The sequence below is a fragment of the Mytilus galloprovincialis genome, chromosome 5 (assembly GCF_965363235.1).
Source record: "Mytilus galloprovincialis chromosome 5, xbMytGall1.hap1.1, whole genome shotgun sequence".
Taxonomy (NCBI): Eukaryota; Metazoa; Mollusca; class Bivalvia; order Mytilida; family Mytilidae; genus Mytilus; species Mytilus galloprovincialis.
The window spans coordinates 7829568-7901656 of NC_134842.1; the positions used below are offsets into that span (position 1 = coordinate 7829568).

Genomic DNA, 72089 nt, shown 5'->3' on the forward strand with positions numbered 1-72089 from the left:
TATAACATCAAAACCAAATGCATGAATTTGGGATAGACAAGTACCGTGACATGTCTTATCGCAATGTAAATTTACACTAAAAAATAAGAGAAAACAAACGATGCAACGTTAAAATATAACACATACAGAAACGAACTATAATATAACAATGGCCATATTCCTGACTTGGTACAGGACATTTTTAAAGAAAAAAATGGCGGGTTGAACCTGGTTTTGTGGCATGCCAAACCTCCCCTTTTATAGCCATGTGAAATATAACATTAAGATGACAACTCAACACCACAGGACTACAATATAAATAAATTGGATAATACAATTGACAAAGAAACATACGAACAACAGCCAACAAAAGGCAACAAGTTAAAAAATTTAATACGCCAGAAGTGCATTTTATCCACACAAGATCTACTAGTGATGCCCAGATACAAAAGTTTGAAAGCCGAAACAAGCACAAAGTCGAACAGCATCGAGGACCAAAAGATCAAAAAAGTTGTGCCAAAAACGGCCAGGGCTTTCTGTTAGTTACCAGACCATCCTTATCATTTAGAATAATTTATACTTTTGCAAACAGTAAATGTATAAAATTTTATGTCTTTTGCTCTTTTATGTGATGTACTTAAGTCATAGTGACCAGTTAAAGCAGTCAAGCAACTTTTTAATAAAGAGCATCTATGCGTTTAAAAATACACTGTTTCTCCAGGTGGTCATGTTAATGTGCGAAAATTGGTCCATCGACTTCATAGAGGCATCCGAAGAGCAAGTCGTATTATCAAAAGACATGGCCTAACAGGCAGGCACTGTACAGGCAGGTTTCAATTAGAGAATGACTATCTATGCTCGAACATGAGAAGCTGACAAAACACTCATTGCTCAGATGTGAGTCGGTTCATGTTTCGACCAGTAGACGCCATAATACGAATTTCGCGGGGAAAGAATACGGCCTATGACCAAAACAACATTTGCCCAATGATTTCATTCGGTCCTGGTGGTGTTACAGTACGGGAATGCTTCTTATACCGTTGTAAGCCGGGTATGCATATCCTGCAGGATCACATAAATGGACAGACATACAGAGATTTAGTGCCTAAACAAAATGTAGTCCTTCATTTTGATAATCCCCCAGTTGCAAATGGTCACGACATTGGCAGAAATCTCAATCGCAGAGACCAACCTTCACTAAATTTTGTCGATTTAAAAGTGGTAATTATTGATGAGTGGCGTAGATTTCCTCACCTCAAGTTTTGAATGCTTGTAACGAGTCGCAGACGTCGTGTTATGGAACTGTACCAAAAGAAATGTTGTTACACATGCTATTGACTCAAATATTGACATTGAATTTGGCGAACATACCAATGATTAACTCTATAAAATTTAATGATATTGGGTGATTAATTGTTTTAAAAAAATAAAATCACGGTGAAACTTAAATTCCGTTTCTGATTTGTTATACCGTGTGATGCGTTTTCAGATTCATCACTCGACAACTTCCTGTTTACCGAACACTTGTATGATTTTACACATGATAGCCAAGTTGAAAATTTACACTAATTTACACTATTTCTATGAACGTAAAACCTAAATGCATACAACCTTCATAAGTGACCAAAATTATATTTTTGGTTTGTTTATGGTATATGTTAGCAAAATTGCTACATTAACTTTTTCTTTTTTTCGAAGAATAATTGATTTTTAAAATTAGAAAACATGTCGATGCAATAAAAATAGGTGGTGCTTAACTTTTGGCGGACTGTATATCTTTACTGTTAACGTTCCATGTGTTCATCTAAAGACTCTTATAGCCGTATATATTTACACAAATAAGAATTATTTTAGGAAATAAGAAATAATTTATTTGATCCTTTGTAATTTATATTCTTTTATTTGTAGACTTGCTATTCCTTTTGCTGTTTATTCCGATTGGTTTAGCAGTATGTATTGTATACAACAGGTAATATTACACCGTTGACAACACATCATATTTTCAAATATATTACAACTGATATACATTATATGTAGCTTAGAACAGCCAGTGTAAGACAAAATATGTATCAGTTCAATCTGATTGATTTTGTTGATCAAAATTTAATAGAAAAAATAAAAATATGACGTATCCATCGGAACACAAAATTAGTATCTACAAAATGTACCGAGAAATAAAAACACAAAAAAAAAACAAAGAAAGAGAGCTAGTTCTACTGTTCTTCATAATATAGTCACAGCAAGGACTTTGATACAGCAAAAACATAAATTCTATCATCTCACTGTATTAGTCACTATCTTTGGTATGAGTAGAATTCCTTGCACAATGATACGGATAGACGTTGTTATATAAAACACCACCAAATGGGGCCCGATCTAAACACCATAATAGAAAGAAGAAAATATTTAAAAACAGTTCCAGGTGTAAATACAAAACTACGTAAAATATGTGTTAGTAGTTAAGGTATCAAATGAAAGATGAACTACTGGTGATCATGGCAGAACACATATTGAATCTATTATTTTGAATACTAGTAGTACAAAAATATATAAATGCATTGCATTTTGAGGTTGAGTGCATATATTCCAGGTTCTCAGAAATGAAGTGTCTGGTTTAGTTTATACATGTTCTGGTCACCAATACGGGCTTCTGTTTTAATAGCAGTATACAAAATGTTTGAAGTGAAACATTCATCGTTGATAGAAACTTCAGAGGAGAATACATATCAAGCACGAGAAACTATTTTCCTTTTTTCCTTTTCTGTGTTTTGCTATTGTTATTTGTCTGCTTATCATTTACCTTTTTTGGTCATCTCTTTTTAGCCAGATCTGTTTTATTTTCCATACGGGTTGATATGGTCGTTTTGTATCTTTTCATTCTTTTTGTACACTGGACTTACGAAAAACATCTGATTTCAGTTTGAAAAGATGTTTTATATTTTAAGAAAATTTGCAAGCGATTAGTTATCGGAAAAAGATGAATAAAACTATCATTAATACAAACGAAATTATTAAGAAACAACGGCCAGCACTAAGCGATGAAATTTACTCTTCTGGAAATGGACTTTTTTCCAAGTCTGTTTTATTTGACAATTGGTTGGTTATGCCTTTTCTGTAACTTTTCACTGTTTTTGTACACTTGACCAAATATAATACACACGATCAACTGTTTTAAGTTGGAAAATACATGTTTCAATTTTTTATTATATTGGCAAGCGATAAGATATCAGAAAAATAAAAAAAAAGTTAATATATACAAACGAATGTAACTACAATAACATAATCGGTACCAATTGTTCTGCATCAGATGTACATTTCGACAATCATTGTCTCTTTTATGATGATCGAGGCCATCTCTGTGAAAAAAAAAAGAAACAATGTCTGGCAAAATGTGATGAAATTTATACTCCTCGAAATTGACTTACACTCAAAAATATAGTCGAATTTTATGATAATAAACTTACATGATAGCAAAACATTGACTGCGTTTATCTTCAATGCTCTTCAACTTTGTACTTGTTTGGCTTTATAACTATTTTGATATGAGCGTCACTGATGAGTCTTATGTAGACGAAACGCGCGTCTGGCGTACTAAATTATAATACTGGTACCTTTGATAACTAATTAGTTTTAAATTTTAAATGTTCACAATAATTCTCTTTTTTTTGTATACAATTATCGTTACGTTTCTTACAGGAGTGATAAACGAAAGTTCTAAGTAAGTCCATGGATAGATCCGGAGGTATATGGAATTTAAATTTGCAGATGATTTGAATGGATGCGTTATTATACTGAAACATTTGTCACCTTTTACCAGACATATATCTGATGTACAGTAGTTGTCGTTTGTTTATGTAATTTATACGTGTTTCTCGTTTCCCGTTTTTTATATAGATTAGACCGTTGGTTTTCCTCTTTGAATGGTTTTAAACTAGTAATTTGGGGGCTCTTTATAGCTTGTTGTTCGGTGTGAGCCAAGGCTCCGTGTTGAAGGCCGTACATTGACCTATAATGGTTTACTTTTATAAATTGTTATTTGGATGGAGAGTTGTCTCATTGGCACTCATACCACATCTTCCTATATCTATATTATATATATAATTGAACACACATTAAGCAATTGTTGAATTTGAAGACATGTCAATAATTAATTAACTAAACCTCATTGTGGAAAATACGAATGCTAATTGAAATCCATTCAATGTGTACATTCGAACTCACATTATGACTAATTGCCAACAGTTGATCATTGTTTCTTTTACATGAAGGCACCACATATTAAACAATTACTTTTTCGTTCAATTTTTAGGTCTTAGATACCGACTCCAAAAACGTTATTCATAATTGTTAGATTTTGTAAATCTATTGGTAAATTTAGTTCTGTTAAATTTGTACTGAAGGTCCAACTTATCCTCTATCGTTTAGAGGAAAATATTAACAACTGATGGTCATTCAATTTTCTGTTGGGTCAGTAGCATCGGAATACCCGTTAGATTCAGTGACTTTCTCAAATATAAACAGATTCAGCAGAAAAATAAATAGTCAAGCATAATTACAATGAAATAGGACCAAACTATCTTTTACCGTCGAAAATAAATTGGAAGCGGTGGTCGTTAGGGTATTTAACTTGTTTTTTCATCCTGTTGTTAAAATGTTTGTAATCTAAAGACTTCTGTCATAAACATCTATCCAGATAAATGTCTAAAGGTTGTTGACATTCGCATATCACTTTTTAAAAATTATTAAGAAATAGATAGAAGATGAAATAATGTGCTTATCTGTCGGATTATAAACTAAATTTAAGTTTGCAATTTTTTGTGCTCGTACTGGACGATAACGCAACCAACAATAGTGGTAGTCACAAACACTTCAAGGACCTTCTTATGAATAAAATAATAAATTCAACTGAATCCCAACTGAATCAAAGGTCGCCGAGTATCAAATAGTTAATATACATGTCACAGCTACTACTAAAAAAAGAGGGACGAAAGATACCAAAGGGACTGTCAAACTCATAAATCGAAAACAAACTGACAACTGCATGGTTAAAAATGAAAAAGACAAACAGACAAACAATAGTACACATGACACAACATAGAAAACTAAAGAATAAACAACACGAACCCCACCAAACACTAGGGGTGATCTCAGGTGCTCCGGAAGGGTAAGCAGATCCTGCTCCACATGTTGCTTATGTGTTAACAAATCCGGTAAATAGTCTAATTCGGTAGGACACATTCTTGAAAGGGAAGGGGATTGTAGTTACGACGTAAGGAACATATCCGATATCATTTGTGAAACAGTTATTCCATAACGGTCAACCAACTCGTGATGGCGTCCGTAAAATTTACAAAGGGATGATTTCAACTTCACCATTTGGAACTCTTGGTTTAATAGCTTCCTTGTGAGCAGCAACCCTCTATCAAGAAAATCATGATAGGAAATGCAAGCACGGGAATATCGTATCAATTGGGAGATATATACCCCGTACTCAACTTTCAAGAGTTCGTGACTCATTTCATTATCCGCTCGTGTGTCAACGGCAGTTTGGTCGTCTCCTTATTTTGTTCTGATTTTTAAACAAAACTCGACGGTAATCAACATTTTTAAACGTACACGTATGCAACAAGTACTTTTATCTATTCAAACCATATTCATATAAAAAACCATCGCCCTATGCAACAAACTACAGGTAAAGATCGGTGTTATCTCATTGGTCCTTTGTAAAGCTTATACTTAAAGGTTATTTTACTGTTCTGTCACATCACAGTCAAGGGTTTTGGGTTGTTTGAGTACTCACACAGTATTTTACAACGTTGTAGTATCTATATGCCTGTTCCTTTCTGTTATATATTTAGAAGTCTTTCATTTGATTGTTGTTTTTTTCTTGCTTTTGTCATATATTTATGCTTTATTTTTCAAATTAAACCATGTTTTTTCTCATGTGAAACATTTTACATTTTGAATATTGCTTCTTACGTTTCTATTTAATTCGATATGAAAACTAAAGTCAAGCTAATCTAGAAGAGAGAAAAATGAATACTAAACACGTCGAAAGGGAGCGTCCATTTTTTTCATTTAACAATATTATGAAGTCTTAAGGAAATCAATACTGGCTTACTGGAGTTGGTGTCTATTATGTGCAATATATGAAAATTGTCTTATTTATTACGGAATAAAGAAAATCAAAACAATAATTCATTTTTTTAGGAAAATCAATCCATTCTTACTGGAGTGAGTGTTCCATCCGTAGAATATTTCCTTCAATGAAACAGTTAAATTCCATTAACTCTGTAATCACACACAAAACAATTGTCAAAATCAAAAGGAAGCGTTTTCATTTGTTTTTTTTAAATACATGATAAAATGTTTACGCAAATGCAGAAATAACAGACGGACGGACGGACATAACAAGTAGTATATACAAAATTTGACAATCGTTTAAATTTGAGTCCAGTCTGACTGTCCATGTTTGGCAGTTTTATTTTCATTTAATTTAAATATTTCTGAAAGAAAATATCTTATAGATAAAAGTATTTTTTTAAATCGTTTAGTTAAATTATGTGACCATGGGAAAGCCCAGTTATTTTACTGTGTGTTTCTTTTCCGTAATATAATATATTTCCTTTATAGTATAGGTGTGCAACTAAATCTTTAACAATAGTCATTGTGAGGATTTCGACCAAAGTTGTAAGTATGTTGTTTCATTTTAACTGATAACATTTTAGGAAATAAGAAGAATGAAAGCATATGCATTTACCTTAATATACATTAAATCCTGTCTAGTATGTTTAGTTAGTATAAAATTATACACACTAAGACAACCACACTTGACATTGATAATGTTTGTATGTTTACTTCAGTCCAGTGTGTATGCATCTTTATGTAATACGTCATGCATGTTAGTAATGTTAAAATATTATGAAGAGTTCGGCGGTCTAGCAATAGTCTACTAACGGTCTTCGTGTGTATTATCTCCGTATTTTCGATGCATTATTTTGATACCAACCCCATGAATACAAGTTCCAAGATGGAGACATTTTGTTCCTTAAATAATGTTTCATTTGAATTGAACATGCATGTTTTAAATACCACTATTTCCTGCCTTATATTTTGCAAATTTACACTAACAAATGAAGGACAAATCATAATTCGCCTATAAGTATGTCATACGTTAGTAATATAATAACTAGTGTAACTGTGTGTGCCACTGCCAATAAATCAAAGCTGTGTTAGTACAATGCAATACGCTTAGCTGATATTCAAAATGACGATGGGGACTTTTTCATTATCTGGGACAGACATAATTTTGAGTAATCAGGTTGTAATTTGTTTTCAAACAAAAACGCTAATCGAATTCACGACCTTCCGCACTCAAAACAAACACCAATGCGCTTTTTGTAAAGAAAATAAGCATTTCCCCAAATGTGAAACACATATATTTAATTGTACTTCTTGTAAACATGAGGAAGTATAACTGAGATTCATTGGTGAATAAGACTTGCGTTTTAACACGCAAGCGAAATTAAACGGATGAAGAATTATTAACACTACCCAGGTAATATCATCCATTCATTTGTTACTCGTTCTATACTGTATGTGTATTGTGATATTGTAAATATGAAATGTTCTCAAATATGTTTCTGTCATAAAATATGTTTTATTAATATCGCACCTTAAAACAGACTACACATAATCTGAACACTCGACCATTCGGATAGTTTTATATTTATTTTATGCATCGGAATATTTTTTATTGATTAAGATGGAAACGTGGCGTCCATGCATTACACAGTTTATAGTATATGGAGTGCTTTAAAATCATCTATTTATTTTAGAAGTATCTATTATTGATTTTTAGTACAGATATTTTTATATTTCATTTTTTAAGAACATGTTGAATAATTTGATACAAATTATGACCTTCTTGAGATTTGATTCGTTCTGATTGTTCGTATGAGGGATTTTTACAGGAAATTTAAGTTAAAAAAACGTTTTAGTTAAACTTAAAAAAGAACAAATATCATTTATAATTGTCTTTATCATATACTTCCGACAACTTGTTTTGATATGAGGCAACAAGCATGTTGAATCATCCTTTTGTACAAACAATTTTAATATAAGACAATATATAAACTGTAAATCTTACAACTATTCCAAATGAAATTTTAATTTGAGACAGTATATATATACTGCAAATCAAACCACTATTTCAAATGAAATGTTTTGGGTAAAAACCAATATATTTTATAAATTCCGTATTTTGTATAAATAATGTAATGTCATAAATAGAATACCACAAAAACGTTATACACGAGGCGGCTGCGAATACATTGTCAATGCAATTTAAGTGTCCAAATAACACAACAATATCAATAAAGTATTCATCATTTTGCATCATTTCTGTTTCAGATATTATATATGTGTCAAAACAAAGTAAAATCAGAAAAATACCGAACTCCGAGGAAAATTCAAAACGGAAAGTCCCTAATCAAATGGCAAAATCAAAAGCTCAAACGAATGGATAACAACTGTCGTATTCCTGATTTCATTTTTTTTCTTTTTTTTTCTTTTTTGTAATGTGTTTATTGGCAAATAACTACATATATATTAACAATAGTAAATAAGTTCATAGTACATCAGCAAAATCGAGACAAGTACATAAAGTTGATATTTTGAATCCTTCTATAAATGTTTAATATTATTAATAATAATTTTAAAAAAAGAATAGAAAATCTTAATCTGAGGTAGCATGGATTGGGTAGATAATTTTATTACGTGAAAGTTAACTTATAAAATCATTCTATTAGTTGGAGCCAGGGGTTCCAGCAGGTGTTCGCTCTTTGCAGTGGTTTATTTTTATAAAATATTATTTTTTCAATAAACAAATTTTCTTTAAGATAATTGTTTAAGGCTACACTATTTACTTGTCCACATTGCATTGTTGTTTTGTATATATAGTATTTAGTAAATAGTATTATGAGATTTCTTATGTAGTTTTTTTCTGTTTTTTCTAATATCCCAAATAAGACAATATCTAAATTAAGTGGTAGTTCAATTTGGACTTTTGAATATATCCATTTATTAAGTTCTTCCCAAACATCAAAAGCTTTTGGACCAGAATATGTGTTCAATAGTTTCTATTGAGTCCGAACAGAAAGTGCATCTATTGTTTTGTGAGACTTTAATTTTGTAGAGTAATTTATTAGTTCCCAAGATTCTGTGATTAATCCTGTATTGGAGCAACTGTAATTTTGAGTTTTTAGTAATGTAAAACGGAAGTCTGTATATTTTATTCCAAATAATATTATGTCTATTTAAGATTAAGGACCACTTTTCCTGTGATGTGATATTTGTTATTTTTTCATTTAAAACATTGTACATGTCTTTTGATCCTTTTGTAGATTTCATAAATATAGAAATAGTAGTTGGTATAATTGGCCCATAAGGCTTTATAAGCTGATTACTTTCAATATTAAGACTTAATATGAATAAACAGCTGACATTACTCCTTGAAATATAAGAAAGTTGGTATCAATATTATATGTTTTTTTTTAAATTCCTGCCAATTCATTAAATGTCCATCATTATCAATTAAATCATTTATTAGCCAGACGCCTTTTTCTGTCCATTTTTTATACAGAGGGATTTGATTACCAATTTTAATTTCTTAATTATTCCATGTGATAAAATCATTTTCGTTCTTAATAGCTATTTTGGTTTGTAGTTCAGTCCAAGCATTTAAAACCTCCTGCCAAAAAGGATTTCTTACTTGTGTTCTTGGACCTACCAAGAATAATTCATTTAATTCAATTTTTTCAGTATAAGTTAGTAACTTACAATAATTATTAGTTTGTTTGATTATTCTTCTTATCCAAGTTAGTTTTAATCCTTTGATGTACAGTTTTAGATTTTACATGTTAAGTCCACCCAGTTCATATATTTGAGCAATTGTTTCTCTTTTAAATTTGTCTGGTTTACCATCCCAAATAAAATCAAATAATTTTTTATGATTTGATTTAATAATCCATTATCAAGATTTGGTAAAGTTAGAAATAGGTGATTGAGCTTTGAGATTATAAGACTTTTAATTATAGTAATTTTTCCAATTGGGGATAAGTATTTGTTAGACCAGCTTTTCATTGTTCTTTCTATATCTTTAAATTTGGGTTCAAAATTTAGTGTTTTCATTTCTTGTAAGTCTACTGAATATTTAATACCCAAGAGAGTAAATCTGTTTGAACCCCACTCTAATCCCCACTTTACACACATTGTATCTTGGCTATATTTCTTTTTCCCAATCCAGACTACCTTTGTTTTCTCTAAATTCATCTTTAGACCAGACCATTCAGCATATAGTTCTAAAACACAAAGAGATGCATCTAAGGATTCTGGTGAACCATTTAAAATAAGTGTGGTGTCATCAGCATATTGTGATATCAAAAATTCTGAAACTTCAATAGTAATACCTTTTATATTTTCGTTTTTTCTAAGTAATATTCCTAAAATTTCTGCACATAACAAGAAAATGTAAGGGGATAAAGGATCCCCTTGTCTGCAACCTCTTTCAATGGTAAAAATATCTGACAGAAAATTATTGCTGATTTGGTATTTGTAAAAAAAGTTTTAACCCAATGTTTTATGGAATTTCCAAAGTTGAAAAAATCAAGAACTTGTTCTATGAAAATCCAGGAAATTGTATCAAAAGCTTTTTCAACGTCAATGAAGAGGAGAATGCCTTGGATATCATTTTCTTCAGTGTAGTGTAGTAAATCGTATATTAGTCTGGTGTTTTCACCAATAAATCTACCAGGTATAAATCCTGTTTGGTCATTATTAATTACGTTTGTTAAAACAGACTTTATCATTTCTGCAATGCAACTTGATGCTAATTTATAAATATTATTTAAAAGACTGATTGGCCGCCAATTCTTCATGTATTGTTTTGGTTTGTCACCTTTTGGTATGCAAGTTTTAATACCTTGTTTTGGGGTAATAGACATTTCCCCTTGATTATAGCAATATTTAATTGATCTATGTATGAATTTACCTATATCAATCCAAAAAAATTTTAGGAATTCATTTGTATATCCATCCGATCCTGGACTTTTCTCATTTTTCATTCTTTTAATTGCATCAGTCAATTCTATAAATGATATTTCCCCTTCTAACGACTCTTTCATATTTTCAGATAATTTTGGTATATCTTTATGGGGTAAAGCATTGTTCAGATTAATAGATTTTATTGTCTCATTTTTGGAATATAGATTTTTGTAATAATTTTTCGCTTCATTTAGAATTCGTTTTTGGTTTTCAATTATATTTCCTGATTTATCAATTAATTAAGGAATTGTTTTATTTACATAATTTTTTGTCTCTAAATTTATGAAATATTTTGAAGGTTTCTCTCCTTCTTCTACCCATTGTGTTTTTGACCTTATGTATTGACCCCTCATTTTATTTTGACTGAGAATTCTAAGATCTGTTTTCTTATTTTCTATCTGTTCCAAAATTTCATCTGTTTGGGTTATTTCTTCCAACTTGTTTATAACTTCAGATAGCAAATGTTCTGATTTATTTGTTTCTTTCCTTTTAAATGAAGCATATGATATTGTTTTCCTCCTTATTTCAGTTAACAATGTTTCTAAAAATAATTGATCACTAATTGTGAACTCAATTTCACAAGAGTCTATTAAGTTTAGGTTTTCTCGATTATATACAAGAAAAGCATATTGCTCTTTAGTTTTATTGATTACCTCTTTAACAATATGGACATAATTTGGATCATATAGAAGAGAGTTGTTAAATTTCCATAAACCCCTCCCAATTCTGAAGTTATTAAGTTTTATTTGTAAAAAAATAGGTGAGTGATCTGATTTATAACTATTTTGTATCTTTAAGTCATGTACATTTGGATAAAAGCTCTGTGAAACTAAAAAAAAAATCTAATCTGGCCTGTTTTTAAGGGTTTGGTTTCCTCCAAGTATAGCTTTTACTTTCTGGATATAGTTTTCTAAAGGGATCAGTTAAGTTGTATATTTCCTTTATATCTAAAACTTTTTCCTTGGCTTTTGGATTATTTATATTTAAGTAATTAAAAGTATCAAGGTCTTGATTTTGCACTAAGTTATAATCTCCTGTCACAATGACGGTATGATTATCAAATTCTTCAATTATTTCACTAACTTTATCATAAAAATCAGGGCTGTCACTGTTTGGACCATATAATGTATTTAAAGTAATATTGCTATCTTCAATTTTAATATTCAATCCTAATAAAATAAAAAATAAAATGGCCACTCCTCTTTGATTTGAAGAAATGGAACTAAAGACACATTCTCCACCCCATTGATTCTTAACAAATTGTTCATCTTTTTCAGAAAAGTGTGTATCTTGAAGACAATACATGCTACAATCTTTTGGTCTTAGATAGTCTAAAACATCTCTTCGCTTTTAAATTGAATTAAGTCCTTGGCAGTTGTATGAGACAATCTGAATAAGATTATTTTTCATTTAGACTATAAATGACACGAATAGTTTGAAACATAATTTATATAAAATGACAGAAAAAGTCCCACACAACTGGCCATAAGTAAAGAAAATTTAACACAATGTGTGTTATGTAGTAATGGTCTGGTCTCTGATTCAAACATGATGTTTATATTAACACTTCTGCTATGGATTTCTATATCTTCATGAATATTTGCCAATAAGATAATAAACAAAATAAAAAAAAAACATTGTAAAGAAAAGAAATGAAGAAAAAAATTGAGTAAAAAATAAAGGAAAATAATAAATAAGAGTAAGTTAAAAAATACAAGATATATACCTGCAAATGGTATAGTCACCCAGCTTACTAAAATTACAATTTATAGTCTGCTGTGGGGGGGGGGGGGTATTTGTTATACTTTGATCAAAGGTTAACATTATGAAATTATCATTCATTGAGTTGAAAATATAACTTGATTTATGAATAAATCAGCTGTACTCATCACAGCATTCTTTTGCAGTTTTAATTAGTTAATATATTTTAAATATACTGATTACAGCTCTTGTTTCAAACTAAAAAAAAATCCAAATGCAATGAATATCTTTTGAGTTATTTCCCTTTGATAGTAAAAAGTAGATTTGTGTTAAATCTTGAAATTATTTTTGTCTTTACTTTTCCTAAATTGTCACTTAAGGGTGTTTTAGCTAAAGTTTTTTTTTATTATTATTTTCAAGTTTTACTGTCAAGGTTTCATTGCATGTTTATGAACATCTTTGGTATAAATATTATCCATTAAGAAGTCTATACTATAGTTCATAAAAATAAGTCCTAAAAGTGGAATCTGTAAATGCAAACAATATATGTAACAACAAATAATAACTACTACCTGTGTTTAAGGAGCAATGTAATGAGATATTGCAATGTATACCAAAGCTTCCTATTCAAAATATGAAGTCATAGCTTATTGGACAATCATGACAAGGTACACTTTATGCTAAATCTGATTTCATCTACATTTATCCATGTGTACAGAAAGGCCTGCTTTAAATTTCAATATAAGTTATAAAGAAATTAGTTATCACTGTTAATTAAGAAGCTACTTAGATTATTAAGTCTAAGTTATATGATTATGATAACATTGTTTTGTAGTAACATTAAAAATTGTGATTAATAATAATATGTATTATTCCTGTTTTTACACATGTATGTGTCTGAGTGTTTCCACATATTATGTACATGTATCATATTATATTGTATGTAGCCGTCATTTTGAACCAATTAATATTCTCTACCAGGATACATGTAAGTAAGTCATGGTTATATAGCGAGAGTTCTTGTACATCATTACATGTGTACATAAGTAAATCTATTATCTATGGAACCTATATATATCATATAAATCAATATGAAATTAATTCGCCATCTCTAATCTAATCTAATGCAATGTGAGTAAAACGTACACCAAATTATTTTGATTGGTTTATGAATAATATAATGTAACTTAATTGGCTAAAAGTTTTGTTAGTACATGTATATCTAAATTTCAAGAATAATCATTTTAATAATTGGCCGTCATCTTCTAAAACGGTGAATTGTCAAGTTTGATAACAACATGCTAAACATGCTATAGACATATATTTTGGTTTAAATACAAACAAAAGCAGGAAATTTGCAAATCAAAAAAGCTAATACAATGCAACTATTTTCTTAAGCAAAACATAAATAAAAAAAATCAAAGTAAAAACACAACATAAATAGCAAAAGATAATCACACAACATAAAAAAAAAATCAGCACACAACAACAAAAAATAGAATTAGAAAATGCAAAAACATCAAACAAGCGCACTTTTTACTTACTGTTGTTTTTTTTTAAACCTGAAATATATATAATAAGTACATAGTGTAAGAAACATGGATATATATATATATATTCATTTATAGATCTAAATAGCTGGCGGGAAAAACATGAAACATTTAAATAAATAACAAGCATGCTTGTCAAGAGAAGAAATTATATACATTGTATGCGCTTGTTATTTAAATACATTTCAATGACCGTCAATATATTTTCAAAAGTAAATTAAGTGTATCATGGAGGCAAAATCAAAACAAACAATCCTCATTTATAAGGTAAGCAACAGAGAGCCTCCCTCCTTAGAAGCCAATTATCTTTTGAGTTTGTACGTGTTTGTAGGAGAATACGGGTTACGACAACCTTGATTCTTGTTTGCAGATGTTCCTCATTCCTAATTTTGTAAGTCATCATTGCAAGCTCATGCCTCGATTCTTTCATGACTGGGGGTAAATCATCAACAATGCGCATATGTTTGTTTGACAAATTATAACCTTTAGATAGGGCGTACTGCTTGTCTCCATGATGGATAAAGCGGGCAATTATAGGAGCAGGCCTTCTTATCTGGTCTGATGTTTGCCTAGATGGAATACGATGAGCATTGGCAATATGGAAGCTTTCGGCCTTTTCTTTATCTATTTTTAGACTTTTTCTAAAAAGATTCAACTTCTTATCTGCTACCCTGTTAATTTCTAGTGCAATGTGGCCTACACCTTTTTCTAGCTCAAGATGGTCCTCCCGTAACTTTTGAACCTCAAGTTTTGTGTTTATAACATCAGTTTTAACCTCATCTACCTCAGATTTTATTTCTGTTACTATGCGTGTGAAGCGGTCCTCTATATTGTCTAGCTTGTTGGATAATATTCCTACTTTTCCTTCTATACCAATAAAAAGTTTTCTTCAGTTCAGAAATAGACTCAACGGTAGCCATAGTCATGAAAAGAAAGTAGTTATATAGGCGATAGGAATCTCGTACCTTGTTACTTGTAAAAGTTCAAAAATCCCCTCTTAATAACATCTCATGCACAAACTTTGAAGTAAATCATCTTCTGGACATTACTTGTGCATCAACGGTACAAAGTTTTGTTGTAAATTATATGTAAACTGGGTGAAACTATACTTTTTTTACTCGTCAATGTTTTCCATGGGCAGCGCCATTACAGGGGAGATATTCCTGATTTGGTACAGGCATTTCGTATGTAAAAACTGTATCATAGGTGATGCATTTTATTTTACTATACTGTTATAATATAGACTTCACATTCTTTTTATGTGGGCGTCTTTGCCAGATCTGTTTGTAGGTTTTGTGTTGACATCGTTTTAGCTGTTGGTCCTAATTGTTTTTATAATGTCCAATTATAAAATTTGAATAGAAATGGGAAATGTGTCAAAGAGACAATGTGAAAAAAAAACTAACACACAACAATACGCACAGTAAAACTCCATTTAAAAGTCCGAGTCAGACATGCCAGCTTCAGAAGTCATTTAAACTGATTCATCATATAAATACCAAGCACAACCCTTCCCGATATGGGGTTTAGTATTATACCATTATAAAATATATGAGAAGAATATAACCCGCATCATGCCAACAACTGGAACTAGAATAAATATGTTTATTGCCGATGCAAAGACCCTGTAAGTGAATCAATATCAAATACAAAATATGCAATCTTTAATGCCCTGACAACAGTATCGTAACTATATCCCTTTTTAATAAATCTGTTTAAAGATTGTTTAGCTATTAATCATGGGCTGATTGGCCATTATGACAAAAGTGTGTCAGAAATCATATCTGATATTCTTCCTCAGTCATAATAACCTTCCATCATTACCGAACTGAACAAAGAAATAACACGACAGCTGCCGTATACGGTGCAGGAATGCTTACCCTTCCGGAACACCTGATTTCACTCCCGTTTTTTAGTGGAGTTCGTGTTGTTTCTTAATTATTATTTATAATTGTTGATGTAAATGTCCTTTGGTTTTGTGAGTCTTTGTTTACTCATTGGTTTTGATTGTTATTGTCTTGGTTGTTTATTTAATATAATGGAGCTATAAAACAACTATCATACAATTCAAGTTGCTATACACATGTTGCTTAAAAACCAGATTTAACTAACCATTTTTAAAGCTTCTACCACGGAGGAAATATGACAGTTTTATTTTTTTATTTGGACATCCTCTTTTTATAAAACACCACCGTAGAGATAATTGTGAATTATTGTATACCAAATTAATTTAGCATTTCCCCTCAAAATCACATTTAAAGTTGCCAAAGGGAATATTTTAATGGGCTAACCATTTCCTATCACATTAATGTCTTTTAGTATAAATAATATACAAATGTAGAAAGTTGTATAATTAATCATCCAGTTCATTTATTAGATTTTAGTATAGATCGACAAAATTTACACGATTTCTTTGGTTTACAGTTTGATTCAGAAGAAACACCGACATAGCTAGATAAAACAATTAATTATCTAATTACTACTACAATTTGATATTAATTAGTATTGTAATTTTCACTGTTAATAATAAATGCTAGATCAGTCATACAAATCTAATCTTGAATTTCATCCAAATTCTTTCTTAATTTTGGGAACTCATTTTAAAATTCAAATGTTAAGTCACTTTGTAATTTGTGCGTTTTGCACTGGCTTTGGCTAACACGGCTGTGTATTTTTGTAATGTATCCGTTTTTATTCTTTAGCTAGTCACCACTTCAGTTTAATCATGTATGTCTATTATATAGTCATTTTATAAGATTTACTGTTCACAAAAGTATGAACTATTCTAAATAATAAGGATGTTCTTGTCCCAGGCGGATAACTCTGGCCGTAGTAGTGGTCACAACTTTTGGATCTTTTGGTCCTCGGTAATTTTCAACTTTGTACTTGTTTTGGCTTTCAAACTTTTTTCATCAAAGCGTCGCGGGTTAGTCTTGTGTTGACGTGGCGCGCGTCTGGCATATTAATTTTTTAACATGGTACCTTTTGTTGGTTACTATTTGTTTGTTCCTGTGGACAAAGCTTCAAATAATATTGTCTTTGTATGTAAATCGTATTACTACCAATGTCTTGTAAAAGAATTGGGTATAAAGGAGCACTCAGGCAATCCCACATACAAAGACATATCATTTGACAATGATGAGATTTTAGCAAATCATAAGTCCTTCATGGCTTCAATAAACATTACATTGAACAAAAAATCGGAGGACTTACCTTGTTTGTATTGGATACCAAAATTTCATAAAATTCCGTACAAACAACGGTATATTGCTAGCTCATCTTCATGTTCCACAAAAGAATTGTCCATTAGATTGACTAAAATTCTATCCACAGTGAAAGAGGGTCTTCCGAAATACTGTGAAACTGTTTACTCGCGTAGTGGTATTAACCATATGTGGATTCTTAAAAATCCAAAAGAACTTCTAGACAATTTTAAATCTCGGTCCTTTTCTGAAATAAGTTCTATCAAAACTTTTGATTTTTCAACCCTGTATACCACCATTCCCTATGTGAAATTGAAAAATCGCCTAAAAGAAATAATCCACAATGCCTTTCAACATAAAAATGGTAGCATACGCTATAAATTTATTACTTTTGGGATTTCATAAGGCATTTTTCGTTAATAGTGACAAACAAAAAGGTAAAACATGCTACACAAAAGAACAAGTGGTCAGTATGCTTGAGTTTCTTATCGACAACATATTTGTTGAGTTTGGAGGTAGACTTTTTCAACAAATTGTCGGCATTACTATGGGAACGAACTGCGCGCCTCTCCTTGCTGACCTCTTCTTATTTTCATATGAATCGGAGTTCCTTCAGACACTTGTCAAAAACAAGAAGATCAAAGAAGCTAGGTTATTTAATTTCACTTTCAGATATATTGATGATGTTCTTTACATTAACAATCCGAACTTTTCTGATTTGGGTTCCATTAATATATATATCCACCAGAACTAGAAATTAAAGAGACCACAGACACGGTTTCCTCCACCTCATTTTTAGACTTATACCTCGCATTTGACATACACAATCATCTTAGTACCAGAATCTATGACAAACGAGACGATTTTGATTTTGAAATTATCAATTTCGCCCACCTTAGTAGCAATATACCAACCTCACCTGCATATGGAATATACATTTCCCAACTTATTCGGTATTCAAGAGCTTGCAGCTCCTACTCAGACTTTGTAGAACGTCCCCAGTGTCTGAGCAGAAAGTTGATGAACCAGGGGTATGTCAAAGAACGTCTCGTCCTTTTTCTAAAAAAAATTCATCGGAAGGTACCCAGAACTTGTTGATAAATATTCCGTATCAACTTCACAAATGGTACACGATGGTCTTGAAGTATAGATTTTGCGTACTGACGTTATTTATCATCTTAATAACGTGTTATATTATTCTTTTATTTGTCTTTATTAATATTACTTGTACTGTTAAGTCTGTTTTTTTTTAGATATCCTTTTGACGTAACTCTGTGCTTATGTATCTCATCATACTTTGAACGACAATATTATTTTATGATGTGACTCTGTGCCTATACATCTTGTCATACTTTGAATGACAAAATTATTTTATTTAATAATATTACTTTTAATGTTAACCCACTTTTTTTGTGATACACATTTGACGTGACTCTGTACTTATGCATTACGTCATATTTTAAACGACAATATTATTTCATGTCTACCTGTGCGAATTTCAAACGTGCAATTTTACACCAGTACTCAAAACCCTCCTTCCTTGATGGGTGCATTTTACATAGTCAAATAAAATCGTATAATATAATCAAAATGAGGATGTTAATTTGATGTATGCCTTTGTGTGCTTCTTCGTTACATATGTTGTTTTTATAATGATTAAGATGATAACACAACGTTGACTGCTGTACCCCTATTTTTGACATTTTTACCTGTTGTGTCTGTTTGTTTTGTTCACGCATCGGTGACAATATAATGGAATTTGATGCGACTGTCATACAAGTGAAAGGTATAGCTAGCTATAAAACCAGGTTCAATCCACCATTTTCTACATTTGAAAATGCCTGTACCAAGTCAGGAATATGACAGTTCTTGTCCATTCGATTTTGATGCGTTTTGTTATTTGATTTTGCCATGTGATTATGGACTTTCCGAATTGATTTTCCTCTGAGTTCAGTATTTTTTTATTTTACTTTTTCTTTGTCCTATAATTTCTCCCTTTTATTTGTATTGTAGTCCTGTCATGTAATGTTGTCATTTTAACGTTATAATTAACATTGCCATTAAAGTGGAAGGCTTGGCATGCCACAAAACCAGGTTCAACCCACCATTTTATTCTTATGTCATGTACCTAGTCAGGAAAATGGCCATTGTTATATTATAGTTCGTTAATGTGTGTTTTACATTTTAATGTTGTGTTTCGGTTGTTTCGTAGTTCTCTTATATTTGATACGTTTCCTTTCAGTTTTAGTTTGTAACCCGGATTTGTTTTTTCTCTATCGATTTATGAATTTCGAACAACGGTATACTACTGTTGTCGTTATTTGTATCTTATTTTGACATTTTTTTTTATTTAATGTGAATTACATGTATATGTTGAATTTCAGTATACAAGAAAGTCATGAAGAAGACTGCCATGATCACATTAACAATCTGTATCGTCTTTTATATATGTGTAAGTACATACACTAAGTATAAGATAGGGTAAACAACCTATTTATTCAGTGTCATGTTAAGTATTGTCATATTTGTTGACGATTTGACCTTCAGAAATGTACAAGAACATACTCGACTACAATATGAATAGACTCGGATAGTTAGTATTTCTGTCGAAGTTTTATATTTGTTTCAGTGCATTCCATATTAACCCACTAACAAACCATGACCGTCACGATATACCCGATGTTATCCCGTTTGTGCCTCATTCCATTTTACTTATTTCCTAATTTCTATTTCATTAGTGTGCAACATGAAAACAAATATTAAGTTAGTTTATAAGTAGCATCTCGTTTACGTACAAATCGCTACAGTCATTTTTTTCCAAAACAGGCAGTCAATTCATGTGATACAAACCAGTTTCAATGTTCAAATGGACTATGTATTCCTATTGAACATAGGTGCGACGATGAATTCCATTGTGAAGACGACCCCTCTGATGAACTAAACTGTAAGTACAAAGTTTGTGTAGCGTATTTGGTTTGCATAGTGATTCAAATATAGTGAATAATAATCAGATAATAGATCTGATACACAAAAACAAATATAGCTTTTCAATGAATTTTTACATTCCTAGTATTCAAATGTTCGGGTTTAAAATAAACTCATTATAACAAGATTGGAATTTCATTTTTGGCACAGATGTGCGTTTACAAAAGTTTCATCAGTGACACTCATATCAAAGGAAGTTAAAAAATTCTTATCAAAACAAACATTTGTTTAGAAAATAAATAGATAAAACATACAGGTACACAATATAATGATAGAAAAAAACTAACATGTGTCTTATACAAATCATATCCTCCTAAGCGTTGCTGATGAAAGTAAATCCAGTAAAGAACGGAATGAATAAAGTTTCATTTACCAATCTATCATTTATTGCAAATCAACAAAACCCTGCGGTGTATTTGATAATTTATACGCTTCTTATACAGACGTTTTTTTTATTGTTACTACTAAATTGTTTACAGTTTTTTATGGTTATTATGCTGTTATCTAATTGTATATTTACTTCTTCTTGTTCACAATCTTAATGGGTTTTATTTTAGGTTCAAATGTGAACGAGTGTCATGAAGGCTGAAACAGATGTTCTACCGGACAATGTGTTGCCGACCTGAACCGATGCCCAACATCAATTTTATTTCAAACTCAAATAGCATTCACACGTTCATCTCAGCTACAGTCTTCTTCTTTGTATACGTCAACTTCAGTCGACATTATGCCTACGTCGTCTATGTACATGTCTCAAAGTTCAGTTAAAGAAACAACAACATCAGATGGGTCTGCTTCTGTTCATCTGAAGAGCACACTCCTTATACCAACAATAGTAATCTTCTATGTAAGTTAGGTCCTACCAATTGTTGACTCTTGTCAAAACGAGTTTATTCATCTTTTTATTATGTATGTATATCGTATTACTACGAGTGTCTTATAAAAGAATTAGGAATAAATGAGCACTCAGGTAATCCCACATACAAAAACATATCATTTGACAAGGATGAGATTTTGGCGAATCATAAGTCCTTCGTGGCTTCTATGAACATTGCATTGAACAACAAATCGGAGGACTTACCTTGTTTGTATTGGATACCTAAACTTCACAAAATTCCGTACAAACAACGGTATATTGCCGGCTCATCTACTTGTTCTACTAAAGAATTGTCCATTAGATTGACTAAAATTCTGTCCGCAGTTAAAGAGGGTCTTCAGACATACTGTGAAACTGTTTACTCACGTAGTGGTATTAACCATATGTGGATTCTTAAAAACTCTAAAGAACTCCTGGATAATTTTAAATCTCGGTCTTTTTCTGAACTTAGTTCTATTAAAACTTTAGATTTTTCAACCTTGTATAAAACCATTCCCCATGTGAAATTGAAAAACCGTCTAAAAGAAATAATCCATAATGCTTTTCATAATAAAAATGGCAGCATACGCTATAAATTTATCACTTTGGGATACCATAAGGCATATTTTGTTAGTATGGAACAAAAGGGTAAAACATATTACACAGAGGAACAAGTGATCAGTATGCTGGAGTTTCTTATTGACAACATATTTGTTGACTTTGGAGGTAGACTGTTTCAACAAATTGTCGGCATTCCTATGGGAACGAACTGTGCGCCTCTCCTTACCGACCTCTTTTTATTTTCATATTTCACAGTAGGTTTCTTGCTTTAAAGAGGGTCTTACAGTAATTGAATTAAAGTAATGTATTTCTGTCGCATATACATTGGCTACGGACTATCAGATATACTGTTCATATTAATACATTTCACCAAAATATCAGCATAAGATATTTGTTAGCGCAACAAAAAGTACAGCTACCGTATTATGGATAAGCACGGCTTGGTATCATTAAAACAGCTATCTTAAGTACATTTATACTTCCTCTTGAATCTGAGAACATTCATAGATGACTTCTAGAGGAGCATTGTTATGTGTTTTATTTACTTTTTATTTACACGTACTTTGAATTATATCCGATAGGACACTGTTTGTTATTGTTTGATACATAAAGACAACAGTAGTATACCGGTGTTCAAAAGTCATAAATCGACGTTTTAGCTGTTTCTTCTTATTAGACTCATCTGCATCAACAGTCAAAGAAACAATGTGTTTTAAAATATAAGCATTCGGTACAAATATAAGCATTCGGTCAAAATATAAGCATTCGATAAAAATATAAGCATTCGGTTAAAATATAAGCATTTGGTTAAAATATAAGCAATCGATTAAAATATATAATGGAAATGGTTAAGTGCAAACTATCATGTTTGTCTGCTTTAATCACCAGGGCATTTATAATCAGTAGTGTTGTCAACGGTTAACTGGTTAACTGTTCGAACGACCGAATACCGAATACCAAAAACGCTTACTGGTTAACCGGATTTTTTTTCAATTTTTATAGATTTGATATAAATTTGTATTGAAATCATTAAGTAGTTACTGTTACTGGTATGTTCCTCCTGTCTAAGGAGCACTCCCGAAGGATAAGAATATGAATATATTTACATGTATATGAATATTTACAGGGACCTGTAAGTAGCACCATTATCCATACAAAAATCATCACACTGTACAATATATTCCTTACGTTCTAATGTCCTGATTACTATATTACGACACATTCTTCATATATACAATATCTTTTGATACTTGTTACTCTTTCAAAATATCCTTCACTTTTAATTGTCATTTTGATATCAGATATACTCCTCTTATGTGATAAATTGTATCTTGATTGGTATTGTTAATCAAAAAATATAAAATTAATTAGAACCTGTCTCTCAGCTCTGGGCAAGATCTTAATGAAACAAAATTAGTTCGATGTTTTTTAACAGAAATTTTTATTCAATAATACGATTAAATTTTACGATTTACTACATTATTTAATTTTTTATCTTATATTGTGTAAACCTACATCCGAATGCGCAATTTTCGTCGTGCAGGTCTTTGTCATACTTTAAACTATATGCTAAGTCAAAAACTGAAAAAGCAAACCAAAGTGAATGTAATCAATATATACTTGATGGTACGAATATCAGGATTAATCAATTTTAATTTGTACACCTCACATTATTTTCGGAGACAACAAGACAAAATGGAAGAATCATCGGTTTCAGACATATTCAATTCTACGAGATCAAGACGTTTTTTTTTATTTTCAATTTGAAGTTAGTACAAACGCCATAGGTGATACCGTGTATTTGATTATTAAAAGTCAAACTTCGACAGGAATCTTCACAGACAAGCCTTATAAAACCAAAGGCCAAACTTCAATTCATCGTATTATAAAAAAAAACGTAAATGTATGACTTGGATGGAATGTAGTCACATTGACACTCATACCACATCTTCTTATATCGATGTGTAAGGCACTATTGCTAAGGCCTTCAAACATTAACTTAAACAACCGGTTAATATGTCAAACGATTATACGAGTAACCGGTTAGGCAAAAGTGTACGATTTGACAACACTAATAATCAGTTCACCAGGTGTGTATTGGTTTTGAATTAATGTCGTTTTTATTTTCTTGAGGGATTCGTCTCGTATATACTCAAGATTTATGCAGGATATGGTTACAGTAAATTTATGTGTAAGAAAGTGTCAATGATTCTGTGACCCTTTTTCTATTTTTATGTATTTGCAGACTTGCCGTTCCTTTTGTTGCTGATTCAGATTATTTGACCAATATTTTGTATACTAACAGGTAATATTTTACTGATGCTGAAAAATAACAACGTATTACAGTTTTGCTACAATGACCCTAATAGTAATTTATTACAAACAAAATTACGATTCTAGTTATTCCTGTTGCTCAATCTTTACTTTTCTTTGCAATGTTTTGTTTTTTATTTATTTTTTTCCGTCGTTATCACTCTATCTTAAACAATTCAACAAACAAAATAAACCCACGAAAAAATGGATTAAAGTTGTTGTAAAATACCTTTTTCCTTATTTTCCAAATTAGAAAACAACTAGACATTGGAAAATCAAATATTATAATATACATAAAAGAAGATAGCACAAAATATGTCTCACATCATCCGATGAAACTCGTATCACTGAAAACGGACTTTCACTGAACGTATGACCAAATTGTTATGACGATAATGCAACTTTCATGACAACAAAACATTTACTGTATTTACCTAAACAATCATCGTGTAATTATTGAAATCGATCTGAGAACCTCAACCGCTCATAGCAAAGGAACTATTGTATCATCGGTCACACATGGAGATATCTGCAATAGCTGGTGGCTAATATATATGAGTATGACTTCTTATGCACAGCATTTTTGATGATTAATACATTAAAAGATATTGTACAAAACATGTTCCCCACTAATCGAGTTTTTCAAATCTTTAGCAGACCTTTTTACATGCTAGTTGACTAGATAAATGCATGTTACAGTATAGTCACCATATTTTCAATATGTAATGTTTATTTGTTGAGAAATTCTATCTACTTGTAGATGTAATAAAAGAAATGTCTAAATAAAGCGTGAATACTTCAGAAAGAACAATGACACATTTTATTTCTATGACAGTCATAGACCACACATCACATCTGGCAATCGTTCAAAGTTGAAGACATGTTCATGGTACATAAACAGAACCTCACTATGATTAATGCAAAAACGAATGCATATTAGACTTTCGTTTGACTACCATAATGATCATACTTTTATAATATGATCTTTTGTTTTATTTGTAAACAGAGGTAGATAAAGAGGAAGTGCATTACAATATTGTTGTATATAGGTATAGGAAGATGTGGTATGAGTGCCAATGAGATACCTCTCCATCCAGGTCACAAATTATAAAAGTAAACCATTATAGGTCAAGGTACGGCCTTCAAAACGGAGCCTTGGTTCACACCGAACAACAAGCTATAAAGGGCCCCAAAAAAACAAGTGGAAAATCATTCAAACGGGAAAACCAACGGTCTAATCTATATATAAAAAACGAGAAACGAGAACCATGTATAAATTACATAAACAAACGACAACTACTGTACATCAGATTCCTGCAAATAATTGAGCGGGAATAAAATTTTTAATGGTACCAAACGTTCTCCCTTTTACTGAGACAATAGTATAACATCACAACATAGAAAAACACAGGATAAAATAACAATTAAAGGTTTAACTCAATCAAAAAACGTAAATAGACACACTATGAACGAATAACTTTGAGATGCAATACCTGAATGCATATACATAGTTAATTAAGTTATTAGAGATAAATATTTAAGGTCAAAAGTAAATAAACAAGTTGAAACACAGATAATGGAAGATATCACTGCGAAATATACAACAATTTATACAAAATCCTCACTTTTGAAAAAAAACGGTTTTCAAACACCACACAGGTAAATACAAATAAATTTGTCGTTGTACATGTCTATTTATAGGATTATCAATTCCAGTTTTAACATTTGAAAAGATAATGAAATGATTTTGTTTGCATATTTATACCTCAAAATATGTACAGTTGGTAAAATGTTAAATTTTGACAAGTTAATTATTATTGAAGGTCCAACTGCTACTTTTTTAAAGAAAATAATTTGTTACAAATTATGGTCATACAGTGTGTCGGATTGATCATTTGATTATTCTGTTTATCGATTATCATTTAAGTTAAGCGTGTCATGTTTTCTAAACTACTACTAATGTTTGTCAAGGAATTAGCTAAAACCCGCTTTCGGCCGCGGGATTTGCTCGCTGTGAATCTTTTGAATGACCCTATTCTTTTTAGTAAATCCTGCCATATTTAGTCCTTATAGCATATATATACAAATTACACATTGAAATAATTTGTCCTATACAAAGCCCCTTTGTTGTCACTTGCAATTACGTCATCATTATTTACAGAGGTCAATGTCCTTCTTTGTTCGTGAATATCCTCAGATAAAGTGTCTTTTAATACATTAATTTTCTATAATTTGACAGATTGTTGCATTGTGAACTATGTCAATTGGACCTGCTTTAATACTAAAACTGCCCTTGAATTTTATTAGATACCATTTTTGTTCGCTTTGGAGATTCCTTATATCGTCAAGTTATCGGAATTTCTATGCGGAATAACTGTGCGCACCACTTATTACGGACCTGTTTCTGTATTGTCATGAGTTACAATGGATAACTAAAATCAACAAAGTCCCATAGAAACAACATCTGATTCAATAATTTAACAACAACTTTTAGATACTTAGATGATATATTGGCTCTGAGTAATGACGACTTCAGTATGTACACTAAAGAGATTTGTCCCGCCGAACTGACTTTTAATAAAGCTAATAATAAAAATAAACACTGCCTTTTCCTAGATCTTGCAAACGGGAAGCATAATACCAAAATTTATGATAAAAGAAATGATTTTTATTTCCTTTTGTTAATTATCAATTTTTGGATGGTGAAGTTCCCTCGTCACCACCTACTGGTGTTTATATATATCAACTTTCGATTCGCTCGTGTCTGTATTTGAGTCCAACAAAAGAAATTGTATTATTGCATAGCAATATAATATTTCCCACAGAAAAAAAACAAAAATTAGCGTGCAATAAATTTGAATATTACATTAGTGCAATAAATCTTCAAAATTAATGACGTCATCAACGACCAAATCTTAGTTTCAATCCAGTTTTTACTTTCAAATATTATATTGCTATACAATAAAAGGGTTATTGCATAAATATTGGGGAATATTATTCCTCGTGGAACATATATTGCACTCGCAAACTCGTGCAATAAAAAATTCTACTCGGGACAATATTCCTAAATATTCATGAAATTACCCTATATTACTGAAAGATTAATACACAATATTATGGATTTTCCGATTGTATTTTTTCTGAGTTCAGTATTTTTATAATTTTACTTTTTGATATCACAAAATAGTCAAAAAATGTTCTTAATGTAATCATCGGTTAAAGGCCATCATTCGCAATTATAAATCAACATGCATTTAACTTATAAGTTCAGGTATTTTACATCCAATTTTGTATGGTAATATTCTTTAAAAAAAATATGTCGGCATTTAACTCAAAATATACATGTAACCAAACTTTAAAAGACCTATACGGAAGGGATATAGTTATGATACTGTTAGTAGGTCTTTTAGGATTGCATATCTTCGTATTAATATTGATTCACTCATGGGGTCTTTGCATCGGAAAATTAACACATTTATTCTAAAACCACTAGTTGGCATTATAAATGTAATGTTCTTCTCGTATATTTTATGGATTTTACTGGATTTTTATATGATGAAAACATATACTTTCAATCAGTTTAATTAAGGTCTGGAGCTGGCATGTCATAATTTGCTAGCAGTCCTTTGTTCATTTATGTATCATTGTCGTATTGCCTAGTCTCTTTTGTTACCAATTTTGACATCATCGGACTCGGACTTCATAAAACTGAATTTAACTGCCGTATTGCTATGTGTTTTTTTATTCTATAATTGGCTGGAGGTATAAGGGGAGAGTTTATATCGCACAAATATGTTTAACCTCGACCCATTTTTGCGCCTGTCCCAAGTCAGATGCTTCTGGCCTTTGTTAGTCTTGTATGATTTTTAATTTTAGTTTGTTTAGATGTTATGGGTTTAGTATGACGTCCATTTTCACTGAGCTAGCACACAGTTTTATTTAGGGGCCAGCTGAGGACCAACTCCGGATGAAGTATTTTCATCCTGCTTTGAAGACCCATTGGTGACCTTCGGCTGTTATTTACTGTATAATCAGATTGTTTTCTCTTTGACATATTCCCCATTTCCATTCTTAATTATATAGATATATAAAACTGTTAAGCTCTATAATGATGTTCGCCTGGCAACTTTCGACAAATCACTTTTATAAATCATGTCTAAAACAGGGGGGCAATTACAAAGAAATTTTCATACTCAAATAGTTATCAAAGATACCAGGATTAAAATTTAGTACGCTAAATGAGCGTTTCGTCTACACAAGACTCATCAGTGACGCTCATATCAAAGTAGTTATAAAGCCTAACAAGTACAAAGTTGAAAAGCATTGAGGATCCAAATTTCCAAAAAGTTGTGCCAAATACGGCTACGGTAATCTATGCCTGGGATAAAAAAAAAATACGCATACCGCCGTGGCGCTAAAAAAAATCGTTTAATTAACAAACAAATCATTTTCTATCAACATGTTACAAATGAGACAATAACTTTTGTGATCTTCTAATTGTTTATATGTTTGAAAAGGTTTAAAGTATTGCGACCTCTTTAAATGTTAGTTTATTCAAAATTAAGAATTCAAATTTAATTTTGTTTATGCATGGGAGGGAATTTAAGAAATAAACTCTCCCTTAATTTTTATATTAACAAAAGGATAATAATGTTCCGTTTTATCCCTGTCTTTCATGTTTGGTAATTGGCTTTGAATGCCTGTTTACGATGTATAATACCAGACAACAAAGACAGGTAATAACGACATATATATTTATACATTTTTTATATGAATAAGGCCGTTAGTTTTGTCGTTTGAATTGTTTTACATTATCATTTCGGGGGGGGGGGGGGCTTTTATAGCTGACTATGCGGAATGTAGTTGTTATTTTCTGTGTTATTTTGGTTTCTTGTGGACGGTTGTCTCATTCGCAATCATACAAAATCTTCTTTTTTATATATAGGCCTGATCAGCAATCTATCATAGACAAAAAACTGCAGTTTTTAGTGATTAATTGGTTCGAAATCTAGTACGGACCCCCTTACGCCTTGCCTTTGTGTTTGACGACAGCTTTAATTTCCCATCTGGGTCGTTTGCTTATTAGGTCTTTCAACTTTTCTGTGGAAGGACCTATTGTATTTGTTCTGAGTATTTTATTTTCCGCCACATTCTGAAATTTTTGTTTCGCAAGATGTTGCTTAGATATTTTTCAGATTGTATCGTATAGTTTATACGCTTTTAAATTTCACCCTGGTAAGTCAAATCATTTTCTTTGTAAGAGTTATCTCCCTATTCACTGTTTATCTAGTGAGTCCATCTCCTTCGTAGCAAAATATGATATCGACAAAATTCTTTTTCTAAATTGTTCGTTACATCCTCATATATTTTTTGCTAGTTTGGATCGAAGCGATTCGATGAAATTTTATAGGAGTTATCTACCTTAACAGAATAAATTTGTCGGTATGTTTTTTTAACTCATAAACCTTAAACCATATACCCCTTGAACCTTTTTACTTGAGGTCCCTAGGTCCTAACTTAGAAAATGAGGTCAAGATCAAAGGTCAAGGTCAAGTTCTAAATTTTGACTTTTCCTTGTTTTTGCATTTTCTCAAACACTTTAATAGATATATTTAAAAAAACAAGTGCAAAATGTTTGCCTTATTGTAATGAAGATATGTTACCTTTGGTCTGAAACAATCAAATGGCATCTTATAGGAGTTAGTGTCCTGAAATGTCTAATCATAAGGTTAATTGATTATTACTTTAACTTGGTGCATTATAAAGCCTTATGACCTTTAACAAAAGCTTAAGGTTCCGTCCAAGTCCAATTTTTCCAAAAATGGCTGATATTTTTAATCAACTTTTTGTGCTTTATTATTCTATACTAGCCACTAAAACAATCACAATTGCTTAAATCATGAATATGGACTTGATTGCTTACAAAATCACGACTTATTTAGTAGTAATATTTCGACAGGAGTGTGTTTTGTCAGAAAATAATAATAATTCTTAACTCATTTTTTTCAAAAAGTCCCATAAATTTATTACTTAATGGAATTCAACAAATCATATGCTAATCTATTCTTCATATTGTCTCGCAGTGCACCCATATGCAATTGTGTATATGTTGATTGCCAGAGAAACACAACGGCCAAGTTTTGTCATCACCTTTATCGTTTATGTCCCACCATTTTTTTATTTTTGGGGTTCGTTTTTTTTTATTTTATTTTGAGTGAGATCGAGGGGAGCTATTTCAAATAACCTGATAGTGCCTTATTTATGTCACTTCAGTCTCTTACCATCATGCTGCTTTTGTTAAATATCACGACGCTTTTGGTTTAAAATACTTCAAAAAATCAGCTGTCATCCTCCTGCTCAAAGTGAAAGTAGAGAGTCAGCAGCAATGATTCGTCCGCCAAATATTAATATTATATATTTAGATGCATTTTAAAATTAAAACTACATTATATCTTGTTTTTATTATATAAATGACGGATATTCAAATTAAACGTAAAATCGGGTAGAATTAGTACTGCAATTCGAAACCAAAGAGTTGTTTTATGATTCGAAACAACTTCCGGTTTGATGTGAATGGGCTGATCTTTTGATCCAACAGATGAAAAGTTGCCGATTTGAAGAGTCCTTTCCATAAAAAGGTGAGAATGATGGGTATCCAAACATTAATACCAAAAACAAAGATTATTTAATAATTACTAATGTGATCGAAATTGTCCTTATATCGTAAATCCCATACCCCAGCGCGATCACGGTGCTTGTAAACATTGGCAAAAAACATGAATAATTTTCTTTTTTTTTTTCTGTTTTTAACCGAACTTATATTTAAGTATAACACAGTAATATAATTTGAAGGTAAGTGAATAAATTTTAGTAAAAATTAAAACATTTGGACTTGGCTCTGGACCAGCAAAGGGCAAAAGAACACGTATAAGATGTGGAAGACCAACTGTTAATTTTATAATTAGGATAAAAAGGATTAAGCGGAAGTCTCTGCCGCTGTCTCTAGTTTTAAAGAGAATCAAACAGACAACAATTAGTAAAAAAAAAAATCACCAAAGAATGCCATAAATTTTTCACTTCCGAACTATCAGAAAATGGATTAAAACTGAAAATCAGAGAAAGGAAAAGTATTGCCACTGGAAATGGACCGTCTCACTTAAATGAAATCATGGGGACAATGAATTCACCAGGACTCTCGTCAACTTCATTTTCAGCAATTGAACAAGAAGTAGGGGAATGGTGGTTAGCAGCTCTCCAAGAAAATATGTTACAGGTAATCATAATTGATTAAAACATAAATGTAAAATGAATGCATAAACATCGAAAAAAAAACAACATAACATATAATAAATGTAAATGAGAATCCCCCCCCCACACACACACGCTCAAAAAAAAAAAGAAAACTGAATAAATAAATAATATATGTTACTTTTCATAGGTTGTCATTATAACATGTCATACATCATGTACATGTACATGTATCAATATTAAACATGATCCCAATTACTGCCTGTGACAGTTAAGTCAAAAGATACTTTTTTAAATAAACATCTTATATCAAGAAATGACCAGATGCCAACTTTCCTTGAATCTTGAACCTTTTGTTATTTGGATGAGAAACACAAAGACTTAAAAAAAATATATAAATGCTAATATTGCAAACACTCAACAGATGCATGGGTTGGAAAGGGGGAATTTTACTTAAATCTGTTCTTTTAATTATATGCATGTATATGTATGTCTGTAAAATTTGTACGGCTCCTAAACCAGTTGTCTATTCTAATGAACAAGCACTACAAACTGGTCAGAGTATGAAAAGACCATATTTTGTGCTCAACCAGTATTAACGTCGGGCACATATTATACTTGACAAGACTTGACATAGTCTTGACACTACTTAACTGCACTTGATTTTGGTCCCGACTTTACTTAATAAGTCTGATTGAGTATTTGCTAATCTTGATATAGTATGAATATGGTCTCGACCTTTCTTGACTCAGTCTTGAGCTTTGAATTTAGTCTAGACTGGTCTGAATCAGCCCATTTAACTCAATTATATATTGATCTTACATTGTTCATTGCTGTCAAATTAATGGATAAAAAAACTATAATTTTCAATTCTGATTAAATTCATATATATCTATAGTCACCTTTAATTATTACTATTACTTTATCACATTAACTTTGATTTTTAGCTCACCTGGCCCAAAGGGCCAAGTGAGCTTATGCCATCACTTGGCGTCCGTCGCTGTCCGTCGTCGTAAACTATTTCAAGAATCTAAAAAATAGAACATAGGGGTCAAATGCAGTTTTTTGCTTATATCTCAAAAACTAACGAATTAAGAGCAAATTTGTCATGGGGTAAAAATGTTCAATAGGTCATGATCTATCAGCCATGAAATTTTCAGACGAATCTAACAATCCATTGTTGGGTTGCTGCCACTAAATTGGTAATTTTAAGGAAATTGTGCAGTTTTTGGTTATTATCTTGAATATTATTGAATATAAAGATAAACTGTAAACAGCAGAAATGTTTGGCAAAGTAAGGTCTACAAATAATCAATATGATAAACATTTAAATGGCGTTTTAAAGCAAAATCAGGCTCTTGAGAGCCTCTTGTTATAAATGTTTGTAGCTTTCTCAACTATATATTGGCCTTACAGAATGCCACATTGTTTGGTAGTTTGTTGTATTGCTGTCAAATAAAAGGATTAAATTAATACACGTAGTTAAAAACAAAACTAGAATTTTCAGTTTTGGCTTAATTCAGATAGTCACTTTTAAATTTTTTTATAACTTTTCCAAATTAACTTGGTTTTACATAAAACTATACAGCTATCTCAATTATATATTATTCTTACAGAACGCCACGTTTTTTCATAGTTTGGTGTTTTGCTGTCCTATTTCAGGACTTTTAATAACAATGTAAAAAGAGGTAGAATGTTCTGTTCAGACTAAATTTAGATAGTCACCTTTAATTTTTTTTATAACTTTTTCAAATTACCTTGAAGTTACATAAAACTATGCAGATATCTCAATTATATATTGATCTTACAGAATGCCACATTGTTTTGTTTTTTATGTGTATTGCTGTCAAATTCAAGGATTAAATTAATAGATAAAAAAAGATAGAATTTTCATTTTTGACTAAATTCAGATAGTCACCTTTAGTTTTTTTAATAACTTTTCCAAGTTAACTTGGATTTACATAAAACTATACTGCCATCTCAATTATATATTAATCTTACAGAACGCCTTTTTTTCATAGTTTGGTGTTTTGCTGTCCAATTTAAGGACTTTTAATTAATAGGTAAACAGAGCTATAATTTTCTGTTCGCACCAAATTTAGATAGTCACCTTTAATTTTTTTTATAAGTTTTCAAAATTAACTTGGATTTACATAAAACTATTCAGCTATTTCAATTATATATTAATCCTACAGAAAGCCACATTGTTTGGTAGTTTGGTGTATTTCTATCAAATTTTTTCCAATGTTAATTTCTCAATTATTATAAATAATAGGATAACTTAATAAGGTTAATATTTCAGAAGGTAGAAGACCTGGATACTTTATACTTTTATATAGATGCCTTATGTTACGAACTGTCCGTCTGTCATATGACCATTGGCCTTGACCAAATTATTATGGTTCAGTGACTACTTAAAAAAAGTTCAAATTTTTTGCAATGTTAATTTCTCTCTTATTATAAGTAATAGGATAACTATATTTAGTATGTGTGTACCTTGCAAGGTCCCCATGTCTGTCAGTCAGTTTTCACATGACCTCAACCTCATTTCATGGATCAGTGAACAAGGTTAGGTTTACAGGGTTAAGTCTATATCTCAGAAATTATAAGCAATAGGTCTTCTGTATTTGGTGTGTGGAATGATTGTAAGGTGTACATGTCCAACTGGCAGTTGTCATCTGACCTTGACCTCATGTTCATGGTTCAGTGGTCAAAGTTAAATTTTTGTGTTTAGGTCTATTCAAAGATAGTATTAGCATTCATTCAATTATATTTGGTGTATTGAATGATTGTAAGGTGTACATGTCCAACTGACAGGTGTCATCTTACCTTGATCTCATTTTCATGGTTCAGTGGTCAAAGTTACATTTTGCAATTTTGTCTATTTCTCAGATACTATAAGCATCAAGTTGATTATATTTGGTGTATAGAATGTTTGTAAGTTGTACAAGTCTGTCTTGTAATAATCATCTGACCTTGACCTCGTTTTCATGGTTCATTGGTCAATGTTAAATCATCAATGATTTGGTCTTTTTTTCAAATACTATAGGGATAGTAGAATATATTTTGATGTATGAAATAATTGTATGGTGTGTATGCATAGCTGTTTAGTAGGTGTTAGCTGATCTTGACCTAATTTTCATGGTTCATTGGTCAAGGCTATTTTTTTCATTAGGTTAATTCGGAGATACTTTTAGCAATAGGTAAACTAGATTGTTGTATGGAATTAGTGTATGAACTACATTTATGTCTGAAAAGGTTTATCTCACCTGCATCTCAAGTACAGTTAATTTAATGTAATGCTTGTTGTATACAATGTTTTTTTACACTTTCAACATGAATTATATTATGAACACTAGAACAGGTGAGACATTTCAGTGTGTCCACTCTTGTTTAATTATGTTTGCTTACATTAGAAAATCTTTTCCTTTCAAACTGCTAAATCAATTTCAGCTGAACTTACGATGAAAGAGTTTTAGAGTATCTAAGTATCAATTTGGTATTCTATTACAGTGTGGGTCAAGAAACATTTCAGCTTATTCACTCTATGTACTATACAAAATATATACTATAACCCCCACCACCACCACCACATCTTCCAAGTTAAATGGACAATCCATTAAATAAAGCAAGAGACAATCCATATTATGTGTATAGAAATAATTAAACCATGGGAAATATTTCAGCTTATTCACCTTCTGTACTATACAAAATAATTTTTAATGTACCTAACAAAACTGTCACACAAACTTGAAAAATTGCAGAAAAAAACAATTTTCTGTCTGAAAAAACAAACAAATCCCACCACACTTTAAACTTTTAATTAGGGTTAGCCTTCATGGCATTAATTAATGATATTTTAGGAAACTCAAGTGGGACTAGTTATATTTATATGTCCCATATGTTTATTTAACAGGTTGGAGCAGAGGAAAGAAAGATTGCAATGGAGAACGGATTTTTTCATCAGGGTATCCCAGCAATAACCGTAATTACTGATGGAGGATGGTCGAAACGAACCCACAAACATTCCTATAATGCACTGGGAGGAGTGGCAATCATAATAGGGCAAGCAACAAAAAAACTTTTGCATATAGTAGTACGAAACAAGTATTGCTACGTATGTAGCACTGCAGAGAAAGTCAATACAATCCCAACAGAACATACATGTTTTAAGAACTGGTCAGAAGATATTCAGTCTATGGAAGCTGATATTGTGCTTGAAAGGTAGAAACCATTTAACAAAAACAACTCGTGTACGGTTAGTATCTGCTTTGCGTAGTGCCATCAGAATGCGTTCTAAAGATGTAGAAACAAATCACCTCACAAAACTTGAAGCTATTTCTCAGCTTCGTCATGACATAAGAAACTCTGTTTTTCATGTTTTTGATTTACATTCCAACTGCAGTAACCACTGCAAGGCAAGGGACAATGTCAATCCAATCACTCATGACCATCATGTCATACCACCAGACCAACCAGTGGAAGAGACATTGGATATATTTTGAAGAACAGGAAAAACTTTGGTCTGAAGGCTCATCATTAGCTGCACAGGAGGAAGCAAGAGGAGAATCATCTATAGAGTACAGTAATGTTGAACAGTATATAATTCAAGACGTGACATCAATTTTGAATAGAATTGCTGAAAAAGCTCACCGTCTCATTTCTAATACAACAACAAATTCAGCTGAAAATTGGATGAGAATAAGGACAAAATTTGATGGCGGAAAAATCTACAACCTCTGTAATAGAGGATCTTGGCATGGACGATGTTTGGGCTAAGAATGAATTTTGGACCAAAGTGGTCACCTATTGTTTGGGAACAGGCAAAAACAACAAAAGCAGGTAAATTCTTTGATGAATGCTACGCTAGACATGAAAAAAATCTTATCAGTAGCAGAAAATACAAATCGAAACCAGACACTCAGCAATTGAGATGGAAGAGAAAAATGAAAGTTTGCAAACAAAGCAACTCCAAAAAAGCTAGACAGTCTTATGGCACTGAGGCAATGGATTACACCCCTGACATATCTCCATCTGATTTATCAAATATAAAGGACAAATATATTCAGACTCATATTAACATTGGTATACCTCAAATGAATGCAATAACAAATTCTACTTCACAGCAATCTTTGTCTGGTCTTTGGCACACAGAAATAAGAAAACGTTTAACAGCTTCAAATTTTGGACCAATCATTCGCCGTAACCCTTCATTGAAAGTATTAAATTTAGTAAAAAATCTTCTGTACTCCACCTTCAAAGGAAATAGACACACCAGAAATGGACTTCTGCAAGAAAGAACATCTATAGAGGAGTATACGCTCAAAAAGGCAGAACAACATGAGAATGTAACTGTTAAATCTACTGGTTTGCTAATTGCCCATGAACACCCATTTTTGGCTGCTAGTGCAGATGGTATAGTTTCAACTGCGTCTGGTGATGGTCTTTTGGAGATAAAAAATCTTCTGCACAACAAACCTGTCAATCTCTACCAAGCAAGTGAAAAATCATCATTCTGTCTGGAAACTGTCAGTGGTCATTTAAATGTGAAAAGTACCCACAACTTCTTTTATCAGTGCCATGGTTTAATGAACATTTGCAATTATCCTTGGATACACACCAGTTGTTTATCCAAAGAATATTTAGGGACAATACCTTGTGGGAAAACATCATGCTGCCAAAACTAAAAGCATTTTGCTTCAATGCTATTCTTCCGGAATTGTGTTCACCACGTAATGGCAAAAGTCCTGGAATAAGGGAACCTGGAATCTGGGTGAGTATTTATCAAAAAAAGTGGAATGTCTCAAGCAGTATAAAAATGTTTAAATGAATCGTGGTTTGCAAATAACATGTATGGACATTGAACAAAGGATCATATGTGTATTTTAGTACTACTTGTACATATAAAAAAAATATATATTGAAGTGTGTGCTTCCTTGTATGTATTCACCAATGCACTACTATAATGGTAGAAAGTGGAGTATTCATGGGGGGTGTAGAGGGTGTATGCCACCCCCACCCCCTTTTTGAAATTCCAGGGTCCAACCCTGGTAGACACACATCTATATGAATTATGATGTTAAGAGTTATAAGGGATCTTTTTATGTTTATTTTGTTACAGATCAACAGACCTGTTATTTTAGAGTTTGAGAAACTAATTTTTGATTTAAATTTTATTGCTGACTTGAAAATTACTCATTGAACATTTCATTTAAAAATTTGCAACTCAGTGCCAGATCTGGTAAGGGGATTCAATTGCATAGGATTTTGAATCATCATTTTATTTTTGAAATTTGTTCTTTTTCAACTGAAAAATTTGACAAAGAATGGTAAAAAATGTCTGAAGGACAAAACCACACTTTTTCCGAGATAACAAAAAGGTGTCTTAACGATTAATGCAAAGTGTGAAAATATATTATACCCATACAATGTTCCTAGGTTATAAAATGATTTGTGCATAATCTGTTTTCTTTTAGTATATTTTAGATATTTATGATTTGAAAGATATACATGTATATTGGACCATACAATAAAAATGATGTGTTAATTTTTCTGTTATAGTACATTGCACACACCCAACCTGGCAAAAAAAACAACGACTGGTAGAAATAAAAAGAATACAGCAAAACAGAACAATGACTTTGTCTCAGAAGCAAACATTGAACCATCAGCAGACCAAACACCTCTACTAGAAGGTAAACATTGCTGTTAAAATCATATGAATCAATTTCTAACAGATATTTTTTATCCCTTGAAATTTTGCATTTGTTCAATGTGATGATCTGCTGACTGAATAATAAGTGTTTTTTTTTTAAAAGAAAATTTGGTGTAATTGCCAATGAGACAACTCTTCACAAGAGACCAAATGACACAGAAATTAACAACTAAATGTCACCGTAGGCCTTCAACAATGAGCCAATCCCATACCGCATAGTCAGCTATAAAAGGCCCGAAATGACAAATGTAAAACTATTCAAACGAGAAAAGTAACGGCCTTATTAATGTACAAATAAATGAACGAAAAACAAATATGTAACACAGCAACAAATGACAACCACTGAATTACAGGCTCATGACAACCTGGGACAGTGGTATAACATTAACAACATAGGAACGAACTATAAAAATCAGTTGAAAAAGGCTTAACTCATCAGATCGATACAAATTAAATTACATGTTACAAAAACAGAGGGACTCAGCACTTATACATCCTAACCACAAAAAGACTATCAGTACATATCTGAGAGTACTTGCAGTTACTGACACCTAGTTCAAAGCCAATAACAACTAATAAAAAAAAAATCATGCATCTAAGACTAAATTATCAATCATTACACATCCAACATCCAATGGATTTAGAATAAAGACGTCATCAACAGTCAGAGATTGTAGATCCATGAATGTGCACATGTATATTTATATAACAATGATATTTAGTTTGCTTTTAGTTTACTGATAACAAAATCAATATTAATACCAATAAAAACAACATTCAAAGATCTAATCAAAGTGTTGAATTGGTAACCTTTTAGAATACGTTTATTTAAAGGACCGATAAGCTTACGAGGATCGTTTGTAAATTTCCGAGCACGGTAAACAACATCTCCGTAAAAATGAGGATGTGCTATACCGTTTGAAATAAGTTTTCTACAGGTACAACCAAACTTCTTTGCTCTTAAATGGTTTATTTTGATGTCCCGACCACATATTTAGATATGACATCTTGTTACTGATGTCTGTATGGTCATATGTCCATCATACTTTGTAAGAATGATATAGATAACAACAATTTCACATGACCAATTTGCACTCTAACATACCATAAGAATCAATGGCAATATAAAAAGAAGGAAATGTGTTGACAGTGCAAACTAAGCTAAGAAAAAGAATCCGAACAATTTTCAAACATGTATCTGAACAAACTGATATTGTTGTATAACATTTATTTTTAAAAGAAGTGATAGTCGATAGGAAATGTAGCATCTTATGGATACTAATTATCGATACATGTATTTATATTTCAGTAGAAGAGATAGGCCAAGATTGGTGAAATTCCTAGACAAAAGAATAGAACACAAATGGATTGTAGACAATACATCTGAATGGTATAAAGGGACAGTGCTGCGTGTAAAATCAGGAAAGGATGGTGTTAAAGGTACTTGTTTAAATGTTATGAATTTCTATGTATGTAAATAAAGTACTTTTGCTTGCAAACATCAGTCTTCAAAATAGCTTAATATACAGCTTGAGATCACATAAAAACTATTTGACACAAAAACGAAAGCAAGGACAAGTAAACATTTATATTAATTGTTATGCCCAAAATGGCAAAATCAACTGTATTTCTGTACATGCTCATTTTAAAAGTAGATGGAATATGGGCTATACAGGGTATAAAAGACAGTCAATATCTTATTAAATAAATGAAAGACCAAATTGAATGAACAATCAATTTGCTTATAACATATAATTGCACTATGAATCTGTACTTATATTTTTACTTGGGCACATCTTTGTTGTTATGTTTTGTTCAGTTTGATGTATCTCTTAAAGTAAAGGTGCAATTTATGAAGTCCTATATGACAGTGATGACAACCCATATGAAATAAATCATCTGGTTGAAGATTACCGATCTGAATCTGTACGGTTCATTGATGTATAGTGCAATTTTAAATCAGGTCAGTATTGTAGTTTTAGCTAAAATTTAATATTAGAAAAAATGTCACCTAATGCAAGGTTAAAAGATTAATGGCATGCTATATCCCTGACAAGTATATTAATCTTTTTACTTAAAAAGAAATTATACCCCCCATGTGGGTTGTATATTGGAATAGCCTTGTCCATCCGTTATTCTGTCATTCCGTCATCTAAATTCGATCCCAGTTATACAGTTGAAAAATTGACAGGTGTTGACATAACATTTTACCACTTTTGAGACAGAGCAGTTATTCCCAATGAGATTTCCTTATCTTTACATGCATGTGTTATTTTGTTCCTTTGGGAATGCAGAACAAATATAACAGCAGCATTGTCTATGACATTTCAACCAAACAATCATTTTTTTCATAACGCATACATCTTGATGTAGTTAAAATTGACAAATATAATCAAACATGTGTGGTATGTTCAAGATAATGAATTCTCAAGACCCTTGGGGAAAATATTATTGTTCTTGACTTCAATTTGGCTAAAACCTTGTTATAGAACAATACAAAAATGCCATTGGTTTTTGAGATTTCCTGATCTTACACTATCATGGTTGTAAGATTCCTATAATCCTACTAATAACATATCACAATGAAAAAAAGTTAATGTGAGGCCAGTTTGATTAACTTTAAGTTCTAAAACTCTTCACTTTTCATAATATCAAAAGTATCTTATACTTTTATCAATATTTATAAGTTACATTGAAATGCATCACAATTTATAATTCAGCTCAGCTATAAAACATGATGTGTTTTACACCTATGCTTGTCCTCACCAAAACAATAGAAGAAAGATGTAAAGTTTGATAAGCACAATGACTCTATCCTTATGTAAGGTTTCAGAAAAGCAAGTCAACACTTTCATGGGTTCTTGTCCCTGAAAACACTTTTTAGTTTTTGGCAATTATCTGAAAAATTAATATTTTTATAAATATGAGTTGCAGAAATGATCGGAGGACAAATTAATTTTCTTGATTCACCCTTAATTCCAATATGCCAATAAGTCATGGTTTCCATGTCAGATATTCATGTTCCTAGGAGCCTCTAGTTACCGTAATAACAAAGTGCTGATGCTCGTTTTGTATAAGGAGTAAGATTTCTTTTTTTTCTATCAATGATGGTTGCAAATTGTATAACATGAAATCATAATTCCACATTTGATTTTAATAAAATCATGTCTGAAAGATGCAAATTATCCTTCTGTATAATAAAGAATTACAAGATTTCTTGACTTTTAAATGTTTTATTTTTATATTTGTAGAAAATTATGTGTTTTTACTATTTCAGCTTGTCAAAAGTTGCATGTTGATGCTTCCACTGCTTCACTCTGCAAATCACAACTTGGGTTATCCTTCCAGGGTAAAGTTTGGAGAACCTTTGTGAGGGTAATTATTTTTGTGTGTATCAAACTTCATATTTAAATTTATTACACCAATGCTTCTCGTTTATTCTATGAAATATTTTTATAAAGATTTGAACAATGTTTTCCTATGTCACTGATCATGACCTTCTTGCCAGCATGTTAAGCTTTATCACATACGCAAACATCAATACAAACATATAATTGTAAACTGAAACATAGTTTGTACAAATGCAGAAAAGAGTGGAAACAAATTTGCAGTTTTTAATCTTTAGAGGTGGTGTAAAAACATTTGACGCCAATAGTAGTTGCCAGCTAATATGTGATACAATTTATAAAAAAATTGTGATAAATGGTATTGACATTGGTGCTAATGTAAGCTGACTGTTCCCACATTGCGTGAAATGCTTCTTATCATCTGTGTGAATGAAATTATAGCTGACAAACAATTTGCAATGATAGTAAAATGTTTGGTTTTATATTTGTTGAAAATTATGTGTTTGTACTATTTCAGCTTGTCAAAAGTTGCATGCTGATGCTTCCACTGCTTCACTCTGCAAATCCCAACTTCGGTTATCCTTCCAGGGTAAAGTTTGGAGAACCTTTTTGAGGGTAATTATTATTGTGTGTATCAAACTTCATATTTAAATTTATTACACCAATGCTTCTCGTTTATTCTATGAAATATTTTTATAAAGATTTGAACAATGTTTTCCTATGTCACTGATCATGACCTTCTTACCAGCATGTTAAGCTTTATCACATAAGCAAACATCAATACAAACATATAATTGTAAACTGAAACATAGTTTGCAAAAATGCAGAAAAGAGTGGAAACAAATTTGCAGATTTAAATCTTTAGAGGTGGTGTAAAAACATTTGACGCCAATAGTAGTTGCCAGCTAATATGTGACACAATTTGGAAAAAAAATGTTATAAATTGTATTGACATTGGTGCTAATGTAAGCTGACTGTTCCCACATAATGTGAAATGCTTCTTATCATCTGTATGAATGAAATTATAGCAGACAAACAATTTGCAATGATAGTAAAATGTTAGGTTTTATATTTGTTGAAAATTATGTGTTTGTATCATTTTAGTTGATCAAGAGTTGCATGTTGATACTTTCACTGCTACACGCCACAAATACAAGTAGTTAACTTATACTACCTTGATAAAGTTTGGAGAACCTAAACAAAGTTTACAGAAGGAATATTGATGGTAATTATTTGAGTTCATTCTCTAAGAATTTATTAAAATAAGAGTCTTTGAGACTTTTAGGAATGTTTTAATATGCTTTTTTTTTTAAATGAACAAAGTCCCAATAACATGTATTTATTATGAGAAATGTTTTATATAATACATAGTTTATATCAAAAGTTTGAGACTTTCATGGTCTAAAACTTTCAACAAGAATGCAAAAATGGCATATTTGGTAAATAAATGATCTTATAATCAAATAATAATAAATTGTAAGAGATCTAGAAGGATATCACCAACTAAATGCATCACAGAAAGAAGTTGAATGATTGAACATGATGTTTTTGTGCACAAAAGTAATATTTTAGAAAATATAATTTTTTGAGACTTTCAGGAAATTATAAATATTTGGCATTAAATTTCCTAAACTTTGGTGTGCATTAGAAAGACAATTTGAACTGTTCATCATAAAATTATGTCAAAATATTGCAACTTTAAAAGTCAGACGAATCACTTCTATAATTAAACTGATTTTGATATACATGTAATTGATAAATTTTAATGTTTACTATTGGCCTCCATACTTTAACTTTCACTTTCACTTTTGCTTTCACTTTCACTTTCACAATGTTAGTAGTCCCAATAAAATGGCATCCACATTTTTATACATTTATTTTACTTTACTTTTAAAATCTTGCAATTGACAGTGTTTAAATGCAAATTTATATATGGTTGTCAAACATATTAATATATAATTCTGAATTTTATGTCATTTTAGGTCAGTTATGGACTTACAAAAATTCTACACTTTTTGAAAGAATTGGAACTTCAGAGACTGGACATTTTTTCCTGGAGATATTCAGAACTTTAAAACATTCATTAAAAGATACTATGCAATGTTCTGATTCTATTGATATGTAATTTGCCACAGTTTCATCCTTATATTAGTGTGAATAATGTCAAACAAATACAAGATAATTTGACTTAGACGGAACCTTAAGTGACATATGTGAGAAAAATGACAACCGGAAGTGACCTTGAGAAAACTCCAAGTAGCTATTTTTGCGCTTTTTTTTATATAACAGTACTCAGAATTGATATATTTATATATATTTACTTATCACTAAAGACTAGAAATTACTTTCTGTAAACCGGAAGTGGTCGATTATATCCGTGTTTACAGGCAAAAGTTAACCCGAATAATTCAGTCCCTCCCCGTAATCGATCTCTCCTACTTGCGAGGGCCTGAAGTCCTAACACGATAAAAACTCTTCACGAATCCTGGATTTTGATTGGTGCCCTGTAGAAGAGGTGACCAATCAGCAATTAGCTCAATTTTATCGAGATAGGTAAATCCCGAGCTAATTCCGAATGGTTGATTGAAGATTTTTCATTGTCTATGCATTCAGGCGTTAATGTAGTAAGCGGAATATAACGACTGAATTATTCGGGTTAGGCAAAAGTATATAAACTATATTTTTGGAATCAGTGTGAAAGCAGCTATCATATGAGACCGGAAGTAACATTTCCTTAACCGGAAGTAGCACGTTATCTCCTTTAGTTCACTTTAAAGCATACCAAAACCTGTTATTTATCGCATCAGTCTAAGAAACTTGCTTCTTTTCAAATTTCTTTGATATGGAAAGACCTTCAATTGTTTTCTGAACAATTGGTTTTTAATTGTTTTTTTTTTTTTTTTAACTACATAATAATTTTATTCATCAAATATAGCTTGTTACATAAACCATCAAGATTCCAAGCTTCTCTTGACGTACCCTGTTACAATCCACTGACTACCCAGGGAATAGTCAGCTGATTAAATTAATTGACATACATTTTTTTACAAATCTCTATATTAACAATTTAAAAATATTATTCATTGACTATGTGTCTTTTTATTGAAAGTAACATTGGACTTATTGCCTTATGTCCATTAAGATTGGTATCTACTCTCTCTGTGTATTCGTTAATAAAAATTCTGAATACGTCTATGTTTTTTGTTTTCTGTTCAGATACATAGTACGACTTGTATATTAAAAAACTAATAATTGTAATCAAAAAATTTATCGGGTAATACTTGCTGTCTGTAATTTTGTATCCAAATATCATGTGTTGTAATTTTATTGAAAAATGTAAATTACTCTTTTTTAAAAGTTCGTTAAATTGTTGCCAAAATCTTGTTAAATAAGAGCAATTGAAAAAATAATGAGCATAGTCTTCTTCTAAGTTACAAAAATTGCAAAGACTGTTATTAGTTATTTTCCATTGTAATAAATGCTTTCTGGTTGGTACAATAAACTGTAGTAGTTTCCATCTGTATATTTTTAATTTATTTTCAGTTAAGTATTTGAAAATAAAGTTATATAATGAATTCATATTTGATTCTTCTTGCAATGGTAAAATATTGAGCCATCTGTTTATCCCTATTGACGTTTCTTTTTTACTATTCACTAGAGAGTCATATAACATTTTATTTGAAAAAAATGTAGTCTCAAGATAACGATCTTTCCATGTGATCTTATTTCTCTGGATATTTACTTTACTTTGGACAGAATTTTCTTGTTTAACTATGTCAATACAATTTTGTGGAATGGATTGTTTCAATTTATGAAATTCAGCAATCCAGTTTACTTTACACTTTAATTTGTTCAAAATATAATTTTCTGATAGTGACATAGTGTCATCTAGAATGTCATTCAAGTATATTATATCACTTTTAATCCAGTTTTCAAATATAATTGGTTTCTTATGAAATGCAATAAATTTGTTTCCCCAAATTGTTTGTTTTCTTATATCAGCATATGTCACTGCTTGTTTTGTTTGCCCACCCCCAGTCAAAATCCAGGACTTTATTACTTCTCTATAAAATTCTGGAACATGTTTAAAATATTCTAAATGTTTTATATCATTTAAATTCATATTAAATATAACTAAAATATTATTAGACACTTTTAAATATTTAAAAGGTATTAGCTTCCAGTTGGCAAATTTACCATTAACTAGTCTATATACCCATGATGCTTTAAGCGCTATAAAATAACTTTTAAAATCGACCATTTGTAGGCCTCCTTTTTCATAAGGAAGTGTTAACAGGTTTCTTTTTACTTTGTCTGGCTTCCCATCCCAAATATATTTAAAGCTTCTTGTTTCTATTTCTTTAATATAGTTTTCAGGTGTTAAGCACACACTTCCCAAAAACGTAAATAACGGCAAAATTAATGCTTTAATAATTAGTATTTTCCCTAAAATTGAAAGATTCCTTTTTTCCCATGTCTTGAATAATTTCATCATTTTCTCTATTTTACAATTCCAATTTAATTTTTCGCATTCATCTTTATCATGTCCAAAAAACACCCCTAATGCTTTAATGGGTTTATCTCCCCAATTAATCCCCGCAATTTTATCTTTACATGATTTTAATTTCCCGATCCACAATCCTTCTGTTTTATTTCTATTTACCAATAGTCCTGAAAATGAGCCAAAAATTTCGATTATATTCATTGCAGATATTACATCGTTTTTATCTTTACAAAATAATGTTGTGTCATCTGCTAGTTGTGAAATTTTAATGCTGTGACTTTTCCCATCTAACTTAATAGTGATTCCTTTTACTTCGTTGCTGTTCCTTAACTTAAGAGCCATAATTTCAACAGCCAAAACAAACAATAATGCTGATAAAGGACAGCCTTGTCGGATTCCCCGTGAATTTTTGAAAATTTCTGATACCCACCCATTGTTCATAACACATGTTTGAACATCTGTATACATAGTTTTAACCCACTTAATGAATGATTCATTAAACCCAAAATGTTTTAAAGTTCCAAGCATAAAATCCCATTCTAAAGAATCAAATGCTTTTGTAAAATCCACAAAAACAATTGCTCCCTCTATTTTGTATGTTTCTGAGTAGTCTATTACATCTTGGATTTGCCTCAGATTAAACCCAATGAATCTATTTTTAACATAACCGGTTTGATCCTCATTTATAATTTTTGGAAGTACCTTTTTTAAACGTTGCGCAAGAACATATGACAAAATTTTAAAATCTATATTAAGAAGTGATATTGGACGATAGTTTTCTAAAAGTAATGGATCCCCCTTTTTAAATATCAAAGTTAATATACTAGTTCGTTGTGAATATGAAAGACTGTTTCTGTCGTATCCTGTATTTAATACATTTACCAATAGTGATTTAAGTTTATTCCAAAAACATCTATAAAATTCTACCGTAAGTCCATCAAGACCTGGAGATTTATTTAATTTCATTTTAAAGATACCATATGTGCATTCCTCTACTGTAATCTTCCCATCGCATATTAGTTTGTCATTTTCATCAACGGTACATTCTAATTTTGTATCGGTGATATATTCTTCTGTTAAATCTTTATTTAAACCTTTTTTGTTATACAAGTTTTCATAATAATCTTTTATTTTGTTTAAAAGTTTCTCTTGATCAGAAATTATTTCCCCATTATCTCCCATTAGCTTACTTATAGATTTTTTAACTTGTCTTTTTTTTTCTAACCCAAGGAAGTAAGAATTATTTTTTTCACCTAACTCTACCCATTTTTCCCTAGATCTCACTTGAGCTCCCTTCGCTTTTTCTTCATATATCTTATTTAGCTCTTCTTCAATACCATTAATTTCTTTTTCTATATTATCGTCATCTATATTTGTCTCATCTCTTAATTTTATTTTTTCTTCTAATTCTTTTTCCAGAGTATATCTCCGTCCCTTGGTTAACTTTGCTCTATTTTTACAATAGTTTGTGGTTACTTCCCTTACCGCGATTTTAAACCCATCCCATAATAGCCTACAATCTAATGTTTCCTTTTCATAATTATATTTATCAATCAAAGTATTAATCAGTTCTTGGTAATCTTTATCTTGCAAAATTGAATTGTTAATTTTCCAATACCCATTGCCCCTTTCTGATACCCCTGGCTTAAATTTTAGAAATACGCTTTGGTGGTCAGTAGACCGAATAACAGCTGGTTTGATTTTACAAAATTCTACCAGTGTTAAAAAATCTGACACAATAAAAATCATGTCAATTCGACTAGCTTGTGACTTATCTCTTCTTCTCCATGTGAATTGCTGTTTATTTTCATGTAAGTTTCTCCATATATCTGTTAGTTTGTTAGATTTAATCAAGTTTTTTAACCCATGTACAGGTTGAGTAAATTTACATGGACGTATAGATTTTCTATCAATTGGTTTTATTGTCTCGTTAAAATCGCCCCCAAGTATTACTATTCCTAGACCGTGTTCCTTTAAATTATCGCTGACTTTTTTAAAGAAAGAATTTCGTGATGTTTTACAGTTAGGTGCATATACATTAATAAATGTAAAAATTGAGTTATTCATTTGCACATTGATAAGAACCAATCTTCCGTCCCTATCAATAAATTTATTAATTAGTTCGTAGCTTAATGATTTTTTAATTAATATAGCTACACCCTACTAGCCGTAGTACAATGACTACAAAACGCATCATATGCTGTTTTATTATTTATGTCCCTTTCGATAATTTCATCGAAATGTGTTTCTTGCAAAAAACTTATGACACTTTTTTGAGCGGTAACCCATTCTATTACTCTATTTCTTTTTTCTCTTGAATTAATTCCGTTTACGTTGAGACTACATAGATTAACTGTATTTGTAAATGTCATAGTTAATAGTATATAAATTATGCTTAAGTTTCAACATACTATACAAATTTACAACAGTTACAATTTTATAACACTCAGAAATATTTAATACAGTTACATCAATCGGAACACAATTAAAATACATATTCATTATTTCAGTCAATAATGCATAGTTGTTACACATATCTATCATGTCTATACAACCTACAAAATAATTACCTTTCACCTGGTGTGACCTTAAGCCAATTGTTCCGCTATTAAACCTCGTGAAAGTAATGTGTATTTTAAAACGCATTGTAAATAAATTTGGATAGTTTGATAGTGTAGGAATTACCGCATGGTAAACGTAATTAAATAATTTAGAATTCGATGTCTGTGTTTGAAAGGAAAATACTATCATGTAAATATGTATCACATTAACAGCATGAACTTGACACGATTGAAAGGTGGACAATTTAATGTCGTTCATGTTTTTACGATTATAAAGTGTAGAACCAGAAACACAGCATATAACATGTTTCGAAATATTTTCAATCGTAGGATTTACGCTACTTGCAATGTTTTTCAATTCAATACAATGGAAATGGTTCGGTGCTTTTTTGTATACATGTGCACTTGATATATATTTTGTGCATTTTTTATCGGATTGAAAAGTAAATTGTTGTGGACAAATATAAGTGCATACTGCCGGACTATATACGTACTCTACAGGTAAGTAGTTATTTTTCTCTATCGTATTACGTGTATATATTTTATTGATTTGTAGGTATCTCATCAGTGATGTAAGGTTCAGAATGAAAAGTTTCTTGTTTTGTTCACCGTTAACTGATAGTGTAAATCGTGTTACTATAAATAGCACAGGTAAAAACCTAATTCCTATGTTTATAATGTAAACATTGAACAGCTGATGTATGATTACATGTATCATAATAGTTAAACAACATTTACACACTACATTTGACATTTTCACATTTTGGTTACATGCTTCACATTTTAGTACAAATTCACATTTGAAAAATACTTCTTCATAGCAACTTTTAACTCTTTTAAAGAGCTTTAAACTTTTACATATTTTTATTATTTTTTTAAATGATATCAAATTAAGATAAAATTTCAGCAAAACAAAAATAAAACTGAAACTGATTAAGCAAAAGTTACAATTTATGTTTTGTCTATTTGATTGGTAAACTCTTGAAATGAGCTGTAATTTATTTGTCATTTTTGTCATTTTTTTTTTTAGTTAATTTGTATGATAAAACTATAATTTTTGTACAATCATTGTCATTGTTTTGTGATTTCTATACATTTGAATTATCCTTTACTTTTTTTAGTTCCAATATTTCCACTAGTTTTGTCATGCAAAGCTTCTGTAGGTGTTGGAGGTGATCTGTCACTTGCATTTACTATTCTCCTATGTGGTGTTTTAACAAATCTATCAATTGGAGGTTGTGCTTTGTCTACATTGTCACTATTTTCATCTTTATTTCTTTTTGGTGCAACTGTCTTGCTAGTAGATGCTTTGATGTTATTGTTTTTTTTTTCAGATTGTTTTTTAGCAGGTGGTATTGTTGGAACTTCTAATTCAGTGTGCCCTACATTTTCATCCTGATCTGTGTTGTCAACAGATGCTATATTGTCATTCTCAGGTTGCTGTCTAGATTCGTCATGGTCATGTTCATCAACAGTCTGAAAATTTTGTGGGCAGTCTAACATTTTGTGACCACTTTCCTTACATGTTTTGCACACCCAGTCATTGGGACATTGGAATAACATATGGCCAGGTTTAAGGCATTTGTGACATGTTCTCTCTTCTCTTTCACTATTGTTGTTATTTTGGAACTCTGGTTGACCAGCATGGAAAATTCTCCCAAAATATCTTCCAATAGGCAGATTTCTGGGGATTGGTTTGTCTAGAGTCTTGCTAATAACAAGCCTATCTCCTGTTTCACAAGCTGTCATTCTAACATCTACTCTTAGATACTCTCGAAATAAACCTTGTATTTCACAGCCTTGAAGGGTTAGGGCTCGGTGTATTTGCCCATCATCCGCAGAAAGGGGGATGTTTTTCACCTTTATGCGTATTGTGTCTTTTTGTAGCGTTGATGGGTTGTGAGGGTTTTGTGAGTGAAGGGGTACTTGCCTGCCACGTAAGTTTAACCCCTGTACCAACAAAGACAGTCTGTCACCCTCATTGTCCATATAAATTCGCCACATCTCTCTGATTCTCTGTATTCCCTTTATACACTGTTTAGGGACTTTGGCACTAATAGATTTGAAGATTTCAACATTAGTTAGCCATTGCGCCCGAGGAGGTTTTTCTGAGCCATGCACATCTTGATCTTTTAGAAAAATTGGCTTAACAAGATCACTAGGGTCACTTGATTCCTTTGGTTTACTATATTGACTGATGTTTTCAATGTTAGTTTGTTCGGATAGTGTGTTAACTTGACTTAAGTGTGTATCTGAAATTACTTCGGCGTAGGTCGCCATTTTGTCTGTGTTTACATTTTGATGAGCTGTCGATTCTTTGTTATCAATAAACGGTTCTATACCTTGTAGACCTTCTAAAAGCCTCAGAAAGCGATCCTGGGTCATTTTCTTACACAATGCTTCCACTTCTGCATTCATTTTAGGTTTCGAAACAACGATTTTTATCACTTTTTGACGGAGTATTGTGCGATACGTCTTGACATATCAGGGGACAGTACTCAAAACTGGTTTTTAATTGTTTTAGTGTTTGTTTTACTCTGATTTTTTTTACTGTCTTTACATCGTTCCTGTTAGGAATCCGATGTTCAGTGGTTGTCGTTTGTTCATGTGGTTCATAAGTGTTTCTCGTTTCTCGTTTCTCGTGTTTTATATATATTAGACCCTTGGTTTTCCCGTTTGAATAGTTTTACACTAGAAATTCTTGGGGTCCTTTATAGCTTGCTGTTTGGTGTGAGCCTTGGCTCCGTGTAGAAGACCATACGTTGACCTATAATGGTTTACTTTTATAAATTGTGACCTGGATGGAGAGTTGTCTCTATGGCACTCATACCACATCATCCTAGATGTAACAGCCTTGCATATCTTTTCTTATTGTTGAACATTATATTGATTTTTTTTTTATAAAACTCAACATTTAATCTTTCGTTTCGTTACAACAGTGTTTCCGGTTATTGTAATGGTTGATCATGTAAATATATGCTTATGCACTTTTTAAGAGTTTGTAATGTAATGAGTATTGTTGGATGCGATTGTTTTTCTTGTTGTTTTGTTTGTTTTTGTTTTCATCATAAATTATGCCGTGTGCTTTTCATTTGAAAGTAAAATCACAAAACAACTGAACTCAGAGGAAAATCAAATCGGCAAGTCACTTATCACATGGCAAAATCAAATGACAAAACACATCAAAAACGAATGGACAACAACTGCCATATTCCTGACTTGGTACAGGCATTTTCAAATGCAGAAAATGGTGGATTAAACCTGAGGTCTGTTGTTCAACTTGTCGTTAGTGCTAGCGCGTCGTTAAATTTTCTTAATCATTCGATTAAAATTAATCATATGATTAGTAAGTTGTTCAACTTGTCGTTAATTTTAACGCTGTGTTAAAAAGGCTAAAACTGTCGTTAAACTTAATCCACCTCTTTGAGGTGTATTAAATTTTAATCATATGATTAAAGCATCCAAGATGGCTGCTGTACCAATGCAAAAATAAGCTTATCCTCGAAATATGAGATGTTTAAGATATATTTAGCTCCTGGAAAGAGATTTCAGCTATGAAAGAGCTTTAATTTTTGAAAGAAACACAATATATTTGCTAGGAGATGAGTTGAAACATAAATTGGAAAGAGATTTGACAAGATGGGGCGAAGGATCGGACGCACTCATTCAATGGTCATTTGATAACAGAATGAAACTGCACACTTCGACAGATTTCCGTTTGTATTTTACCGCTCAGTGACGGTGTTGATTGCAACGACGGCCACATTATTGTGCGGAATCATTCAATAAAATATTACGCAAAACAGCTTTATAAATAATAAATGTTACCATAGCATTAATGTACAGGCCATAGGTGATTTTGGAAGCAAGTCTTTGCCAATTTCCCCATTTTTCGAAGTTCAAATAATAGCACATTCAGAAGCGCCCTTACCTAACAGTTTACGCAGGTAAATACTAATGGGTAATTTCGTCCCACAGATAGCTCGGACCTTACGGTTTTTATCTTTACACGGAAGTTTTTAAACATTATATATTTTTTCCTATTTATTATTAAAACTTATGTTTGACGAGGACCCAAATCATGTGCGGATCCAGCCATTTGGGGGAAAAGGGGGGGGGGGGGGGGGGCTTCAAACAGTGCCTAAGTTAAAAGGGTTGTTCCAACCATATGTCTCCTATCAAAGGCTTTGATTGTCAAATAAAAAGGGGTCCAGACCCCAGATACTCCCTCCTGAAACTCCACTCCAATTATTTATTATAAAAATGTTCTACCGCAAGTGTTTTATGTTAGTGTTTTAGTAAAAAAAAAAAAAGACTGAGTCAATGATGTCATATTTCTCAACTGACGTGTAATATACAAACTCAAGCACCTGTTATCAAGAATCTGGAAAATCTCATTTGATTTTCTGAGTGTCAGAGATATTTCAAAAGAAGCAACTCACCCCAGTTGGGAAAGAGGGGGAATTTCAGTTGATATTGCCGGTCATTCAAATAATTTGGATCATTACAAAACATGATATTATGTTTGATCTATTTAAGGTAAACACTCAACTATATGCTTCTCCGGTTTAATAGTTCGAGTAAGACATGATAAAGTATAAATTGCGTCAATATTAACAATAAAGGACAGAGGCGGATTTAGGAGGGGGGGCTTATATGGGGTATCACTGAATCGTGACTAAAGTGGGACCCTCTTAGGCAGTCAGTGGGGCCCCACTTATGAAAATATCTAGATCCGCCACTGAAGGGCATGCAAAAATTCAATAGAGAAAATTACATGGAGAATTTTATATACATTTATTGACCATTTGCTATATATTCGTGTTCTTAGCGACACGTACATGTAGGTCATAAATTAATTTCATTTAATGGAATCAAATCTTTATCTACTAATGGTGCAATAGGAGGTTCATCTGAGATTTGAGCGAGGATTTCTTTACATGTAGCGTATAAAAAACTCAGGGTTAGAATTCCTAGAACAGACAAGGTACAGTGACAAATATTTCATGTATATTTTGAACACGGAGAGGGTGCCCCTGGCGTATAAATATCATTTTGTTTAGTTTCATTTGTTACCTTATCTTACTTCGGACTCAGACTTCTTTTAAGCTGAGTTTTACTATGCGTTATTTATGTTGTTCTTTATTCTACATTGGCTAGAGGTAAAGGGGGAGGGTTGACATCTCTCAAAACTTATTTAATCCCCAACGCATTTTTGCGCCTGTCTCAAGTGAGGAGCCTCTTGCCTTTGTTAATGTTGGATGTTTTATATTGGGGTGGGGGTCCCCAGTCCGTTCATCTTTCCGTCCGTCCATCTTTCCGTCCCATTATTGGTATATAGTTATTCCACATAACTCCTCATACAGTTTGAATCCTAGGAAGTTTTAACTTGGCTCTCTGTTTGTACATATATCAAAGGTGTGCATGTGGTCAGGGTTTTGATTTTTATTAATATTTGCTCTTTTGGGAGATAGCTGAACTTGTCATTATTGGAGTATATGCTTAAATAAAAGATGCATATCCTTTCCGGATAGATAACTCCTCCCACAGTTTGAATGATAGGAAGTCTTCACTTTTATGACTATTTAAACATATATACTGAAGGTATGCATGTGGAATAGTAGACAATAAGGACATACTATGTAGATGTGCATATCGACATGAAATTATGATTCATGTTATTTTCTATGAGTTACGCCCCTTTGAACTTATTTGCCTCATTATACTACTGCAACAGTTTGTCACCAACAACAGAATTTTATGAAACCTTTTAGATTATAAGGACATACTATGTAGATGTGCATATCGACAGGAAATTACGATTTATATTTTTTTCTTATACAATTTTTAATGTGTTTTCATTTAAAATAAAATTAAAATCTGCGAGGGCACAACAACAACTCAAATAAAGTCTCATATTTACAGTTACCTCAGAATGGAGTGTGTGGGGGGGGGGGGGGGGCATCACCGTTGTCTAGATTAATTTTTAGATCACTTATAATATGTTTTGGAGTTTAGTGTGACGTCCATTTTCACTGGACTAGTACACAATTTTATTTAGGAGTCAGCTGAACCCCACCTTCGGGTGCTGGATTTTCTCGCTGCGTTGAAGACCCAGTGGCCTTCAGCTGTTTTATGTTCTTTGGTCAGGTTGTTCTCTTTTTGACATTTTCCCCATTTCCATTCTCAATTTTATCAATCAGTCTGAGACAAACAAACGATGTAGTGACATTAAGTGATCTCATGTGTTAGATATTAATTGTTTGCTGGTTTATTTTCGTATTTTTCTGCTGAAATTTGAACACGTTGAATAAATATATAGGAGAGGTGTTTATAACTTCTGAAAGGTTTAAAAGAATATATTGTTATTTAAGAGTAGATAAGAATTTGCTGAACGTCTACTTGCAAACACTTCATGCATACATATAACGGACAGCAATACAGATAATGTATTTCAAACAAGAAGCTGCACTTTTTGCCGAAAAAAAATAGACACATAAACATAATCCATGGATATTTTATTCATAGTAAGCAGACATCTTTGTTGGTTAGTTGTTGCACAATCTCATTCAAAGGTATAACAAAAGGGACAAAATATGCATCTGCTTCTTGTATGCAATCGGCTATTTGCATGTGCCTGTAATTCAGGGGTTTTCGTTTGTTTCTATATGAATTACAACTGTGACGGACTGTGCACTTACATAATTGAATATTTATAATTGTTCATCTGTATCTCCTTATGTCATAGTAACTACAATCGATCTCAGTTTTGTTATATTGCGATCTATACCATCCGTAAAAATTATCTTAAATGTTAACTTGGCATGCCATACTTGATGAAATGCGGACGTGAAAGAAAGCACTCTTCGTCTACGCGTCAATGGAGATTTTTTTCCCAATGAATTCGTCATTTAGCATGTGAAGGAGGTTGTACTAAATCAACAACATAACTGACAGGTTTTTAAAGGAATCCTCATGATCTGGATATGTGAAAAACCAGGGTAAAAACTTAAAAATCATGGCCATTAATGATCATTCTTATTGAGGATTGAAGACAATCATGCACTGACATTGTTTCTGAGCAAGAACAACAACATGCTGCATTATTACAAAATGTACCCTAAACCAATTCATTGTAAACAGGGACCAAACAAATCGGCATATTCTCAGGGCTTAACTTTTCACTAAGATTATTTTTCCATTTAAAAACATTTTATTATGAACTGGAAACAAAACTAAAATGTGAATATGTTTCTTTAAAAAATACGAACATGTTATAAGATACTTTTTCAATAACTATTGGCACCACTAAACTGTTTAAAAGAAGAATGTTATAATTTAATGCAAAAAGGGAAGTTTAATTTATAGGCCCTGATTTACAATGCATTGTGGGAAACACTTGCTAACTACCCAAACTTAATCATATGTATGTAATTTAAACAAAATGATTAAAATAAGTTGAACAACGAAATTTAATCATTGTATTTACTAATCATGTAATTAACTTTAAACGACTGATTAAAATTAATCATATGATTAGTTTAATCACAAGTTGAACAACAGACCCCTGGTTGTATAGCGCTAAATCTCTCATTTTGTACGACAGTCTCATGATGCGTGAACTAATTAAAAATAATAAATAAAATAGTCAAAATATGGGTACAGCAGTCATCATCGTGTTACAGTTTTAAAAAAAACCATTTCGCGTGTCTAACGTCAGAAAATTTATACGTCACATATTTTAGTCCTTCAATGTTTATACAAACAACTCTTAAAATTTCACATTGGCAATGTTAGCATACAGGGTTAAACAATCAAAAGTATGTAAGAATTAATTTCAGAAATAGACCGAGATTTAGAATAGTCCGACAGCTCTATAGAATTTATAAGTTCATTCAACTAGTACTAGTACGTAATTAAATAATTTTGACGTTTGTGGTTCCACGTATTTTCTAATTTATAATAGAATTATAACATATTATAATGACATAATAGAACAATAACATACTGACAGAATCTTTTAAAGTACAGAGTCACGTTATACATGTTATAAGAACCAACGAAACACAAAAAGTCGCATATACAAAACACACCAGCAACAATGAAAGATAATACAAACACACTGACGGGATGTACCGATCCACGTTAAATGGATATCACAGAAAACAATCCAACAGTAAAAGTAATATAAATAATAGAACAAAGACAAATGAAAAAACAATATAACATGTTGTTACGATGATAAACAACGTCAGTACTCAGAATCTATACATCAAGACCATCCTGTATTATTTGTGGAGTTGATACGGAATATTTATCAACAATGTTTTGGAACCTTCCAATGAACTTTTTTTAGAAAAAGGACGAGACGTTCTTTGATATACCCCTGGTTCATCAACTTTCTGCTCAGACACTGATGACGTTTTACAAAGTCTGAGTAGGAGCTGCAATTATTACATATTTACTTTCTATTTTTTCCGTTTGAAGGTTTTTTTTAAGGTACTTCTAGAAATTCGCACGATCAGAACTTATAATGAGTAGTTATAATCATCATTCATCTATTCCTTTCATACCTGACTTTAAAATGTGGATTGCTTTGATCGTTTATAAAAGAGGGGCGAGAGTTTCCAGAGGGAATTTAAATATAAAAGTCAATAATAAGGCGAATGGTCATCCCTTATTTTTTGGAATCTACGTCTTATGATCTTTAGTTGGTAGATGTCGCATAAGCCAGCATTCCACAACTTTCTTTGTTTGTATGATATGATTTCTTGCGAAAAACTTACTTTTTGGAAATTGTTTCACCAGACAGGTTCAAATTGTCCATATCTAATAATATAATGCGTTTACGAAGTATAGAAAAAAACATTTTCCAACTCTTGTTAAGTAGTAGCATATTCACGGAATTCCTTAACTTAAATTTAAGGACAAAAACAGCCATTAAAAATATGGGACAACGCCATCATGATGTATCAAGTAACGTTATATTAAATACGTGTTCATAAACTTACCTACATTCTTATTATATCAACCAACAGTAATTAAAAAGAAAAAAAATATTCAGTTCAACTGTATTTTATTTTTCAAATCCTTTTACAAATATGCCGATTACCATCAAAGCATACATTATGGATAACTTGTGTTGTCTCTTTTTATCTACAACAGAAAAAATATTTATCATCATCATGATAATCAACTCATTTCCATATTATTCTATAGAGGCATATACTAAAACAGTTTAAACATTCCGTGCACTCCAAGGTTTCGCTTCGTAACCCGGATTTGTTTTCTCTCCATCGAACAGCCTTATTTTTGTATTCTGTATGAACAAATAATAGAGTGTTATTAATCATTTAAATGCTGAGAGTAAAGGTCAAAGGCCTCGACACTTGTTGTCTTTATCCTAATTAATGTTTTTTTTTTATTATTATTTAGAGAATTTGGTGGCAATTGTATATTGTTTTTTTTTAATTATTATATTGTGATAACTTCTTGAATTTGAGACGAATTAAAGATGGAACGAATTTTTGAGATAAAGATATTGTAAAAACATCTGTATAGGTTCCCTCTAGATGTCTTTTAATTAGTTATGTGAATTGTAGGATTGCCATCTGTATATGTTATCCTCTAGATCTTTTTGGTTATTCTTGTTGTTGGGTCGATGTATAGGCTCTGTGTATGATGCCTATATGTGTCTTTTTTATGTTATTTGGTAGTTGTATCACTGATGTATAACCTGTTTTGCTTTGCTTTAGATCAAATATATAGAAGTAAGTTTTTTACATACCCAGCAAATGGACAATTACATTGACAATTGTGTCTAGTCCATGACCACAATGTTCGTCTCCTCACACATGTTCCACCAATACATCCCCTTCTAAGGCGGCGACAACAGAAGTTACAAGCTCTGGCTGACGGACATCCTCCCCAATAACATCTTAGGAATAGTCCATCAGCTTGATTAATCGTCATGCCTGAAAGAACCAGAGAAAAGCTCAGGGACTTTGAGAGATTTAAAGGGGAAAAAATACATCCAAGAACGCGTTCGGGGCACATCCCAAAATGGTTGTCTAATGTTTGATGACATGTGGAAAACAAAAGAGGCCATACAAATATCTATATCGTCATATATTATTCACTATCTCCAGTATTTAATTTGATCAAACTACTTATTTCTGTAGATAGTATATATATATATATATATATATATATATATATATATCAGGTGTTTTGGCACGGATTTTTGGACCATGAACATGTGTTGGTTAAATCAGAATGATAAAAAAGTTCGACTTGTCAGGAAAATATTGAAAATGTCTGATATCCTCTAGAAAAGAGTTACTTTGTACAAAAACAAAATTTCAATATAAGAGACCTATGTTTTGAACATCTGGCAGTTTGTAAACAATTCAGTTTAATACTCTATTTTTTATTCTGCATGTAAACCACAACAACTCGTATTGATTAAGATAAAGTATCATGCGTCCGAGGCGTTTTGTTTTAATATATTTTCATAAGAAAGCTGATTATTTTAAAGTCAAGTCATCTTTGATTGAGGAAAAAGGACTTACACTTATCACCACCTCAATAGTCCGTATATTAGACCGGTCAATAAGTACTTAACATACACTTATCATCAGCTCAATAGTAAGTATTTTAGACCGGTCAATAAGTACTTAACATACACTTATCATCAGCTCCATAGTCCATATACCAGACCAGTCAGTAAGCACTTAACATACACTTATCATCAGCTCAATAGTCCGTATTTTAGACCGGTAAACAATACAAAACATACACTTATCATCAGCTCAATAGTCCGTATACCAGTTGGGTCAACAAGTACTAAACATACACTTATCATCAGATTGAAAGTCCGTATATCAGACTGGTCAATAAGAACAAAACATACACTTAACATCAGCTCAAAAGTCCGTATATCAGACTGGTCAATAAGTACTTGACATATACTCATCATAGCTCAATAGTCCGTATAACAGACCGGTCAACAAGTACTAAACATACACTTATCATCAGCCCGAAAGTCCGTATATCAGACCGGTCAATAAGTACTAAACATATACTTATCATCAGCTCACTAGTCCGTCTATCAGACATGTCAATAAGGACTAAACATACACTTATCATCAGCTCAATAGTCTGTATATCAGACCGATCAACAAGTACTAAACATACACTTATCATCAGCTCAATAGTCCGTATATCAGACGGGTCAACAAGTACTAAACATACACTTATCATCAGCTCAATAGTCTGTATATCAGACCGGTCAACAAGTACTATACATACACTTATCATTAGATCAATAGTCCGAATATCAGACCGGTCAATAAGTACTATACATACACTTATCATCAGCTCACTAGTCCGTATTTCAGAAATGTCATAAAGTACTAAACATACACTCAGTATCAGCTCAATAGTCCGTATATCAGACCGGTCAATAAGTTCCAAACATACACTTATCATCAGCTCACTAATCCGTATATCAGACCGGTCAATAAGTACTTAACATACACTTATCATCAGCTCAATAGTCCGTATATCAGACCGGTCAATGAGTACTAAACATACAAATATCTTCAGCTCAATAGTCCGTATATAAGACTGGTCACCAATACTTAACATATACTTATCATCACCTCAATAGTCCGTTATTAGACCGGTCAACAAGTACTATACATACATTTATCATCAGCTCAATTGTCCGTATATCAGACCGGTCAAAAGTACTTAACATACACTGATCATCAGCTCAATTGTCCGTTGATCAGACCGGTCAACAAGTACTTAACATACACTTATCATCAGCTCAATAGTCCGTATATTAGACCGGTCAACAAGTACTAAACATACACTTATTATCAGCTCAATAGTCCGTATATCAGACCGGGCAATAAGTACTAAACATACACATATCTCCTGCTCAATAGACCTTATATCAGAGCGGTCAACAAGTGCTAAACATACACTTATCATCAGCTCAATAGTCCGTATATCAGACATGTCAATAAGTTCTAAACATTTACTTATCAGCTCAATAGTCCGTATATTAGACCGGTCAATAAGTACTTAACATACACTTATCAACAGCTTAAATGTCCTTATATTAGACCGGTCAATAAGTACTAAACATACACTTACCATCAGGTCAATAGTCCGTTTATTAGTCCGGTCAATAAGTACTAAACATACACTTATCATCACCTCAATAGTCCATATATCAGACCTGTCAATAAGTACTTAACATACACTTATCATCAGATCAATAGTCCGTATATCAGACCGGTCAACAAGTACTAAACATACACTTATCATCAGCTCAATAGTCCGTATATCAGAGATCTCAATAAGTACTAAACATATACTTATCATCAGCTCAATAGTCCGTATATTAGACCGGTCAATAAGTACTTAACACACACTTATCATCAGCTCAATAGTCCGTATATTAGACTGGTCAACAAGTACTAAACATACACTTATCATTAGCTAAATAGTCCGTATATCAGACTGATCAGCAAGTACTTAACATACACATATTATCAGATCAATAAACCGTATATTACACCGGTCAATAAGTACTAAACATACACTTATCATCAGCTGAATAGTCCGTATATTAGACCAGTCAATAAGTTCTAAACACACACTTATCATCAGCTCAATAGTCCGTATTTTACACTGATCAGCAAGTATTTAACCTACACTTATTATCAGCTCAATAGTTCGTTATCAGAACAGTCAACAAGTACTACATATACACTTATCATCAGCTAAATTATCCGTATATCAGACTGGTCAATAAGTACTTAACATACACTTATCATCAGCTCAAAAGTCTGTATATCAGACATGTCAATAAGTACTTAACATACACTTATCATCAGCTCAAAAGTCCGTATATCAGACCGGTCAACAATTGCTAAATATACACTTATTATAAGCTCAATAGACCTTATATCAAAGCGATCAAAAAGTGCTAAACATACACTTATCAGCATCTGAAAAATCCGTATATCATACCGGTCAAAAAGTACTTAACATACAATTATCATCAGCTCAATAGTCCGTATATCAGACATGTCAATAAGTACTAAACATTTACCTATCATCAGCTCAATAGTCCGTATATTAGACCAGTTAATAAGTACTTAACATACACTTATCGTCAGCTTAATAGTCCGTATATTAGTCCGGTCAATAAGTATTTAACATACCCTTATCATCAGCTCATCAATAGTCCGTATATAAGACCGGTCAACAAGTGCTAAACATACACTTATCAACATTTCAATAGACCTTACATCAGACCGACGCACTATCTATCAGAGGTAGAACATTTCGCATAACTAAATTTAGAAATTACAGAGAATAAAAGTTTCATTCCCAACAGGAAAACTCGGTTATAGTTCCAATATGATATTTGTCCTTGTTTGTCATATAGATCCTACCGCATTAATGTACTTTTACATTTTTGACTTTCAAGTATCTGGGTTTGACCATACTAAATGGAGTTTTATCCAGCATAAAAAAAATCTATTTGTTGAAATGCGTGCTCCACTTTTTTTTTCAAGTGACATTATAAAAATAATCGTTTTAACGTAACAAGAGTTCTATAAAGTCTTACCTGAAAGGCAAACAAGCAGTATCAAAATAGCTACACTTGCTCTCATTGTGTCTATCTGAAATTAAAATTTACTTTACATTAACAAAAAACTATACAATTTAAAATAAGCAGACGGTTCTATCAAGGTGATATAAATGTATCTTCTTAATTATGTTCTGTATTATTTATAATAGGCAGTGAATATTCTGCAACACAAATTTTTTCAAATTTTCAAACGTCTCCATAAAGGTAAAAGAAGACATATTAATTGTATGCAAATACCATGAAAATTGAGCATGATAGTTATGCTTTACACATCATTGGGTATGCCCGTAAACAAAAAAATGATAAAATATAATACAAAACTAATAATAAATACTAATACTATGATATTATTACGTAAGTATTTCTGTATTGGCCTTGTTATTAGTCCGAGGCTTGCTGTATTGGCCTGAGGCGAAGCCGAAGGCCAATACAGCTGGCCGAGGACCAATAACAAGGCCAATACAGAAACACTTACGTAATAGTATCTTTATTAATTAACTACAGTGTTACCTTTTTTTTAATTTCATTTAACAAGAGATAAATAATTTTACCTTGAAGTGGAACTATCCAAATCTTAGTTTTTTTTTAATAGATGCAATATATAATGATCTGGTGCTGTTTCCATGTGTCTTTAGCATTTTCTCATCTAATGATTTTTTCTACCCTTTCCAGTCACTATAAAGTGTTACAGCTTAAATTTGGACGCAACACATAAATATTAATTGGGAAGTTACTGCCATTGCATGTGTTATGCAGAAACAAATTGAATATTTTCAAAACAAATAATTTAGGAGTTGAAAATGATACAACTATCCATAAGCCAAATTACCAAAGAACGAAGATTTGCATAATTACAGAATGCATATGCCTTGTTCGGGTTTAAAAATAAATGAGAGTTTACAAAAAAAAGCGAAAGTAAACACTTAATCGATTTGTACCTTCGTCAGTTCGTGAAATTATGATGTCGTCAAGAAATGTCAGAACTTTGTGATAATCTACTCGTTCCTGAAACCTGAAATAATTCCATCGTCTTCTTTCAAAATGCTTTTTAAATGAATGTGACCGACTTTAGCCTGAAGTATATGCCATACTGAACTTTTCAGCATGTTTATGACTGCGTCTTCCAAACAACTATTTACTTTAAAGTTGGTGTTTATCTTGACTTGCGACGTAAAAACTAGAGACGTTCCGAAATCCTGTATTTGTGTCAACTCGGCCAATACAGACAAAATCTGTATTGGCCGAGTTATTCTGTATTGGCCGAGTTTATACCTTATATTGCATAGGCAATTTTAATCATATTAAGTTCAATAACAGTGTAGTTAATTAATAATAAATAATTCAGTCAAACACAATGTAAAACCTAAGTAAAATTTATGTAATGAGTCTTTGTAACAATTTGTCATTGATGCGTCAAAATATTTCTGTTGCGTATATTTTGTTTACTTTTACTTCATTTAAAAAGTAAACATATTAAAGAATTGAAAAACAAAATTGCTGTGTAAATCAATGACAAAATACTTCTACAAAAATACTGTATCCATCTAAAATAAGAATATGTTAATAACAAGTGTATGCTTACCAAGATTGCTAAATATGTTGATTAAGAAACACTGGAAAGTATGCACCGCTATGGGGACAAACAAATATGTATATATATATTTATTTATAGGTAGTCTCTGTAACAGATTGACATTGCTTCGTCAACAAATTTCTCTTGCGTATATTTGAAAATTAAAAATGTCATATTAATGATTTCTTGTCCCAAACACCATGTGTTGTACTTTTACATATTTAACTTCTTGTTTTTTACAAAAAGCTAATTAAGAAGTAAATGTAAATTATTATTATTCATCGGCTGTCCGAAAATAAATTTAAACATGTGCTGCACTTTTATGTATTTACTTCTTGTTTTAACAAACTGCTAATTAATCAAAAAATTGTTGATTACTAATATCAGAATATACTTTTTAACATGAAATAAATGTTTGGATTTGAAACGAAAGAGTAAAACAAATAGCCCATTGTTCTTTATCTATCAACACTAGATAGTATTGCTTGATCGTGTTTGCATTGTCGATCAGATGTCTATATTCCCAACTTTTCAAAATGCCGCCTTAGCTTTAGCCTTCGGCGTCTTTAAGTATTTATTCCTCTTTTTTGATACAGCATTTACACAATACAACTAAAACTTTGAAGATCTGTTCCTTACAAGGCATTTTCCAAATGTTGTTATTTGGATACTGATGTGTCAACACACATGCGTCCAATGGTAGTTTAAACTTGTGTCCAAACTTACGGCATTGATCTTTCCCAACTCGGGCTGTACATTTTTGGGTTTTTCTTCTATCATGTATCTTATAATCTGTTTAGGATGGCATTTTCCTTTTTGAATTATTTATCATTTTTCATTTCACTGTGAGGTATGGTTATTGGCGATTGTTGAAGACCGTATGTAGACCTTTATCATTTTATCTCAGGGCAACGTCTGCTGAAGTTTTCTAATCTTTTTCTTTTTGGGCTTTGAATTGTCTGTTTCTATTTTATTTCAAGTAATAAAGCAATGTTGGTAAGAAACAACTAACTAAATCAGTTGCTATCCAATGGTTAGCTTGGCGATACGCTATCCAGTGGTTGAGCAAGGGGAAAAAATGGATAGCTTTCCAATGGATAGGCTTTTATCCATTGGATAACTGTATCCAACGTTTTTACAACTAAGTCCTGGCGGAGAGTTGTCCATGGAAAGGTAGTATTTTCCAATTCGTGATATAGTAACAGATCATGCCAGGCATATCATTGTCAGGTTTCTTTTCAATTGTATTATTGGATCTGAGAAGAAATTTATATCATTTATTTTCATTTTGTGGTCTTTGGAAATCCTGAAGGGCTTTTCATCCGAATTGACGTTTTATAAGTATATCAAAAAGAATATTTCCTGCAAATTTGTTTTCATTTGACTGAAGCAATTCTTATAAAGAAACGCAAAATATAGTTTTCTAGATTTAGATTTAACCACAAGTGATGATAAGAAGATGCGGTATGAGTGCCAATGAGACAACTCTCCATCCAAGTCACAATTTGTAAAATTAAACCATTTGATATAAGTCAAAGTACGATCTTCAAAACGGAACGTTGGCTCACACCGAACAGCCAACTATAATGGGCCCCAAAAAATTACTAGTGTAAAAACATTCGAACGGGAAAACAAACGGTCTACACGATATGAACTCTTTTAAACACGTTCGCTGCAACACATCTTTATATTGTGACTAGCACCTGATATTTTAAAGCTGCAATATGCAGAAAAACTGGTACCCAGTACAAGATGCGATCCACGTTATTGATCAAATGTCGGGTGATCATTCTGAATATGTTTGTTTATCGGAAATATAAGATAGACAGATGAATTGTCTCTGTATTGAATATCGTTGCTTGATGTGTAATACTGAGGAGCTATAAGATAAAGTGTTATTCAATATTTTGAAGTTATTTACCCTACCTATGTAAACATGAGCAAGCAAACTCTGTGTTTGATAAGGAGAACTCTCAGGTGCACATGACTTCACCGACAGTATTTAAGAGGGATTCAAGTTATATGTTTTTTAGTGTTTCTATGTAGGATTCTCTTCCACGGTATTTTCTTTTTGTCCAGCTCTGTTAGAAATGATGTTGTCGTTTCAGTTTCTTTTATCCAATTGGTACCTTCTGGATTTTTTTCTAAATGAATTATAGATTATTATTGTACACGAAAAATATGCGAAGATTCGATTATATAATGATGCAGTACCCTATAACTGCACAGTTAATGTTCTTGATATGTAGCATTGAATAACATGTACTATTACAAAAACTGATAAATGCAAATACAAAATACTTGTATTACTAATATTTTATATTTTAACAAGTAATCTGTACGTGTTTAGAAAGAGTTAAAGTACATAATGTGTCCAAAACAAAAATCATGCTATATCATGACAAAAAAAATTCATGAAAGAAAAATAACTAACGACAGTTTAAATAACACTAAACAGAAAAAAAATATCAATCACAACATACACCCGCAAAAAACCGAGGTAGCAGTATGGTTTTCTCATCAGGCTATCAGTTTTAAAGACGAACTAGTTGAACAGAGTTAAAATGAATGAAATCAACACTATGTATGATTTGATATTTTTATCACGAATTGCTTGACTTCTAATATGTCTCTGGGTATCAGTTCACTATCAACACTATTTTGGCAGTTTATTTTTTATCGATTGTATTCTATTCAAGATTATGATATTTTGACTGAGTAAGAGCATGGAGAACGGTGCATGTACTTTCTGGAGACGTTTACCCTGTCGAAGCAACCAGTTTTTTTTCTTTTATTTTGGTTTATGTGACTTTCTTGGTTTTTATTTGTTCCCTTCATTTGTATCTTTGTTATTATTCATCGAATAATTGGCATTCAACACTGATTAACTACTTTTGCTTTAACTTAATTGTAATTTTGCTTTAAACAAGGTCATTGTACATGAACATGTAAAATTACTAAAGATGATATGTTCCCTTATAGTAGACAACACCATCGTAATGTCTCCAGCTTTGCTACTTTAAGATCTAATAGACAGGTAAACATAATAAGTTCTTAGCATTATATGAAATAATTTATTAGAAGATTGATAACCCCAAATAAATAACGCGTATCATTAAAAGTCAAAACATGACGAGGACTCAAGGTTTCTCTCAGTATACATTTCTGATCTTTTCTTAACTGTTGCCATTAGACTCAAGACTCTCAGACTGAATTTTTCCTTAAAAAAGTAACTAAACATGTAAAATAACTTAAAGGGGCTGTCAAAATCATGTTCACCGATTTGACTCAAATTCTCATATTTGATTTATGGCATACTCAAACACATATCCAACTTATAATAAGCTTTAGATAAACAGTTAAAAGTGCAAATGCTAGATAATATATATCAGAATTATTTTTGCATTTTAGTCTAGACGCCATCTAATTAACTATCGAGATGACTCGGAAAACTACTGACGGTCACATAACACGATATAAACATAAACATAGATATAAAAAGACATGATCCTCGTGCAAATGGATTTTCAGACATCTATTTGAGTTCACGTTTTAGGTTCAAAACTAAGCTAATTTTTTATTTTACCTGTATAAGAATGATTTTATCATGAATCAAATCAGTCAATCAAATGATTTAATTTAGTTTCACTTTCAATGTTGACATTATTTTCTTTTAATAACCGAACACGCACCAATCACGTGTTATACATCTCTGGTTAAATTGAAGTTCACATGAATACGGATTCAATGAGGTCGAAGTATTCACTTGCAAGTGAATAATTCATCATCGATGTGTTTCCGCTTATTTTGACAGAATTGAACCATACTGGACGCTATAATTAATATTTCACTATATCACTTTCATTTATGATTTAACATAAAAAATCAGACTTTAATTTTTCTTGAGGTATCTCGTAGCTAGTTCCCCTTTACGATATAAATTTCAACTATAATAGAAATTATTTTCTTTAGTTTCGCTAATATAAAATGTTATTGCCGGATAAAAAAAAAAATGTTTTGCATATTTTCATATAATTCATCTGGAGATACCATGTGAAGCACTTGTCACGTGGCAAGTTAATACAATATCAGGAATTGGCTTTCAAATATATCTCGTGTAATGTACATTATTCGAAAAATTTAATTAATTTGTCAAACCATGTATCTTTAGTAACCATCGCTCTTATTAAATGATACCTATGACGTGGCTCTGTACTTATAAATCCCGTCATTATTATTGTGATATTGTAAATGTTTTGTTTTCTTTCGTTTTTGCTAATGTGCTTTATCTATATGCCTTTTTGTGCATCATGGTTATATTTTTGTTTGTTTTATATAGTGATTAAGATTATAACACAATGTTGACTGCTGTTTATCTATTTTTAGTTTTTTAACCCGTTAGGTCTGTTTGTTTTGTTTACACATCGTTGTCAATATAATGGAATAAAAAATGTGACTGTCATACAAGTGAGAGTTTTAGCTAGCTATAAAACCAGGTTTAATCTACCATTTCTAAATATGAAAATACCTTTACCAAGTAAGGAATATGATAGTTGTTATCTATAAGTTGGTGTGTTTGAGCTTTTATTTTCTTCACTTGGTTAGGAACTTTACGTTTAGAATTTTCCTCGGAGTTCAGTATTTTTGTGATTTTACTTTTTTCTCATGTAAGGATTCGAAAGAATTTTTAAAATATTGTTATGTGGTACATTTTTTGTAGGTTAAACAAAATGTTCTACCCGCTATTATAAGAAGACTCTTACTTCTAAATGTGCGTAACACAATGCATTCAATAAGTGACCATGACTTCTCAAACAGTATTTTCGTAAGTTTCTGGTTTTATGGCTTTAAGTGTTTGTATGTTGAATTTTGTTAGCCATTTATTTCCTTTCTTGTTGTCAATGGTGTGGTCTTTACATTTTCATCCATTCATTCAGTACATTCTTAATTACTTTTTTAAAGAAGAGATTGAGTTATACTTGTACTCGAAGAAATGCGTAGACTTCGTTATATAATCATTGTCGAAACTCACATATTGTTCAGTACAACAATAATGTTCTTGGTTAATGATCATTGATTTAAATGTACTGCTATAAATATAGAAATCATAAATGCAAGAAAAGAAATAAAAAAATACTTGTTGTATTTATTAACCGAGAAGTTATGATTTAACAAGTAATTTGACGAAGTTAAAGTGTAAATTTTAAGAGTTTGTCTAGACAAAGTGAAGGATACTGAAGGCCAAATAAAAGAATATCAGTAGTAAACAATAAAACAACACCATGACTTAAGTATATGATGACAAAAATAACAAACAACAATGTGCAAACCACTTAGTAAATAAAAAGTGAACGAGAATCAAACATACCCGATAAAACCCGGGTCGGATTCATGAATTTTGTTAAAAGGATTTGAACAAGAATCAGCTCTGACGGAGCGAAAAAAAAATTGAAATTGACACTATGTGAGTTTTGAGATGACTATAAGACTAAATTTACAGATACCGATAATATGTCTCAGTGTCTCAGATTAGTAGTGACATATTTTTGCAACCGTAGACCCTAAGATAGGCTGTACTAGACTGTGGGTCGTGTTCTTTTCCAGATTTGTCGGAGTTGCATGCGAAGAAAAAAACACCTTCTCTGTCGCCCCGCTTGATCTTACTCGTTTTCGTTCTTTGGTTACTTCAGTTTTTATTGTTACCTTGATTTGTGATATTTGAATATCGGTAAACCATTGTTGACTAAATTTGCTCCAGCATTGGATCTGTTGTATTACGTCTACCATCCGTCGATGAATATCGGTAAACCATTGTTGCCTACATTTGCTCCAGCATTGGATCTGTTGTATTACGTTTTACAATCGTCAATGAAACCACGTCGGCAGATACGGACCTTGATACCAGCAGTGTAATCTAGTTATCTTTTAAAGCCCCTTTCTAATTATTTGGTGGTATTTAGATCATTTTGTTCTCTTGTAACAATAACGAAAAAGTGTAAGAAACAAAAAATACAAATACAAAAACACAATGAACACCAATACATGTAATGAAAACAGTGAAAACCAAAGCTCGTTCACTGCAAACTAAAATTGTACCGAAATTTGTGGAGAAAGCTAAGTATTTATTTTTTTCAATAATTTGCGATTACAAATTCTCACTAATAGACAATTGTTTACACCTACAGTTGTAAAATATAAATGGTCGTCTCAAAAGTACTAATGGTTGTATATAATTGTCATTGATCAAGAATTGAATTAAAAGGGAAACAAACAATACGTTGTTTTATTTATTTATCACAACGATATTGTTTTATTTTTTGATTGAGAATGAATACGAGTCTAGATGGGGTTTACAGAATAGACATAAATAGACAAATATTAAAGAATCACGCACAAAAATAGAGAAAAGAAAAGAGTCAGATGGTCCCGTTCAAATTTTCTATCCGTAACTTTTGTTACTATGGGGATGATGAAACGTATTTACTTGTCATATAAAAATATCATTCGAAAAATGAGCTGACAAAAGTAGAATATGTAGTACACATGTACTACAATGTATGTTTATGTTACATGTAATGCCTAATGACTAACAAAATGTTTCTTGTGATTCTTTATTTCACTACAAACTTCCCAGGAGAAGGTAAAAAGCTACAACAAAAATAAACAATCATAAGTAATTGTTCCTAAGTTATTTCTTAACATGTATTGTATTAAACATAATACAAGTAATGCAAAACAATGAACAATCTCTTATTATGCTTTAAATGTTAAAGACAAACAAAACTTATCAATTTGCTCCTAAATGAACCTTTGTGACCAGGTGAGCATAATTTGTAGTTGCAACATGCTCGGTTCACAACAAGGCCAAAGTAAAATATAACATCAACAATAACAAAATTATTCACACTAATAATATGTCTTAAGGGAGTTGTTCGTTGACAAAGACTAATTTTTACTATATCATAGGCCTAGATAATAATAAATGTTCTATTTCAAGTCGCAAAATACTCAAATGTGCACGAATGCACGAAAGTTACGAGAAGAAGTATCTCGGTTTAATTAGCCATTTCTTTAGTAAGAAAAGTTCCAAATACACAGTATCGAAAAATATACATGATATGTGCCTAATCCTAATATCTTAACCGATATGAAAAATATCTAACAATACACAAATATAGAAAGTGGCAAATTATTTCAACAAAATGCAGATCAAAAATGCTTATAAATTGCCACAAAACCTTAATAATAATAAGAATTCACAACACAAAACTTATCTACATACAAATAAATGACTATATAAAGCAGGTAATCAAACTTACTCTGTGAGAGACCACTAGACTTCCAAAATCACTTCTTTCAAAAAATAAACCCTAAAAATTATAATACAATTGTCATATCTAAATGTAAATTTAATCTGACATCGAATGTACAAGCTGTGTTATTGGACGGGTATAAGTTACTGGTTCCCCATTCCTTATCACACGTACTGATACTTTGCGCACTAATCCGTCTTTACTAGGAAATTCTTCATCGATAATTCCAGTTGGCCATTGATTGTGTGGTACACTAATGTCAATCATGAACACAATATCACCAATTTGTAAGTTGCGATTTTCTTTTGGCCATTTTGATCGAGATTATGCAAATATTGTAGGTTCCATTGCTTCCAAAATTGATTCGCTAAAACTTGTACATGTTTCCACAGCGATTTCTACATATCCTTCACAGAAAAATTGAAATTATACGGTACTATATCACTATTGATTTTCCGTGTCGAATGAGTGTTTGGTGACAAAATAGTAGGTGATTCAGGATCAATTGAAACAGCGATTATCGGTCTACTATTGCCGATACAACAAACTTCTGTCATTAATGTGCATAAAACTTCATGAATGAGTTGCTTTCCTTGAATATCTGTTAGCATTGAATCGACAATTCTTCTTGCCAATCCAATCATGCGTTACCATGCACCATTCATGTGTGAGGCATGGGGTGGATTGAATGTCCATACAATTTGTTTTTTTAGACAGATATCCCTTAATATTTGCATCATTAAATAGAAGTGACAATTCATTTACTGCTCCTACAAAGTTTGTACCTTGATCAGATCTAAATTCTCTTACGTGTCCTCTTATTCCTGTAAATCGACGCATGGCATTTATGAATCAAGATGAAGTCATTTTCTCTATGACCTCAATGTGGATGGCACGAGTAA

The 72089-nt window shown here is 31.6% G+C and overlaps 1 protein-coding gene, 2 long non-coding RNA genes and 1 pseudogene across 5 annotated transcripts in view; all 4 read left to right on the plus strand.

Annotated features, from left to right (window-relative positions):
- Positions 1-4782, plus strand: part of LOC143075062 (uncharacterized) — a 12298-nt gene extending 7516 nt beyond the window's left edge. Inside the window, exons 5-6 of the mRNA XM_076250324.1 lie at positions 1888-1948; positions 3676-4782. Coding sequence (XP_076106439.1) covers positions 1888-1948; positions 3676-3697 — 83 coding nt within the window. The 3' untranslated portion in view covers positions 3698-4782. The remainder of the gene's footprint in view (positions 1-1887; positions 1949-3675) is intronic.
- Positions 4783-6601: 1819 nt separating this feature from the next.
- On the plus strand, positions 6602-26014 carry LOC143075063 (uncharacterized). 3 transcript variants are annotated; one of them, XR_012978221.1, is made up of 6 exons: positions 6602-6669; positions 19921-19988; positions 20363-20480; positions 21079-21368; positions 24184-24243; positions 25012-26014. It is a non-coding gene; the product is annotated as an uncharacterized LOC143075063 (long non-coding RNA). The 3 variants fall into 3 exon arrangements; XR_012978222.1 differs by having other exon boundaries at positions 6622-6673; XR_012978223.1 differs by lacking the exon at positions 6602-6669 and adding an exon at positions 7366-7537.
- A 5414-nt stretch (positions 26015-31428) lies between these two features.
- Positions 31429-38202, plus strand: LOC143076984 (uncharacterized; annotated as a pseudogene).
- Positions 38203-39211: 1009 nt separating this feature from the next.
- On the plus strand, positions 39212-43662 carry LOC143075064 (uncharacterized). The gene is made up of 6 exons (XR_012978224.1): positions 39212-39654; positions 40058-40177; positions 41492-41589; positions 42079-42176; positions 42666-42786; positions 43544-43662. It is a non-coding gene; the product is annotated as an uncharacterized LOC143075064 (long non-coding RNA).
- The last annotated feature ends 28427 nt before the right edge of the window (positions 43663-72089 follow it).